Below are 72,089 nucleotides of genomic sequence, written 5' to 3' on the forward strand. Positions count from 1 at the left end.
CACATGCCTGCCATGCCTGCCCTCGACCCTCGGCCACTTTGTCGTCTCTTGGATTATCCCTGTAGAGCAGACAGTGTTTGGGATTCCCAAACAGCTCTGTGAGCTGGACAAATTTGGTGTTCCAGGGCAATTTATATCAAATGACATACAGGGTCAGATAACAATCAACAGCTAGATAATGGTTTCTCAAATAACTGTCTGCATGCCAACTGGGCTGTCTGTGAGTCTCTGCTGGTCAGCAACTGCTCAACAGGGTTTATATCCATTTTACTCTATTATGGTCCACTTATTATGGTCTGCTTTTTATTCAAGCTGCTTCAAGAGCGTCTGTTATCATAGACAGTTTATTCTGAGACATTCAAAGTGTCTGGATACACATGACCACACTATCTCAGCATCATTAAGAGCTGAGGGAAGAGCCTTTTCTATTTCTTCCCTTTTAGAGATGTGCAGTATGTTACATTAAATCACTGGACATCTATTACTCAATGAGTAACATTTTAATGTTGTGGTAGGTTGAATCAGCGGATGTGTTCTGTATATAAATTTTTAATCTGCAAACTAACAAGTAAGTATTTGGAGTAAAAAGAAGAATGCACTCCACGGTGGTGTTCTGGAAAGAAATCTGGAGAAGGCTACTGTATGTAATGTGGGCTGTTGTTGATATCTAGAGGAATTAACACTAAAGTCTTAATGTGCTGCAAATTGTATCCTTCATATTTGTTGAATTATATGCTGGCTGTGATTTACAGCTTCACACAAAGACATATTCTACATATTTTTTCAGCTGACTTGCTGCACATTGACCAAAAAACGGTTACTTTGGTAAAAACTGAACTGTTTCCCTGTGATACCTAAATATGCGTTCTTCTGAATAATTTATACAGATATTTCAGTTTGTTTCTTGGAAATGATTAGGAAACTATGTGACCTATAAAATACAACAGTGTTACAAATGGGAATATTGAAGCACAGGTGCCTAATAATTGCATATAAATACGTAAGTACAGGCAGTTCTTAGTTACTTTCCATCACTGATTAAGGGCGATCTTAAAGTGAATTCTCTGAGGATGTTCCATCGATTGTCTGTCAGGTACTGGCACATGTTGTATGGAGTATCAATAGTCTGCATCGTAGCTGGTTTTGCTAATAAACACATCTTTCAACAGAAGCAAGACAGCGATCAGTGAAATGAGCTGTTGTGGAGTTTGGTTTTCTTAGTGGAGGCCGGTTGGGTGATTGGATGAACTCTCTGTCTGGGCTCTGTATTTTTTAAACAAACAGTGGCGTCTCATGCTGTTGTCCCACCCCAACCATGTCTGCCTGTAGCTGCCAGGAGTCCCTCATAGGACGCTGACTGGTCTGAACCACTGTGGTTCAGCCATATACATAACTTGAAACCTAACAAGATGGATTCTCGGCTTGCATGATCTCATGCGATCTTGCAGTCTCGGTAGCCTGGATACTGTTTCCACCCTCACCGTCGGGTTTATTCAAAGGAGGGGCAGTGAGGATCATCATGACTGACTGACGGTTAATGGTGGACTTCCAAACCACCACGAGATAGCCTAAACATGACCTAAGCTCAGAGCCTAATGCATGTTACTGAAGTATTTCAACACCACTGGAGACTGACATTGAAGAAAATAATAATTTTCTTCAGATGAAAAATCAACTATTCTATCACAGTCATAAAATGTTTATTACATTATTGAAATGTGTCTGCATGTTACTCCAAATAGGAGCTTTCTTCTTTTTCACAACGAAGCTTATAATGTCACATGACATGTCTGGTGATCCTGCATCAAGATCACTATTCTTAGAAGCTTCGTTACTCAGAGCACTGGGCTGGATTGCATAAAGGCACCTCACAGTCAGAGATAAACAGTGTTCCTACAGTACAGAACCACGCCTTTGGTCTAAATGTTACACGAACACAGACCAAAAGAGAAACATGCCCTTCAGCTTTAATGTCATTTTTTGCTCCTGATATAGAAGGTTTTGGTCAGATGTCTTCTTACCTCCAGGCAGGCTGATGGGTCCGCAGCCGCGCCCCTCCACGTAGTTCTCCGAGCTGATATAGATGTACTTCTTGCACAGCCTCCACAGGCCAAAGTGGGCCGCCTCGCAGGTCTCATTGACTTTATCCACTTGCGGACTGAGCACTGCCCAGTGGTCCGTTACCACCGCTGTGAACATGCAAGCCATACCCACCAGCACCACGAAGATGGCAATATTTATCTTGGTGCGCTTGTGCATCTTTCCAGGTGATGAAAGCTCTGTACAGTGAATGTTCTTCCTCCGATAAAAAAAAAAAATTAATCTATAAAATTGGATGTTCTGCAATGTGGACACACTGCTTTGTATCCCAGGAGCGTCTTTCCTCAGTGACTGCAGCAAGCTTCCCAAAAAAGTCTCCTCTCCTTTCCCCTCTCCTCCTAAGTCTAGTGTCTTCTCTCTACGCCTCTGGTTCGAAGGGAAAGGGGCCAGACTGCTCTGTCCTAGTTTCAAGTCCCCTTTTCCCTACTCACTATGACTTGCTGTGCAGCTGAGGGGCTGCAAGTTTAGACTTACAGCTGCTGCAGTAGATCAGGAAAGTTGATGACCAAACCAAATGTCTGCCATGGTGGGCAATGGGCGTGGGGGCTGCTGCATGTGTTAATGGGTGCTGAGTAGGGGTGGGGAGTGGGGCAGTTGGATGCTATAAATGTGACTGGTGAGTCAAATTGTCAGGCTGTCTGCTTATCAGGTTACAGTTCCAGTGGATAGAGATGTGTAAAGTGCCATAATGAGTGGACTCACATAAACAGTTTCTCTGATCCAAATTTACACACAAACTCTTAAAATGGACCTTCCAGCATTGTCACAATGACTCTCCGGACTTGCAGTTTCCATCCATTTACAGTGGCTGCGTTTTCACGGTCTACCTCACTACGCCATGTCCTCGGTGTGCATTTGTCTCTGTAAACTATTTATAAGTAAAAAGTGGATGTGTTTATAAAGAGAAGCAGCGAGGCCCCAGCTGTCCCACAACAGTGGACCTTCCCCGACAGAACAATATTGCCTGTAGTAAGCCCTCCCATTTAACACTGTGTCTCATAGTCCAGATAACGTTTGAAAGGATGATAACTATTCTAGAGATGCTCAGTGTGTCATCTCAGGAATGTCAGGAAAAATCTGTCCTTAACTTAACGTGACTCCTGTCTGGTCACGTGTGTGTGAACCTCTCAGAAGTGGTTTTAAAAGGGGAAGTCAGTAAGGGCATTCATTCACTCAATACCGTCCCTCCGTTTAGAAATACTCTTCTTCTGCAAAAACACAGTGGTTATTTTGTTGTACTAAAATCTAATATGAGTGGATACAAGTCAAAATATTGAGTAACAGTATTCACATTTGAGAACAAAGCCCTCACCCTTTGATCCTGAGGCACATACATCACAAGCTGATGATTATCTGAGATGTGTTCAACAGGTGAAAATGTTTCCAATATCTATCTACTGCATTGTAGAAGCACTGTACATGTCTCAGTTCCCAGTTCTGGCCAGCTGAAAGACAAACATAACAAAATTCACCTAATGACAAAGTGCTCATAGAACAAGATGACCAATTGTTGTACTTACACAGCTTTAAAGGGCTGGGATTTTTCATTTAGTACTTGAAAATGTGCTGTCATTGTACAGTAAAAGTATAAAAACATATTTATGATAAATATATTTCTCACAAAACAAGGCTTTGCAATAAATGGCAGGAAAAAAGAGACAGAAAATATGCTTCAGATTATAACAAAACCCTGAAAGGTGCACTAATCCCTTTGATAGCTCCCCTACAGTAAATCACAGTGGTGCGTCTCTGTTTATCTTTTTTAAGCCTTGGCCCACTTTTGTGTCTCTTTATAAGAATTGTGACCCACTTCCCCCCCGGCATCAGTATGAGCGCCAGTGAAAGTCAAAAAGTTCTCACGGCAACGAAATACAGATTTTGCGAAATCACTGCAAACCTGAGTGCAGTCTAGACTGCTGAAGGATCAGTCAGCCATTTAACTATACTAAATTATATTCCCCTCCACGGATCATCAATTAAATCTACTTTAATTCACTTTTTCCCCCGTTGCTGTTTGACATAGTCACTTAAACAACCTGTCTCCTACGGGCAATACCATTTCACTCACCATTTCACCTGCTGACATATGACAACATAAGAACTCCACTTGTGGTTGCTTTATGATAAATTCCACAGCACACTGCAAACAGCAGCCATTGGGTTAGTTTATCTGAATTAAATCAAGCACTAACAGTATTTGAACATGAAAGTCAATGTGTGTGCACCCAATGTGTCCATTATATCCATCCATCCATCCATCCATCCATCCATCCATCCATCCATCCATCCATCCATCCATCCATCCATCCATCCATCCATCCAACCAACCAACCAACCAACCAACCAACCAACCAACCAACCAACCAACCAACCAAGCAGTCACACTCCAAGTCTAATGGACATTTGGGTAATAATTTCAGCAGGCTTCATTTCCAAACAGGTAGTTCTGAAAATAACAGATAATTGGATTGAAGTAGAAATATTCAAAACATTTCTGACTGCTCATGTTTGATGCATATGTGGACAATTTAGCTTCCTTTAATGCTGATGAGTTGAAAGCAACATCAAAAGTTGGTCACGAGCTGTTGTGGATGCCACCTTCCATGCAAAATTGTGTTTGTTTGTTTTTTTTTGCCAGAGGAATGTCAGCGGTATTGGATACATTTCAAGCGTCCCATGCACCATAGCACATATCTCTTGTTTAAAATAATGCCTCTGAGAACAACTGGGACCGCTGACTTTAGGGGTTGTGGCATGGTGGTTCGCAGTGTCACTTCATAGAACGAGGGTCATGGATTCAAATCCTGCTGGTTGAGTTTGCACATTTTCCGATATCTGGTTGCAAGCTTCCGAATCTCTGATCTTGCTCAGGGATTAATGAAATGAAATGAAGGCTGTATCTGCACCAACTGTAGACAGCAGGTAAGTAGATAGACGGTAGCATCCAGATTGGTTCCTGCCTATCACTCATTGTGCTACAGAGCTACACTAGTATGATTCCTTACTTCCTTTAAGCTATTATTGGGATACAGGACACCACTAGAAAACACCATTGCCTTGGCTGTGTACCGGTGCCTCATAGAAATGTCTTTACTTCCCTCATGCCTTTCTATTTTGGTTTGAAGAGTTGTGCCTGATGTACAGCAGGTGTATTCCTGAGTGTTTGATGGGGTAGAGGTCAGGTTAGGTGAGGTTAGGGAGCAAACTCAAAGATATTTAATTGGATGTCATTTGATTTTGGACCTAGAAGTTGCACAAAGAAAGCAGTATAAACACATCACCCATCTCTGTGGGAACATTTCATGTTATATAAGACAGAGTTTAGCAATGTCTAATTTTCTTTCCGTAATAAAGGAGCACTGCTTCTAGAACTTCAATGACCACATTAGTGCTTTTGAATGTTTCAGCTCACAGCTGTAAATAGTCTATTAAATCAAATATTACTGATAAAACATTGTCAGTGTGTGGCTCAGCATGTTAAAGACACTGTATTGACGTGATATATGTTTTATATTTCTTTATGGTATCATGTTCTTTTATTTCATTAAAATTAAAACTTTTACAACCGTCTGTTGTAAAAGAAACCTGTTTTGTTTCATCATCACTACTTTGATAAAAGATTCCAGCCTACACTGCTCAGTTCTGTTTTCTTTCATTGATTATCCTTTGATTATTTGCAGTCAGTGCAGATGTGCATCATTAGCAAAGGCTGTGATGTACAGGAATCAGCAGGCAAATCATGCATGTAGATATAACTGCCTTTAGTGTGCCAGTCTCAGTGTGTGTAATGGTCTGGATGACTTACCAGATAAACAATCCACATTAATACCCATTATCCCACAACCCAACATCATTTTGAGTGATGGCACTGACATAATGACTTCCAAAGGAGCAACAACCCCTGACCTCATGCACATTGGCTGGTTCAACCTCTGACCTTTGTTGTGTTGAGACAGCCACACTGGAGCTGTAAATGTAAATGTGAGTCCTCAGAGAGGCTCTTCTTCCATGGGGAATTTAACCTCGTCCTGTGGGCCAGTGGTGTGCACAGAACCTGGACAATCAAACCTTATTGATTCTAATCACACAGGACACATGGCTATGTTGGTTAGGGCTTAAATTGATTGCTTCTCATTTGCAGGGATAACACCCTAATGTCACTGTCAAAAGAGCCATTGATCACAGGAAAACATAGTGTTTAAATCACTGGTCACCTTTGGTCTTAGTTCACCTAAACCAGCTTTGTTTTGTCTTAACAAGGTTTAAAATAGTCATGCCTCCGTGCAACAGAGTGGAATTCATAATTCAATGTTATGATCACTGACAAGCTGAATTAATTACAAAGATAAAAAATCAAATTAATCAATCTCTGCATAATGAATCTATGAAGTTATATACTACAAGACAATTTGGACAGTGCTTATTATCAAGCTACCTTTCCTAAAACCATACCTGCACTGACCATTTAAATTGAAATGTGTTGCTGAATAACCCTAACCCTAACAATCTAACCCTAACCCTACAGCTTAATAAATAAGAGCAGCAGGCGGCTACTTTGAAGATTTTGTTTTTTGGGTTCATATGAAGACATAATATAACGTGCAGCAGCCTCCGCCTGCTGCGAGGCCATGTGTTTTTCATTTTGTCTCTGTGTGACAACCTAATTCACTAAAAGTTCAGTTTCTGCGCAGTTTCTCTGCAAGGTGGAGCATTGAAAATGCACTGTGTTGACTTTGAAGTTACTGATTGGGTGTGCATGAACTCGATGGGGCTTTAAAAAGTATGATTTTTATTTGCTGTCTTTCCAATGGATTCTTTTTTCAATTCAATTCAATTCAATTTTATTTGTATAGTGCCAAATCACAACAGAAGTTGTCTCAGGACAATTTCCATATAGAGCTGGTACAGACCAAGCTCTTTTATCTACAAAGAAACCAACAGTTCCCCCATGAGCAAGCACTTGGCGACAGTGGCGAGGAAAAACTTCCTTTTAACAGGCAGAAACCTCGAGCAGAACCAGACTCTGGGTGGGCGGCCATCTGCCTCGACCGGTTGGGTGAGAGAGGAAGAGCAAGAGAGGGAGAGGGAGAGTGAGACAGACAGACAGACAGACAGACAGACAGACAGACAGACAGACAGACATGCAGTCACAGTAACAGTGACAGTAGATGTAATAACAGCAGTAGCAGTTGAAGTGGATGTCAGGCAGGGCCAAGGCAGGAGACGCAGCTGAAATCCACAATCCAGATTCAGCCACTGTCCATGGGAACCTGCAAGACGACAAAGCACAGAGACTCCGGGGAAGGAGCTAAGTTAGTAACACGCCGTGGTAGGACATGAGAGCGTGCGGATGGAGAGGGACAGAAGGACAGAGGAGCTCGGTGTATCTTTGGATGTCCCCCGACAGTCTAATCCTATAGCAGCATAACTAGGGGCTGGTCCAGGACAAGCCTGAGCCAGCCCTAACTATAAGCTTTATCAAAAAGGAAAGTTTTAAGCCTACTCTTAAATGTAGAGACAGTGTCTGCCTCCCGGACAAAGACTGGAAGATGGTTCCACAGGAGAGGAGCTTGATAGCTAAATACTCTGACTCCTGTTCTGCTTTTTGAGACTTTAGGAACCATAAGTAGACCTGCATTCTGGGAACGCAGTGTTCGAGTAGGGCAATAAGGTACTATGAGCTCTTTAAGATAAGAAGGTGCCTGGCCAATAATGGCTTTCTAAGTAAGGAGGAGAATTTTAAACTCTATTCTAAACTTTACAGGGAGCCAGTGCAAAGTGGCGAGTATTGGAGAAATATGATCTTGCTTCCTGGTTTTTGTCAGAACACGTGCTGCAGCGTTCTGGAGCAACTGGAGAATATTCAGCAACGAATTTGGGCAGCCTGATAGTAAAGAATTGCAATAATCCAGCCTGGAAGTTACGAATGCATGGACTAGTTTTTCTGCATCATTTTGAGAAAAAATATGCCTGATTTTTGTGATATTATGTAGGTGAAAAAAGGCAGTCCTTGAAATTTGTTTTACATGGGAATGAAAGCACATGTCTTGGTCAAAGATGACTCCCAGATTCTTTACAGTGGTGCTGGAGGCCAGCGCAATGCCATCCATAGCTGCTATGTCATCAGAAAGTGACTTTCTAAGATGTTTAGGGCCTACTACTATAACTTCAGTTTTGTCCGAGTTTAGCATCAGAAAATTGCAGGTCATCCAGGTCTTTATGTCATGAAGACATGCTTGTAGTCTAGTTAACTGACTGGTTTCTTCCGGTTTCATTGATAAATATAGCTGGGTATCATCTGCATAGCAATGAAAATTTATTGAGTGCTTCCTGATAATCTTACCTAAAGGAAGCATATATAAGGTGAATAGAATTGGTCCAAGCACAGAACCCTGCGGAACTCCATAGCTGACTTTAGTGAGCACAGAGGAGTCGTCATTAACGCATACAAACTGAGAGCGATCTGACAAGTAGGATTTAAACCAGCTTAGCGCAGTTCCCTTAATGCCAATGAAATGTTCCAGTGTCTGCAATAGGATGCCATGGTCAATGGTGTCAAATGCAGCACTAAGATCCAATAAGACTAGTACAGAGACAAATCCTTTATCAGATGCAATTAGAAGGTCATTTGTAACTTTAACCAGTGCTGTCTCTGTGCTATGATGCACTCTAAATCCTGACTGGAAATCCTCGAATAAACTATTATTGTTTAGAAAGTCGCACAGCTGATTTGCAACTGCTCTCTCAAGAGTTTTTGAGAGAAAGGGAAGGTTGGATATCGGTCTATAGTTGGCTAAAACCCCTGGATCAAGAGTAGGCTTTTTCAGTAGCGGTTTTATCACAGCTATTTTAAAGGACTGTGGTACGTAGCCTGTTGATAAAGAGAGATTGATCATGTCTAATACTGAAGAGTCAATTAGAGGTAATACTTCTTTAAACAGCTTAGTCGGGATAGGATCTAAAATACAGGTAGATGATTTTGATGATGAAATTATTGAAATTAGGGCTGCACGGTGGCGCAGCAGGTAGTGCGCGTGCCTCACAGCAAGAAGGTTGCCGGTTCAATCCCCGGGTCAGGCGGGGCCTTTCTGTGTGAAGTTTGCATGTTCTTCCCGTGCATGCGTGGGTTCTCTCCGGGTACTCCGGCTTCCTCCCACAGACCAAAAACATGCTCATTAGGTTAATTGGTGACTCTAAATTGTCCGTAGGTGTGAGTGCGAGTGTGAATGTTTGTTTGTCCTTGTATGTGGCCCTGCAATCGGCTGGCGACCGGTTCAGGGTGTACCCTGCCTCTCGCCCATTGTAGCTGGGATAGGCTCCAGTCCCCCGCAACCCCGAAAGGGATAGGCGATATAGATAATGGATGGATGGATGAATTATTGAAATTAGTTGGTGAGGGTCAACAGGAGTAAAACAGTCTAAAACTGCGACAGACTGAGTAACAGTTTCTACGATTTCTGTGTTTGAAGACACAGTGTTTTTAACTGAGAGACCTGGATTAACGACTGGAGCTGTTGCCTGCTGTTATCTTGAGTTAATCCCTATCATGTTGAGTAAGAAACGCAAGTTGCACTCTGACATGTTGTACCTCATTACAAACACAGGCACTGGAACATCCTTGAATGGCAGCCATCCACATCTCGTCTCTGATCAGTTTCTCACTGGACGATGCAAAAATAATGACTTAATGAATGAGTGCAGAAAAACGTTGCTGCTTGGTTGAATCCTGTTTAAACCACTTTCCTCCTTCTCCTGACAAACACAGGAGGAGAGTTTGGGAGTCCTTCCTTTTCTCCTCGGAGATCTATTGTTGGGATGAGAACTGCTACTCTTACAATACTCAAAGTAAGTGTACTGTAGCTTAATTCATATGCTTAAAATCTATGTAAATAACTACAATTGTTTTCAGTGGAACATGCTAAAAACATCATCAGTCATCATCAATCATAGACTTCATAAATCGTAATCAATCAAACGTGTTCAACTTCCATTCAGTTTTTTTAATTTCAGAGTAATTTATCAGCAAAATAATACATTACAAGCCTTTCATGGATAATAATTAAAGACACTTTTATTTACAGGCTCGGTAATATCATATATTATACATTATTGACACTGATCATTTTACCAAAAATACAAGTCCTCAACTAAAACAGACATGCAAGTAAGACCATAGAGGGTTGTGTGCAACAACTTCAAGAAGCACAATTATGGATAAAATGACTTAAAAGAATGCAAAATAAATCTCTCTGCACCAATCTCACAATTAGAACTTTAATTATAATAATAAAATGCAGACACTCGTTCATCAGTATTGTAACTTGAAACACAGAACTAAGACACAGGGCCCCAATCCTCTTCTGTACCAATTTACCATTCTTACACTTGTACTCGCCCTTCATATTTATCTTTGTTTGCATTTATGTTTAACAGGGGAGGGGGGAAAGATCCATATTTCCTCCCATCTAGTATGTTTTAAGGGTAAATTGTAGTCAAAGTGAGTCATGTTTGCTTGTTGTTTGTATTTCTACAGACATTATAAAATGATTGGATATAATACACTGCACTATGATCATATGTCATAGCAGTGAGAAGAGGTCTAGCTCCAATGGCTGCTGGCTAAATCCAGTCTTAGTGCAGTGACAGATGTCAACGGATGCCTGTGGTTCCTGGATTGACAGCATGGCACCAATATCAACAGGGAGCGAGGAATGAAGCCCCCCTGCTTGGAGAAATCTCAGCCATTTCAAAAAAAAAAATCGGGAGGAGAGAGCTTGTGGAGAGGAGATCTCTCAGGAGGAAATCGCATCTGTCTTTCCCGTTCATCCTGTAACCTCTAACACCTGTTGTGCTAATAAACAGCATGAAGATCACATCACATTTAACATTTACTGCTGATGAAGCAGTGATTCCCTCATTTAAGTGAATGAAATGATGTGTGTATGTGCTCTCACGACATTATACTAGCTAGACATTATGCTGTCTGCGATGGTTTTTCCCTGTTGTTGCTAAACAGGTGATCTTCTCTGGAGATATTCTTTACAAAGCCTTAAAGATCCAGTGTGAAGGATTGAGTGACATACCTGGTAACATAAAGTTGTTCTCCAGAAACACTGTTTTGTTTGTTCATTGTGGGCTGTAGAAACATTACAGGGCAACACGGTGGGGCCCCATGAAAGAGGACCCACTCCTCATTTAGATATGAAGGACTTGTTCGATGCTAATAAAAACACAACAATTCTTATTTTCAGCTGACACTAATGAAAACATAACTGTGAATATTACATTCCATTTCTGCCACCCTAAACCAGACACACTGGAACTTTAAGATGCAGTCAACAAGTTAAGTCCTCACTTTATGGATCCAATCTAGTGTCAGCTGATAGCTCCACCAGCAGTGAGCCGACTTCATCCTTTTATGCGTTACATGAGGAGACATGTGATTTATGACTATATCCAAAATATCTTTGATTAGATTTTACTGAGCTTTTTTTTTTTTTTTTTTTTTTTGTAATAAATCATTGCAGGCTGTAAATGTTTTTGGTCTGACACTGGGTGTGTCAGGTTTAGTATAACGACAGCTGAAGTAGGAACACCTGCCAAGCCATTTGTCACGCCAGCAAATCAGAATTGAGACCCAAAAGCGTTATTTTATCCATCCTGCACAACGAGGAACCAATGCTAACAAGCACACTGGCTGCGTCTGTGACTGCATGGAGAGGTGACCCTGCTATTTTCCTCTCAATTACTGGAGGAGATATTTCACTTGCACACAACAGGAGGGAGGGAGGGGGTGAGGGGCGGCTTTATAGTGGGTGAAAATACCAGTGAAGGTCCATGGTATTCAAATTTTCAAGGTTTAACAGCCGGGGCGGTGGAAAGAGAAGGGGATGAAGAAGGAAAAATTCAGCGCTGAAATGGGAAACAAGGTCATCAAACCAGTTTGGCATAACAAAGGCACATGACATACAGGCTGCATGAAAATAAGTCCTTTCCAATTCAAGACTTCCCCTACTCCACCTCAGTGACTTGAATGACAACTATCGCTGGGACAGCAGAGACTTTCCAGAGATGACAAGCCCTCTCATGGCACTGTATGTTTAATAATGGCAACCGCTGTGACACTAATGCACAAAACCAAATGAAACCAATTCCAGCTACTGCTAAAAATATTCAACTCGGAAACAAACCATGACGCTGACATGAAACCCAGTCAAGCACGCACAATACCAAGAATGAGTAATCTGAACTTCGACTAGCCCTCCACACACATACCGCACCCACTTTGCTCCAGCTCTTGTTAGGAGACAAGCTTTTTGAAGTCTGGATGAGCATTTGGGAGCCTGTTAGTTCAGTCAAGCATTAAGTTGGCTGATGCTGATTTCCTTTAACACCCTGTGGTTGCCTGACTGTTTGCCACACAGTTTCACAGCAGGGCATAACAGCCCCATCAACCCCATATCATTAGCTAAATTCGACCAAGTCTCAGTTCATATTTTTCATTAAACGACGAGCAAGTCTCAAAATGAAGTAAGCTGTAATTACAAAGTTGAATTTCGAAGAATTTGTCTCCCCAGTCACCATTTAGGATAGCTGGAATATAAGCTATATCAGACTTCTTATATCAGCTGCTATATAAAGTCCTGACCAAGCATTTTTTTTTGTTTTATTTATAGTTTTTTCCCATCACAAAAACACCACGATTATATGGATATCAGCTCTTGACAAAGCCTATGTGACAACACATCTTGCTAGACTTGCAAGTCTAAAACAAAAGTAAAAGTATAATATGTGACATTTCTGCATTAAAATGTCGAAACACGACTAGACCTATGTTATATATTTTGTTGAGTTGTGTACTTACATAATCCTTAATGCTCAAACTCAGCAAACTCCATAATCCCCCCCCCCCCCACCCCCCCCAGTTGCTATAACTTTTGGGGAAACACAGGAAACACCCAATGATATGTCGGAGAGTGAAGGAGGAAGTCAGCAAGGTGACTATACGTAGCATGAATGAAACTTGTGTTCATTGTTTTGATTGAGAGTCCTCTAGCAACAGAAATCGCATACTATGTGTTTAAGGCAACCCCGAAGTCCTTCACAGAGCTCAGAGAACATATGGACGTCTCTAATAATAGCAAATACCTCTAGTCCACATGCAACAGATGGGGTCAGAGGGACAAGCTATCCCACATACTTGGCCTCAGCATCCCTATGTCTGCAACCATGTCACTCCTGGGTGACCTCTCTGAGCTTCACATCACTCAAAACCATTTATTTTTGTAGCAATGATAGCTGAGAAGATCGTATTGTTCAACACTACACTGCAGACAGATTCAAAACCTTACAGGAAAAAATCAAACCATATGTTGGCAGTTGTTTCTTGAACAGCCCTGATCAGCAGCTTTGAAATCAACACACATTATGTGTCATCCCTCTTTATAACACAGTGTGCTTGTTGCTTTTAAAATCCTTGTCACGTGTCCTTACTCACCCTTTTCTGCTTTGTATTGTAATCGTTTTGTAATTGTTTTTCCATTGTCACTGTGTCTTGTTGTTTGCATACTAAATAGGTCTTTTTTTCTGCAATTAAATGTAGCCAATCATTACCATAATAATGCACTTTTTCAATGTCTGCCATGCAATTGTACCGTTTGAATTATTTCTTGTTGTCAGTTTCTTGAAAGTGATGACTATACAAACAAGTCTTGTTGAAAAGGACACGGATAAGGGTACATCAATACTTCAGATTCTACATCAGCTACAAGTCTATTTTGTATCATGATCAAAAGATCTGCACCAGACAAAAACCTTCTGAACACAAAGGTGGTAAATGTAGAAACAAGAGTCATGCTAATTGACGGTAACACATACAGCGTGATCTCACCTTTGTTTTTACATACAGTCAGTCTGCCTTAGGTAAGGAAAACCAAAAGAACTTCAACAGATCTCTCTCATGCTTTACGTCTCTAAAACCAGACTCATTAGTTCCACGCATCATCCCTGAGTGAATGGAGAGCAAACCAGACAGTCTGTACAAATAATGTTTACACTGACACGTCACACAGCATACTGGAATGTACTGACATTACTGTGAGCCTCATCATTGTAGGCGATACATCTATAATCCATATTCACAGTGTAAATGTGTCACGGTGTGGCAGTGTTTCAGAGCTGCAACACACGTTTCACACAAGCTTGAGAGAGATTACTGAGACACAGCAGAAGTATTCAAATAGCAGTTGAGAAGGCATAAGACTATCAAAGGTGTACAGGTTAAGTTAGCACCAGTTGTGTTAAATTACAAACAAATACAATACAAGAATACTCAATCAATCACATGAATTACTTAATTTTAGCAAACAATTTTGGAGACAAACATCTTTTTGTCCCAGAACAAAAGAAAAAAGTTCCCATCCAAAACACCATACAGCTATTTTAGAAGAAAAAACATGTTTACCTGAAGGTCAATATGAGCATCTGACTGAGCATCAAGTCTATAAAAGATTAATTCTTTTATCAGGCAAAGTCATAAGTAGCTTCTTTAAAGAATACCAGAACAAACACTCACAAATAGTGTGTCACATCACATTTTACAATTTAACTCTTCAGATACTGCTACAAAATGTCTGCATCCACTTTCTCAAGAAGATACTGAGTCATATCATAAAGAGCTGTTTTGATATCACTTCACATCTTCCTCCTACTAAAACACAGATTGGTCCTATTTCTGTCACAGAGCGACGCAAGAAAAACAGTTCTGAGTTCTGACCTTTCAGCATCGCTGTTGCCTGAACAGCCCCGGGGAGGATTTGTCCTTTCACATCAGCTGTACAATGTGTTCCATGAAGCTTATTGTTTCACACAGCAATAAACTCCTGACCTCATACCGGTGTGGTCCTCCTATTTGCTCCATCTTTCAGATCTTTCTGGAAGCAGTTGTGGACTTGTAAAAAGTCCCTCTCTGGGCTGTAGGGCCCTCCGCTCCCACTCCCACCCTTCAGAGGGTCCCTACTGAGGGCATACAGGGATATGTCCCCCATCGGCAAGCCCATCCCCAACCCTCCTCCTCCACCTCCTGCACCGCTTCCTCCACCGATCTTCAGGCCCACTGGGGATGGCTCACGAGATGGGTCAGTCGACCTCGAACTTGAGCGTGAGCGCCTTCGTCGATAACGGTAGCTCGGGATCCGGGAGTATGGTGAAGAAGAGCAGGTGGTCTTGATGAAGTCGCGTCGGGCTCGGAAGCGTGTCTCTTTATTTTTCTCTATATATATGTTGACTGCCAGAACACCCACTGACTCAGCCACGATGAAGGAGAGGGCGCCAAAGTAAAAGGACCAGCCATAGTTATACTGGTTCTTCTTGTCCTCGTCCTTCTTGTCACTGGGATCTCCGGCGTTGCTGGAGATATAGACGATGATACCGATGATGTTGCTCAGGCCTGAAGAGACGAGAGAGAAGAGGGAAGATGAAAGTAAAGCATATGCCTAAAGTTTAAGCACATAAGTGGATGATAAAGACCAGAGATCACACTGCAGTGTGCACACAGCGTGGATTCACACACTCTACGCTCCTCTACACCTATACCTTCATCACATTCAACACCTCATCATCTTTACAAATTAGGTCTATTCCTTATAGAGTTCAATCCTCTTAATAAAACAGAGCTATTGTCATGAAAATGTGATTTCAATATTCATATCTTGCACGTTTTCACCATCTGACATTCTTCTTTGCGTATTCACAAAGAATTACTTGTCACTGCCAATTAGAAAGAAATAATGGCTTCAGGGGAATGGGAAGATGTGCTAGGACTGTGTAAGTTATCTGCACTTTATTCATTGTTTTATGTAAAAGCAATCGATATGCTGGGAGAGGGAACATGTGCTGTATTTTTTGTACACAGAAAAAGTTATAGCCACTTTAAAAGACAGAGACAAATCTTAAAAAAGAAACTAAAAGTAAACCCTCTTGTATGGTGTCTGTCTTCTCCTTCTGTCTGTGGCCCCGCACACAATCTCTCTGTTGTTACACCAGTTTGTGTATTTGTCTGTTGTGTACTGTCATCCTTGTCCTACCTGCAGCCACAAACAGGATGCCAGCGCTGAGCAGGATGTTGTTCTTGTTGCTGTAGATGCGTCCAACCCCAACACACAGGCCACCCAACATCAGCAGAATGGTGCTGAGAATGGGGAATAGGCTTGATGCACGCACTATACCTGTTCATAGCACACAGAGCGAGACAGTGAAGCCTTCTTGTCAATACATTACTGTGAGTATATAAGATAAAGGCTGAGCAGCCTGTGAGTGAAAATGACAGTAGTGCCAGTAAAGTAATGTTAAATGTGGATGGAAATGTCATTATTAATATTCATACATTACAATAATATATTACGATGCACAATTCCTTTTAGCACTGTTTTGGTCTCCTCCAACCCTGAGGGAAATATCTGGATCTTTAAGTTAAGCTAAATACACCCCCATACCAGCTATTCACTAATCTGTTCCTTGGTGCTGGGCAGGTCATGTACTATGGTTTTATCAGAGCTTCTTTGCTTTAACAGCAGCTGGAAGATAGATGAGAGCAGTGAAAGTCAACCAAGATAGTAAATTTGCAGGGTATAGAAAAAAAAAAAAAGCTTAAAGATGCTAATATGCTCCGTAGAGCCGGGAGGAACAGCAGAGTCCAGGGACAAGTCTCTGTGGGTTCTTCAGTACACCTTTGACAAGAATTATGTGTATAGCAGAGATGTTATTTCACAAGGTGGGGTTTTCTCATCCCTTAAACCCAATGAAGCAAAGAAGTATCCTACTATACATCCACTACTCACATGCCAATTGATGGCAGTTAAAGCTGAAAATAAAAAGCTAAAAATAACAATGTAAGGCAAGTCTGGCTGTCACATGTCGTAACTCTGCCATAAGTCTAGAAATAAAGGAAGTGAAAGGAGAGCAAAAACCGCCTCAGGTTCAACAGATGAATGCTCTCTACAGATACTAAGCCCTGATTAGCAGATGATCCTGCTGACACTAACTGAGTGAGTGCAGGATTTAATTTGCACGAGCTTATTGAAATTCATCAGTACAGACAACAGCGAAGATTGGAACAGTTGCTTTGGGGCGCAGGGCGTCAAACTAGAAATCAGATGTGATATGCAAAGTGAAGCCGATCTGAGACCTCAAACAAAATGGAAAGACTGACCGAAAGCGTAGACCGTCCATAATGTTTAGACAATCTTCGGTGAAGCTGCTCACGGTCACATGCTTTCATTAAACTACCTTGGTCAAATGTGAGACGTACTCTTGCGTGGGTCATGGTTTAGACCGGCCCTATTACTCATCAGCACACAACACACTGCATCATCTCTATAGCTCCAATTACTGTTATGACATCAGGCTTTTATGGGAGAGGGATAGAGATGTCATGACACATTAAGTACCCTTGTGATAACTCCATCAGCACATGAAGAAAAAGAGATTAAGGGTTGAAGTGTCTGAAGATGAAAAAGGTTGCAATGACTTACGTAAGATGTACTCTGAGCTGTCTGTATCATAGTCGTTATCCTCTGGAAAATGATTGATCTGAAAACAGCTTCCTTTGTTGACACCTGCAGGGAAACCAAGAGTAGTGTGAATGCGAATGATGGCAGTAGCATCCTGTGCATGGATGAAATGACAGCAGTTAAGAGGAAAATACTCTTTATCGTGGATCTGCACATGAAAAGCTCCAATTAAGATAGAAGGAACAAAAAGAAGGACTGTCCACTGAATCAACATGCAAGAATTTTTAATCCCAAGACAAACGAGTCATGGAAAACTGAAGTCTCCTAAAGAACATTTAAACTAATACTGTGCTGCCTTTTTTTCACCTCTAACCATGTCAGAGACCATTTGAGGGCAGGCTGTTGTGGATGTGAGGTTCTTAAGTTCTCAAGCCCTCGGGCACCTTCTATTCAAAGACCCAGTCTCTTCACTGAGAAAATCTTCCCTCCACTTTTAAGAGAATAAAACATTGGATCATTATGAATATTGAAAGGTTAGACTTTGAATTATGCCTGATTTTGCTGCCGCATCCTGTCATTTCTGTCTTTGCTACTGAGTTGCTCTGGAGTCATGCTAGACACCATTCAGACACCTGTAGATGTATTGATGGCCATGCATTATCTGTCCTTGGTTAATGAAACATGTCTACAGCAGTATGAGCTTTTTTTTATTCTTGCAACAAGCAAACATTTTTAATACTTTGTGTTGAAATTTCAGAATTTGGTTGTTAAGATAAGGTCATGCTCATTCAATAGACACAACATCTTAAAATACAGTACAGTTATCACCACAACCATAGAGCCATAACCATAGAAAATGATTACTCAGTCCAAACAACACAATCCTCCTAAATTGCTGATGTGAAAATAAGTCCAAACCAGAAGATTTGAAAAGTCTATATAACATTTAATGTCGACCAATGGTGGGACTTGTTTGAAGTGTTCAGAGAAATTGCTGCTCATAGTGAGTCCTAGTCTGAGTTCTGTCTGTCTTTACTTGAGAGGAATTCAAATATTATTTTACTATGTACATACAAAATTAAAGATGCATGAATCAATTCAGACTGAATTCATCAGGTCATCTATCAAGTTCAGAGCATTTTGTCCTGCTTACTCACTGCAATATGGTGAGATTTTCCTGATTTAAAGGTACCCTGTGAAGTTTTTGGCCACTAGCAGTGCTATGGAGCAATTTTGCTACGAGCTGGTCAGCTTTTTGTTTAGATCTTGAGGACACACACGCAAGAGCATTTAATTAAGAAACATACCAATGTATCAGTAAAGATAAGGAAGAGGAAGACTGCAAGCTACCAAAACTGGATGTAAACAATTCAGAAAATAAATTTCTGAAAAATTTTCCCTAAGGAAGAAATGCAATCAAGAACTTCGTCAATGTTTCAAGGACGCACACAATTCGTTAGCACTGAATATAACATAACTGCACTACGGGTACTATTAAAGCCACTGTACTTTATGTAGCAGTCTGTCTGTGGCTCATCTTCAAGTGAAAAAAATACAAATTAAGCACATTTCCATCAACTGTTTTGTAGAGAATAAATAGGCTGAACAAGGTGTAGTTCTCTCAGAGGGTGGCGGTATGGGCTAATTTATGCATGGCTGTAATGAGAGTAGAAGGAGAGGTCACAAACCAGGAACAATACCAGTTGTTTACCAACCACCAACAAATTTCAAAGAAGAAGAAGAAAAAACAGTCATCTTGGTCAGCTACTACAGACAAATGGAGACAGGTTTTCAAGATTTTTGTTTTTGGAGTATTATTTGGATATCCAGGAGAACGCAGACAGCGGAAACAGCTTTTCTTCTTCTTCTCCCTCGGAATGGAAACAGCTGATCAGTCATGTGACTTAAATGTTTGCCACTTATTTGGAAAAGATGTTTCCGTCTTCCATTAAGCACATTAACTCTTTATCAAAAAGGCAAAAATCACCTCAAGCGAGCACAAAAACTGAGGATGTCTTTTTGAATGTTGCCATTTTCAACTGTTTCTATTGCGATACTTGAAAATGACCAGAAAAATGCATTAATGGAAACACGGCTTCTGTTGGCATAGTTTTTCAGTGCCTTGTGGGATTTTTGAGGAGGCATACACTGTTTGCTGTGAGTTTGGCCAGTGGCGATCATGTTGTGGCTACATAATCAAAAGGACATTAGTAGATTAGCTGCAGTCGCTGGCTGCTTCTTTCTATGCCTGAGTGGCTTTATCCATCCTGGTTAGCATACCCTCTGGCTAAATGGCATGTTGACTGTTTCAGGAGCTAGAAAACGCATTCGCCATGTTTGTTAGGCCGTGGGGATACACTTAACGTGTTTTGGTTAGAAGCGTTTAACGTAAACAAAACAGGTTATTTACGCAGGACACCTTCAGCGTGTTTCTTGCTTAATATTGCAGCATGATTTCATTCCAGCCATCAGCGCAAAATTTCAATGTCACATTTGTCTGCTACATTTTTATGGTTAATGTTTGGCACCGCTGGGAAAGGGAATGAAATAAGAGCAGAGATGAAGTGATGAAACATGCTGAACAGCCCAGACTCAGTCTATCTCCACTGACTCCACCCTCTCAACCTCACTCTTTCAGTCTCTTTCAACTCTCTTCCTCTATTTTTACAACACTCTTACAACTATCATGTCTCAGTTATCCACTTCTCTCCCTGCTGTGTTCTGAAATGTTTTTCTCTTCAACTCTCTCCCAGCTTCTTTTTGATTTTTACATTTTTTGTGAATGAAGCACACTCTTTCTTTGGATTGGCACAGAAACGCAATCAATCAACAATATGCTGTGAGTGTATCTCGCATGTATTTCATATTTATAAGATCAGTTTTTCAGCTAATAGGTTGTTGACTGTGACTGACTGACTGTGTCGGGAGAGGTTAAGGAAAAAGCAGTGACAGGTACAAGATAACAAGAAAAAAGTCTTCTTTTGTAAGATCAGACAAAGAGTGATAATGTCAGAGTGAAATAACTGTATTAATAATTAACAGACAGCGGGCCAGTGAGTTAATAATGAGAGGGACGATGATGAGAAAGATAGAAAGAGAAAGAGAGGGAGCTCAGTAGGGGAGGTATCTCCCCAGAGCCCATCTGTCTGAGAGACCGGAGCCCATCTTTTATTACTCAGCATAGCTTCACCATGGCAACCTCCCCCTGGCAACCCAGAATCACATTTCTAGCTTGGCTTCTCAGAGGACGCCTTTGACATCTTACTAATGCATTCACCGGGCTGACGCACACACACACACACACACACACACACACACTAACAAAGCCACAAAACCAGAAAGCAGCCTCTATGACACAGAGACGCTCAAACCACCACATTAAGAGTGAACTGCGTGAGCTGGTGGATGTCGAACCAAATGTATGTTTGAAACATGTCAAGTCTTTCAGCGCCACTTCACCGTGCTCTGCGATCAGCGCTGACTTGCTTAAGTGAGAGGTCTTGTATTTCCGCATGACTGGCTGCAGAACAAGACCTCACATTGTTCCCTTTAAAAGCTCATTTGCCATCATTGCTCACCTTCAGTGAACCTCCTCCTTGTTCTACAAGACCCAACTCACGCAGGCGCTTGTTTGACACGTAGTAACAAGCAGAATTTCCTCTACAAGGTTAACCAACGTTTCCCCGGGGTTTACCCATTATTAAATCCTCTCATTTGACCTCATATAATTGGTTAGGCGTCGTCTTGTTCTTTGTTCCTGGAAGAAATAATCTGTTAATTGGAAAGTATAATGAGTGGATGCTTGAAGCGATTACTCTTATTCATTCTTTTAAAAAACAAAAACAAACCATCCACAATGGGACAACATGGTTGGGAGAAACTGAAAGAATTACTTTGAATTTGAAGAATGCATTTCGCAAAACACCGTGCAGCTCAACTTTAGGGGGTGTATCCCAATTTTCTGTATGTTTAGAAGTCACTATGTTCATTGATTGAATGTCACTAACATTTTGACATTGTCAAAGTCAGATATAGGTGTGCAACTAGAGGACAGAGAGAAAGAGCAAGAGAAGGTGTGTTACTTTTATTTCCAGCTCTGCATGCAACACATATCCGACGATATGAGCAGGGACAGAGAAGATGGTGGAAAAGACAGATGTTCAAGAACAGTGAGAGCTGCATCTCAGAGAGAGAGAGAGAGAGAGAGAGAGAGAGAGAGAGAGAGAGAGAGAGAGAGGGAGAGAGAGAGAGAGGGAGAGAGAGAGAGAGAGAGAGAGAGAGAGAGAGAGAGAGAGAGAGAGAGAGAGAGAGAGAGAGAGAGTCTTTTGATTAACTTGACAGGAAAGCCATAAATAGTCATGTACTTACAAACCCAGTAGAGTAGTAACAGTGCAGAGGAAATGCGCATGAAGTGTGCATCATCTGCATATGAAACAAACCTTTGGGCAAGTGTTGCTTCTTCTCTTGGGCCCCCCACCCACAACAGTGTCAGATCTCTCCACATGTCTGAGAGATGCTGCCTTCATTGCACATGGAAGCATATGAGATGCAAGCATCCTTCTTCAAAAAGCACTCATGTCACAAATTCATCTAAACATCACGCGGGGGACTGAACACATTTCTTTTGATTTACGAACTTCACACATGGCCAACAAGCATTCTCTTGTGATCAGTGACGAGATGGTGAATGTGTGTCAAACGTCATAAGAACAATATCTATGATTTGATTATCATTGTGATCAGGGTGGATGTATTAAAATGTAATCACTGCTATTTTTTCCCACCTGTGGTTGTAACTGCAACATCTCTTTGTCTGCAAAACATGCTGAGGTGCCACCTGTAGGCAAGTGTGGAAAGGCTGGTCCGCTAAAGCCTGCACAAACCTTCAGCTGTCAAGTTTACAAAGGTGAACACCTTACAAGTCACGATTGGCCTCCTGCATCTGAAATTGTCTTGGTAATGTGAAGTTATTTATTCATCCAGTCTAGTTAGTTAGTTGGGTTGTTAGGAACAGAGTCAGTGGAGATTTCAGCACCAGCAGCAGAGGACAGAGCCACAGCTGGCAGGGCTGATGGAAGACGTCACTGTGGCTGACTGATTTCATGTTATGTGTCCGGTGAGATATTCTGGTCCTTATTGTTTGTCGATAAAGCACGGGGGAAAAGAAGATTTCACTGATTGGGCTTCTTTCTAATGAAGCACTTAAGCCCAGTGTTGTTAAAACGTGTCCAAAGAATAACCAGCGCGGGAAGCCCAGCCCAAAACTCCTGGGGCGTGTGCTGGGGATCAGCTCAGCAGCTGAGGAAGTGATGGCAGGCTTTCTTCAAGCAAGTCGCTTCCTTGCTAAAATGTGACTCCTCTAGCTGGAACTTATTTCATCAGTCTAAGCAATTTTATGGAAGTAGTTGCCAAGCAACAGCTTCCAGTTAATGAGAAAATTAGGACGAATCCTTAAATTATTACTGGGCACGCGACATTTTCCTGCCTGTAACAAAATGTGAGACATAGAGCCAAATCTAATGGTTATTTTATGTCATAATCTGTCCGGTGAGTCCTCTTTTTCAGTGACTGAATCATTTACAAGGGAAACTGACGCAAACGCAGCATTACGCACGGACGTCATCGCCTTTCCGCGCAACAAGCAGTCGTTTCCCTCCAGCTGTTCTTATACAACACCATACCCAGGTAACTTTAAATGCTACTTAACGCATTTAACAATAGAAATGACTGGTAATGACGTTACACCCCGATTTCCATTTTTGGTGCGTGGTCACACCACACAAACTGGGATATGTTTGTTGCGAATGCCCATGTACTTTTTACTCCAAGTTCAATATGGCATTCGTTTTTCGTTTTGATACAGTTTTACCTCACAGACAGAACTTGTAATGGCTATATGATGACCACCCCGCGCATATTGTTACCTCCCCACCGAAAATCAGAAGATCAATCAGCTCATCAGTGGGGGAAAAAAAAAACAAAAAAACCTCACCTGAGCAAATCAGCACTTGGTATGTAACAAAAAAGTTCGTGTTATAGCTGTAACGAACTTATCTGACTTTGTTTTACCTTCGATGCAGCAGATCCTCCACAGCCCGGAGTGCGTCAGGTCGCCTCGGACTTTCTTGGTTTGCAGCTGGGTTTCGTCCGTGGTGGCATTAGTGGCGTTGCAGATGTGCGCCCGGGAGTACAGCCAGTAGTCGGTGCCGATGGCGATGGTCATGAGACTGAAGGCGGCAAAGGCCCCCACGATGGCCAGCAAAGTCTGAACCCCTCGGTCACACCATGCCATGTCGTCTCATAATGTGTGGATCCTCCACAGCAGCTTACGCACAGGAGCGCACGGTGCCCATGGTGGTGGTCAGAGGACGCGTCTCGCGTTTTTTTTTCCTCTGATCAAGCCAAGTTTCGATCCTTAAATGTTCGATTCGTGCTCTTCTACCCCCTGCACTTCAGTCGGAGTTCAATCCAAGTTTCCGAGTTTGACATGACCGCAGCAGTCGTTTAATTCCTCTGAGTTGACTGGACATATCTTCTGTGATGCTACAGATGGAAAATTTTAAAGTCATTCTTTGAACAAGCATACTTTTATGATAGAGTAAAAGACGGTTCATAAAATTCTATCAATCACACACCGCTATGACTTCTTTACTGTTTACCACTCAGTATTAAAGTGCAGGGTTTCACAAAGGTTCCAGCATCGTTCATCCAGACCACACCTTCCACGGCTGCAGCCAAACCAATGGGAAACGGCGGTGTGAGCAGCTGCTGGAGGAAGAAAACATCAGACCTACATTAACATGTACAGTGATGTTAGACAGCAGGAGAATTAGGAGACTTTGTGTGGGGAGCAAAAAACGCGTTCAGGGTTTATGGTTAGACTTTAACACAGTTAAAATCCATCCAAGCAGGAGTACTCGCCCACAAACACAACAAACACATAGAGAACATGCACACATTATCCTGCCCGCTGTTCAGAAACTGGGTTTCAAATGGTTTTCAAAGCATCCAGTTATCAAGCAAAGGAAAAAAAAAAAACACCACCACTGATAGCACATTGGAGATTAGAGAGATCTGATGTGTGGCTGAACTAGCAGCAACTTTTAAGGAGTGGAAAGCATCACCACTGATGAAATATTTCTGGAAACATCCATCAAAACCACTCTGAAGTTGGACCAATCTGCTTGCAAGTTCTTCCGACTCATAAATGTTGACAAGTGAGACATAAATGTTGGCCACAGTCATAACTCGGATCCAGGCGACATTAGGGTCGGGTCTGCCACTTTAAGCCCTGTGCTGTTTTCAGTAGGGGGTCTCTCTCTGTGTGAAACCATCTTTTTCACACTGACACACACACAGAGCAACCACAGGGCCTGCAGGGTTTGGCCGGGGCTGCTGCTCTTTGTGCTGTCCCATCTCTTGGACTGGGAGCCTCATCCTAAATTCCCAGGGTCTGAGCCACTTCCTGGCCCCTGCAAGGAGAGCAGAAAGAGTGAAAGAGTGTGTGTGTCAGGGTTTGAATGTTTGTGTGTGTATGGAGGGACATATGATAGGGTAGGGAGGATTAGGAGATAAGGTGAGGAGGAAATGACGAACAGAGGAACAGGAGGAAGGGATGGGAGGAATGGTAAAATGAGAGAGAGATAAAAGAGGCGCATGCGGGAGGTGCAGGAGAGGAGGATATGAGAAAGAGCTCACTGGTGTCACATGTTACATATGAGGACTGGAGAGAAAGTGACAGTAATCTGTTTGTGCCACAGTTTTGTCCGTGATGCAGCAGATTGGATCGAGCTGGAAAATGTCCACTGGTCCTCAGCCGTGTTCACAAAAGGGCCAAGACTGGGGGAGTCACAGCAGGTGAGCAGACAGAGGCCTGACATATGTGATGTTTTAGATTAGATGAGCAAAATTATTTTACACAACTTCTCTGAAAGCTTGTATGCCATCATGTTGTCTAAGGTATGAAATCACCTGTTGATGTTCTTTCTTTCCGGCTTTCGAGGCTGAATGTCTGTTTGAGTTTAAGATGCTGGCTTGCCTTCACAGCTTTGTGAAGGAATTAACTTCTAATCTTAAGAACAGTAGCAGAGTTTTTTGGTTCATGACTCAACTGTATTTTTAGGTCCTGAAATGCTTAAGTCATGTGAAATTTGGCATGGCCTCCATCAATTTTCTCTTTTTAAGAGCATGAAGACAGCTCTGTATGGACATTGACATGTCTAATTAAGAATAGGGATGCAACTAACAGCTATTTATTTATTTGACCCAATGAGGCTAAGGATGATCTGCATTGAGCGTTACAGAGCTGCTATCAGAGATCACAATGAAATGCTACTTCTTTACTCAGTAGAAAAAGTGTTAACATGATTCTTTTAACACATTTCTCAAGTTCACTTTTTCAAAACTCTTAGCACACTCAGCACAGCAGAAGTCAACGTGGACTAAACTGCAAATCACTTCTAATTGCTTTGGCACAAAATCCATTCAATGAGCACATCTTTCAAAATTCATAAACTGTGTTCTCATACAAAGTCAACCACCATCAAAACTTGTGTATTTAGACTCCATTTTGCACATGTTTACATAATCTGTGAAAACAGTTAAATTTATGTGCAAAACCCAACACAATATTACTGTAAATGAGGCTGCAACTTATCGCATTCTGCTACATCTAAAAAGAAATTTAAATGCATAAACTCCTAATGAGGAAACACAACAGTGAGTGACTACGCTCACTCCTTGATGACATCAAGGAAAGACAGCTAAGGAAAGGAGGCAAGAGAGGCAGAAGGTTTGTAATTTCCGAGCATGATGTCGTGTTTCACCGTTCTTGTCCAGTCACATGGAGGTTTACAGCCCGTCACAGGATGGTGTCTCTTTTCCTCCCTCCTTGCTCTCCATTCTTCAGCCCCGCAGGAGAATTCTTGTCCTCATGGAGGTGGAAAGTTTCTGACTACCAGCCACACAGTCGCAATGAATGCTGGATGTCTGGACATATGTGGAGAGGATTTCCAGGGATGGATCAGACATGCAAAGAGATCTTTTCTCGGTCGTGTTCAAGGAGAGGACAGCAGATGTGCTGACGATGAGAACTTGTGGCCAAATGCAGAAGACGGTGGTGAGTAGCTATAATTATCCTAATAAAGTGTGTATGGTGGATATGTAGAGCTTTGTATTGCTTTAGTGGAATTACTTTAGTTTCATTTTGTGCTTGTGTCTGATTCTGAGATGGTGCATTGTGAAGTGTTGTGGTGGGCTTCGTGTCAACAATCAGGAGTGTCTGAAGAATTTTATAAAGTCAGCTCAGTATAGAGAAATGTGGGTTACCAACTGTAAAAAAACTGATGAGTCCAAAGCCATTTTCACATTGCTTAAAGCCCATTGGACCAGGACGTAGGAGTCTGTATAAGAGACCCCTCTTGGTATCTGGACCCCAAGATTCTCTGCAGTTCACTACAAATCCATTTCAGATGACTAGCAGTATGGTGTACTCTGGTTTTCCAGCCACGCTGTCCCACTTCATTTCAGTCAGTGTTTCTGTGATTCTTCCCTTCATGCTTTCAAGTGCATTGTCCTTGGGCTGTTTTTGCATCCTGATGAAACGAGTGCTGCTTTGGCAAAAAAAAGAAAAGAAAAAGAAGGTTGGCTTTTCAGCTGTGTGGTAATGGGAGTACACAGCGGCCACTGATAATGAGTTGAATTCTCATCATCGCCATGTTTCCAAGTTCTTTTCAACTTCCCTTCTTCCGCTCTCCATTTTCCAGCTTCTCCATTGTCTCCGCTTAACTTGAGAGAGCGCTTTGACGCAGCTTGCCATTTCAGTCTGATAACTGAAATCTCCTCCGCCAGCTTCCTGTTTTCTCCTTCCATGCAGGTTTTTTTCTGTCAAGAGTGGCTCCTCTATGACCTTTCTGAACTTGCCTTACGAATATGGTAGTTTATGTGTTGATAGTGTTTCTTAACTGCTTTCTTTACTCTTGTTTTCCAACCAGTTTCAATGGCTGCAGCAGTCTGGCCCCTCAAGAGATTAATGCTGCATGGCTGCCTGGTGTACAGCATTAGTGAATGTGCCAATACGCCCTATCAAAGAAGTAATTGGATATTTTCTTTTGACATGTCATTCAGGCTGATTTTGGCTAAGTTGTACAGTGAAGGAGGAAGCCTTTGGATCTTGCTACTTTAAAGAAGAGAGAGAGAAGGGAGATAGAGGCATCAAGTAAGATGGGGATGAGAGATCAACAGAGGCACTTTAAAACTCTGGATATCCAAAGGAGAAATACAAACTGAGATACAGGAGCAAAAGTTCATCCTCAATTCAAAGAAAATGAAGCTTTAGGCTTCTGGGGCCAAGCAGCAGCAGCAGCGAGAGGGTTTTAATATGTGTTGTTTCACCTTTGGATCTGCAAGACTCAAACTGTAGCAATCACTGCATATTGCATTTCATATGTGTTCTGAGTTAGAATACAATTTATAGAAAAGATGTAGCATTTTATCTCATCTTGTCGAATATTAGGCCAATCTTAAAATCAGGCAAGTATCTGACTGTTGACAACATGCAGTGAGTATGTAAACAAGCTGCACATTCTCATGAATATGACTTTGTGGTATGAAACTGACAAAAAAAGGACTGAATTATGAGGCAATTTATGAGCTTCCTCTGCTGAGGAAAAAAGATAAAGCTGGCAAAAGATGTTGGGTCTCTTCATGCTGTAACGTGAAGAGTGATTTGAGTACTGTAATCAGCAACCAAGATACCAGACAAATTTCCTTTTACTGAAAAATGAAAATGATTTGAGAGAATTCAGAACACTCTTGTGTGCTACAACTAGTTCAGTTTGCAGTTCATTTAGAAGAGGTTGACAGTAATTATTAATGGAGGAGTGAGGTACTGAATATCCTCAACTACATGAATGTGAATTAGAGTCATCAAAAGGAAACATTCATGCTTGTTATTAGCCTTTGTTAGATGAGTAAGGGTTCAAAATAATGGCGTTTATATCCCTGTTCTCTTGCTTGTCTTTTAGTGCTGCTCAGGGATGAGCTGAAGCAAAGGCACATGGATGCTGCTTGCTACAGATACCAGGGAGATGTTGTGTGTGCAGACGGCGCCTGGAGCAGAGGAGAGTGTTAAAGAGCATAAGAGATTGGGCTAAAAGAAAGCAAACACAGACGCAGCCCTTAGGCTGCCAGAGGCTTGCAATGCTGACACGCTGTGCTTTTACACCAGCACATTTTCTGTTTTTGCCTGTTTCTTACAGTAATATTAAGGATACACAGACACCTACAGCTTTAAAGGAAAGCCCCAGTTTATCAGAACATTGGTTTAATCTGAATAACTTTGGCAATTTCTCACGGTAATGATGAGGGTGTACTCAGAAAGGTTTGCTCAACTATAGTTAGATAGGGAAAGAAATGAACAGCCTGATAATCAGAGAGGTTGTAAGCAAACCAAGCGTTTAGTCAGATGGTAAACGCACTGTATTTGCAGGTAAAACACACAACTAAAATGTCAGTTCTAATCCCTCATTGTTCAGGAGACTGTGTGCATGCTCATGTTTGGCTGTCTTGCTTTTTGTTTAAAATCTGCATGACTGTCAGATGCTCTTGTACTTATTTTTGATGTTCTTTTTAAGCAAACGCACCATGATCCCAGATCTCGGCAATCAACTTGGCAAGTAGAATACTGTTATTACTGATGGGAACAATGGCCAAAACTGTGAAAATCGGGCCCAAGTTGTAATAAACAAGGACTTGCCAGAGCCAGATAAAAAAGCAAGACAAGATGCTTTAGAGGGAATGAATGAATGAAGAGATGCATGCGAGTTCCTCACACCACCAGGATCGGGTTGGCACAGAGAGACCACGGGAGAAACAGACCTTTCAGTTTCCTAATTTTCCTATGCACCGAGGCATTCAGCCCTTTGGTGGATTCACAGAACCTCAGTTGGACCATCTGTCCCCTTTGACCAATGGCTTCAAAATCCTGCATGTCTAGGTCAGTGGCAGCAAGCAGTTACCATGTGGGTGGTTTGGAGATTTTGAAAGTGGGTGCATATTGGAGGGTTGATCATCAAAGGCTAAATTTTTGAGTCCCTTGAGTCCAATCAGGCTTTGAATCCGGCTGCGCCACATCAGTGATTAAAAGCAGGGAGTTCTCTCTGAATATTTCAGGAGGCCAAGCTGTTATATCTTCAAATAAAGATGCTTTGTTGGTGATTCGACAATAATTTTGGTATTTTCCCATTTCAAAAAGCAAAAAAAGAAACTGTTGTTAAATAGTTCTGAGTCTGGTTTGAATAAATAAGCTAGACTCATTTAAAAGCAGTGGCTTATTGACAGAATGCTCTTGTGTTTACCTCTCTGTTTTCCTTATATCTGCGCTAAAGTGCCGCAGTGAGAGATATTATCTGGCCTGTTTTTCACATCTCTCTACTATTCTCAAATAATGACTCAAACTGGCACAAAAAAAGTAAGCAAAGTCTTTCTCCAGTCACGCATACACACACTGTTGGCATCATTAGCATCATTAGCACAACACAAAGTACAGATATTGACACACATGCTGTACGCCCATATGAAAGCATGCAGACGCCCTAACACAGGCATCAGTGTACCACCATCATTATCACCACCAAAGCATGTGCATTTTTGCCATTCTGCCATTTGAACATGGTGAATCCTCAGCTACAGGGTGATGTGTGACAAAACTCCCAAAAACTTCAGAAGGAAAACTATGAGTTTCTCGCCTCTCTTTATTCTCTCTCTGTGTCTCCAGCTTTAATGAGTAAACATGCCACAGTGATTTAGTCCACAGCTCACAGCGCACTGACCCATTCTCAGAACCAGAGCTTTTTACTAGCAATCAGTTACAACGTGGAAGCCGTACATAGGCCCAAATGAACAAGATGTGTGTGTTTGGTGCTTGTTAGCAACGTCCCTTGTGGAATTGATTCCCTGCTTGTTTGTCCTTAATTTTGTTCAAGTAACAGCGTCATAACTGAAGCAGCAAACCCACCTCTATCTGCCGGACTTCATGAACAGCTCAGTCTCATAATTCACTGATATAAAAAAAAAAAGAAAAAGATATGGCCTCAAATATTTGCGTGAAGACAAAACCATTATGACAAAGCATTAACAGAGAGTCAAGAACGACGTGGTTCTCATCAACCTGCTTTCACAGATTATTTTGTCCATCCTTTGTGCAGTGGCAGGTGAAGCAGCAGTTTTCCAATTTCGGAGTGACAGAAATTATTCAATTACTGAGTGAAAAATAGCTAATCGGCTGCTCTTACATAAAGCATAAAGTAAACACACACACACACACACACACACACACACACACACACACACACACACACACACACACACACACACACACACACACACACACACACACACACACACACAGAGCCATCAGATCATGTTAAATCAAATTCATTAATTAATCATTTAACAAAGCAAGCAGAGAGCAGAGAGGTCATGGTATAAATGAAATCCAGCAGGGACCATCAAAAAGCCCAAACTGTCCTCATTAATGAGACAGCTGGACAGACACCCACAGTCCTGGGCTCTGTGCTTGTCCTTCAGGCCTCCCGTCGCATGGAGGTACCTGCTGTATTCACAAATTTTGCTTTTCCACGAGCAGTCTGGAAAAAGACAGAAAACAGACAGACAGTGTAAAGAGGATGAAAGACGTGAGAATCCTGAGGGAAGATGGAAAGATGAACAGAGAAATGGCATAAAAGGACTGTGTGTGTGTGTGTGTGTGTGTGTGTGTGTGTGTGTGTGTGTGTGTGTGTGTGTGTGTGTGTGTGTGTGTGTGTGTGTGTGTGTGTGTGTGTGTGTGTGTGTGTGTGTGTGTAATGGACTATTGGTACATTATTCATGATCTTCTTTCTTTGGTCCTGTAAGCCTGCTCTCATGGGAGTTCCTCTATGTTTGGATCATTATTCCATTGTTCTGTCCTATAACATCATTTCATTTATTTATTTATTTATTTTTTTTTTTGGCCTTTTTTTTCTCCACTTGAATTCATTTGGTTTTAAAGCGCGTATTAACGCATTAGACCTCCCAGGTGGTAGATTCAGCTAAAAAATGAGCCTTTATGAGATTAATGGTACTCGAGAGGACACATGCATTCAAGTTTATATTTGCATGCAGACAAACTGCTTTCAGCAATCTGATCATTTCACGTGACCTTGACTGTTGGTATAAACCCTGAAAATACATGTCAAGGCTAGTTTTCAGTTCTTCCAGGGAGCAGACACACACTGGAAAAAAATACCAACTGTGAGAATTGATTGTCCTGTTTTCCTCACAGGCTTCCTCCAAAAAATATGCTGCTGTGAGCAGAACCAATCAGAGAGAGACCTTTTCATGAGCATGTATTTTCTGTTCTTTTCTGTTTTTTGCTCAGTTTTTGGTTTTGCTCATTATCTCGTTAACCGCATGTCATGCCAGAGCTCCTCTTTTCTTATCACAGTTATATTTCAGTGGTTCTATACACAAGTGTTAGTCTGTGTAACCTAGAACAGCTTGAATAATGTAGGGCATAAAGCCAATCACTCAGTTATCCACTTCAGTGTCATTATGTAACGTTTCAACAAACTTTTCTGAAGAACAGCAAGTGTTTTAAAGAGCTCACAAGTTTTGCCTTGTCTAGATGTGAGAGAATTTTATGAAAAGTCATGTGTGTGCTTCATAAACACACAGTTATGATCACCATGCTCCTACCCATTGATGCTTTATGCAGTGTTTTTAAAGTTCAGGCTGAGGGAGAATGGCAGACATTTCTGCCTTGTGGTGGCATAAATCTGGTTATGAAACAGCCTCGACTTCATGCCAATGCTTCTTACCTAAACGAGGAAATTAGTCCATCAGTGAGGAGGCTGGCTTTGTCTATTCCTGATGCATGTCCGGTTCCCTGCAACACAGTGCTTTACAGCATGCAGACCGGAATTGTGACATCATGCATGGACTGATTTTCTGTTCTGCGTTTCCTCATGTCAATTAAATTTTGGAATTATTTGACTCATATTTTCCAGTGATCCTTGCACCTTGAGTCTCTTCAAGTGTTAGGTTTATCACAGGAAGAGCCCTCGCTAATGGAAAACCTCCAAAACTGTGTAGCATTCCCTTATGCTCTAAAAAAAGAGAAATTATAAATATGGATTTTCACGATTTTTCTGAAAGATGAACATTCCCCTGAGAGAATGCCTGTGTGATGATTTAAAGTAACCAGATTCACTCACACCACATTTAGCTTTTCTTTGCATACTGCATACTACATGCTACATTTTACCCAAATCAGTGCCTCCCTCTAGTATAGGAGCTGGTTTTGAATACAGCCTTTGCACTGGCTGTTCTGCTAGCCAGTTAAAAGGAAGCAGGGGGAGATTTTTCTTGAGAGAATTTTATTTTTGACATTATATTTTGTGATTATGGCTGATACTGAGGCAGGATCAGTAAAGAGAGAGAAAATTGATCGAAGAAGCATATAATGAAATGGATGTGTACAGTCCATGGGGATATAGTTTATTGATTGACATTACTGCGATGCAAATGGCTCATACGCTAACATTTTATGCTCTCTGCCAAACTATCACAAAATTAAAGATTCTCACACTTGCTAGAAGTCTGCATTCAGTGACTGAAAGTGGGTAATAAAAAAAAAAAGATTTATACGAGATGGAATAATATTCTCATTTAGGTCCAGTTTTTAATCTTCCTCTACAGATCTGACTGATGGAGCTAACTTAAATTCCAAAACCACAGATTCCTAACTCTTCATCCAAAAAAATCAGGGTACAAACACAGAATATTTAGTTGTTTGAGTCGATAGTTCATTAGAAGTGTGAACGTTACAGAGGACATTCAAATTCATACTTCGTTGCACTGTATGGTGTGGCACAATCAGACTGCCTTTAACAAACAACCAATTTATTGGGGCCTTTCTTCTGGGAGGACAAACAAGTCTCTAGTGTGCTTCAGTGTCTGTTTGTCCTTCTTCATGTCCTCTCTGCATGTGGTGATACAGACACCATACATCGAGTGGCCTTTGGCTCGGGGGGTGTTAGGGCTCAAGAGGAGCAGAGGACTGAAAATGGTGAAGACTTGCCCCGAGGCAGGCTCTCTAAGAAAGCGTAATGAATGATGATGATGCGAGCAGGATTGCAGATGGGCTCTAAATGTTTACTCACTTATCACCTTTTCTTTCAATGAACATTGTGCAGAGGAACATCCAAGAATTCACAATGCCTTCTGGGTAAGATGTGGTGCTGGAGTGTTCACATGCTCTTTCATCCATTAAGGGTCAGTCTTATTAAAGTCCCTTGAGTTTTGAGAGTGTTGAAACGACACTTAAGATGGATTGCTGAGGCAAAGTCACCCATGGCTTGTTAAAGTGCTGCTGGCGTACCCCGAAGGCCTTTCCTGACTCCCTACCATCTCTCATTTTCACATATCACATAATATTCACATAATATAAAATTATATTGTCAGTCTTTAAATAGAGCAATCTGCATTTTCTAAAATGTGCAGAATAAATGCTACACATGATTATCTATATAGATAAATTTTATCTTGCCATCCAGACAGTTTACATTCAGTGTGAAGGTCCTGATCTGGTTCTGTTCAAGGTCCTTCCTGCAGCTGGAACTTGATCATTCAGACTTTTCTTTCTCTCAATCTTGGCACTGGAACAGCACAGAAAGGCAGGATCTTTAACTTTTGACAAGCTTAGCTTAAGTGTGCTGAATGCGTTTTTATGTGCATTGTAATTGAATTTTAGTTTTTCCATTATTAAAAGGTGTCACTGAAATGTTGTTTCTGAGCACTGCATACCCTTTCTGTTTAAGATCAGGGAAGGAGAGGAGTGAAGAAAACATTCTTCCTTAAGAAAAAACACATTGCCTCACATGCTTTTCAAAAAGAAAGCAAGTTCAGCCTTCCTTTCATGTAATTCAAGTGGACAGTGATTTGCACATTACATGCACATTGTGATCCAATCACTCCCAGTCTGAAACTGCTATGAGCTATGCCTCTCTTATTATGCTTGTATGCACCAGCACATGTCAAGGCCTGGGAGATCCAGATTTCTTCTCTTTAACAGCTTAATTCAACACTGATAGGAAGCTGTGTGTCCACAGTTCTGACACTAGATGGAGCTGTTGTCAAAAGATACTTGGCTATGTCTCATGATCAGCAGCAGCCAGGAATTTGTCCACTTTGGATTTGATTAAGAAATAACGACTTTGTTTATTAATAGTACAGCAGAGCAAGAAGAACAGTTAAACGGTTAGATTACAACTAAATGTGTATTAATTACTACCGACAGTGAAACTTGCAACACATGGTTTCATGCTGGGTTAATCAATTTGGGAACATGCCCAACTCATCAGGTCAGCAGATGAAACTGCTCATTTAGTTTGTGGGCCCATCAGCAGATGATGCAAATGATGCAGCTTTTTCCATCCCGCTGATAGCACCATTACCCCTCATTCAACCAGATGGATGAGTGCCAACTCTCACAGTCAGAGCAGTGCTGGACTCACGCTGGCACTCTCACTCTCTGAGACAGTAATCGGACCTTATCGCTGTCAGGGGGGAAAGCCGTGTTAATGTGGTGTGATAACCCAGTAGAGAGTTTACTGTTTTCAGTGTGTTTTTCTCATGTGAGGTGAGGCCTCGGATTACAGTGCAAGAGTGTGGGAGAAAAATATGACATATTATGAAGGCCCAAAAGTCTAAAAAGGAAAGAATGTGATCAACAGATACACCTGCAGTTTTTCATTCATATGCATTTCTGCTCTGTCTCAACAGAGGGCGACAATATGCTACACATTAACCATACTGAGTGTACTGAAAGATTGTTTTCTTTTATGAGTAAAACCATTTTCATCGTGGTCCATCTCATGACCACAGCATTGTTTTCACTGCACCAAAAGCTTTAAGAAGCTTAAGTACCGGCTGTCTCGGTGTGTTTACTGCCCTCTGAATAACAGCAACCCTAACTTTCCATAATGTTACTCTTCCCTTCTGAGATTTTAGCACCTGTTAAAGGATTTTGTTATTGTGATACAAATAAATAATGATTTCCATTTATGCCATATAGCCCTGAAAAAATGGCAGTAATATAAAATACCAGGCTAAATAGATTTTACCTTTAGAAATTGAGTAATGAACATTAATTTCTACCACTGACACATACACAATAAATATGATTAACCAATAATATACTAATATTACTATTTATAATGCAGACATTTCAACCACATTAGCTGTTACAGAAGAAACAAACTTAGTGTTTATCAAATCCCATTAAACTTTATTTCATTGAGTGTACATATTCCATTTCACATTTAACATCATGAAAATGACTCTGATTGTAAAAATACACAGAGATATCGACATTTCATATCTGACAATAACACCATCTGAATACTTAATGGAGTGTACCATTACCATTATGCAAAAGCTCACATTCTCAATGTGATACAGGAGGCAAAGCAGCTGTCACTTACACTGCAGGTACCCAACAACAGAACAACCAGAATTTTTACATGTACTGCCGTCTATACAAAAATGAATCTATGTACACAAACACAGGTAATTTCATATTTACAGTATTTAAAATAAACAAAATGTATCTGGTCTATATACCAAAACAGTGCTTGACAGAGTGAACTTAGCTTAGCATAGTTTTTGTCTATGTATGTCTGTTTACATGTACTGCAGGTGGAATACCATGATCCAGTGATGAAATGTTGCATGCTATTAATAATATGTGTTCACACCATGCAACATTAAATACTGACAATGATTATCATTTTAATATATCAAACTAACAAAATTATTGCACAAGACGAAATGTTTCTTTGTAATATGTTTACTCACACTTAATGCTGCATGAAATGTATATATTCAGTATTTAACCTTAAGCCACTTAACCTGGATACAACTTCCTCCTTGGCACATAATATACTTGTGTATCAAACATCGAAGAATATTATGTCACTATAAGGGGACAAATTAGAAAAATATTTATCTATAATTTGGGTTCATATATTTCTATAGGAGAGGTATTTTACTATATGCAAAAAACAAACAAACAAACAAACAAACAAACAAACAAACAAAAAAAACCCCTCATTTAGCAGTATTTTCTTCAGCAAATCTTACATTCATAATGGCTCCATGTCAAAATAGTTTTCTATACCATCTTACTCATTCACACTCTCCATCGAGACATGACCACACAGACTTCATCTTCTCCCCTTTGGCCTTCTCCTTTTATTTAAAGGTATAACAAATAGTTTGTAACTCTAACCTGATAAACACAATCAGTGTTTCCCCTGTACTGCCTGCTTTCTTTTAAATTTTGCTTACATACACTGTTTGTCTTTAATCTCCTGACTAACGAAGAAGACCGCTGCATACAGGAATCATAGGATCTCTGAGAATATAAAAGGTTTATGTACATGTGTATTGTTTGAAACACTGATGTACTGTAAAGCAGTCCTGTATTGTTATAAATAATGGGTAATAAAAGCAAATAAAGCATGTTTTTGTTTTGTCTGTTTACTCTACAAGAATATACATTAATACACCCAAAGTTTATATAACTATTAATATGTAGAATGTATCTCATATGTGTGGATTAGCAGCCTATAATACAAACCTTCCCTTTGGTGTCAATGAACCAATGAAAACAAATGAAGCTGGAGGGCTTGACAAAAAAAAAGTGAAGTGAAAGTGAAGATTTCGCCCTTCATGCGTAGCTGAAAAAAACAAACAAACCTGTGGTTACCTAACAATTAATAGCTCAAAGGACATAAAGGTGGAATATAGAGTAAGTACTTCTGGCTGATACTGAGGTGAAGTTTGTATGGAGGGTCAAATACCATCTGTCCTACAACCTTTCACAATTCTCCTGACGGTTTGTTTACAAAATGTTATGTCCATTAAATGATCTGAATGGTTAAAATTCACATTCATCGTGTTTTATCATGTGTCGCTGTTGTTTTGAAGAAGAAGAAGTTGTGGTGTGTATGAGAACACCTACAGTATACCAAAGAACTGACAACTAAGGATGCAGGTGAAACTTGCCTGTGCACACCAGCACAGCTGTTAAACGTGTACAATTTGACCTTTGCCCTTATGATCAAATTGAGGAAATGCTCCATGAACCGCCCTCTAAAACTTGTTATTCTGAGCTAGTTTCCCCTATACCTAAGCGATTTCACTGATTAGTTTCCACTCTCTGGCTGAAAGCAAATGCTGTAGTGTTTGGTTCAAACTCTGCAGCCATTGCACATAATTATCCATCCAGATTTAGTCCCTATTCTAAACTCTGCTTGTCTGCTGATGTACAGCGTGTAATCCTGACAGAGAGCTATCAGGATTGCGGCAGTACTATAGGCCAATAGTGGCCTTGCCCACTGTAGGCTGAAGATACTCATTGTTATGACTTCACTCTTAGTCAGGTCAGCAGGTTGAAAGTCACCTATCACTAAAAACTTGAGGAAAGCAGAAACAAATACAACCTGGTCAAACTCATTCCTCTCTCGTCTTCTAACAGCTCTCCCTGAAACAAGACAGGTTAGCTGAGAACAAAGGGATCTGGCAAGTCAAGGTGTAAGTAAAAAAAAAAACAGTAGAGAATCAGGTCATAGTCAGGACACAAGCTGGATAATATCAAATTATTAGACAATTTTATGCCAAAATCCAGTCAGATCAAAATGACCACTTTTTATGCTAGCACAACTCCTCATCCTCTGCCTCAGCAAGGTGAGGAGGACATTTGTTCATACTCTGGACACTTGAGGAGAGCAGGGTAGTTGGAGGAGTTCATTGGGAGGGAGGCCTCAGAGGAGATGGAGGAGGGACTGCGACCACGTCCGGCCCAGGCGTCTGGATGGAGGAACTGTCCAGAGTAATCTGAGCAGTTGCTGAGGCGAGGCCGGTAGAAGCCCTGATGGGGTCGATACATTTCCTCTGCTGTGTAGCGCTTCATGAACAGGTACACTGACATGACACCTGCTGTCTGGGAGGGGAGAGGAAGCAAAGAGACACAAAGTTTACTTTTGTTTGGTAATATCCTTCTACTATACTTCTCTTTCCTGTGTTGAATTATTTCACGAATTGCACCAAATATATAACTGCAGACTTTGCTCAAATATGTACTTATTATATTTGATGATTAATACTTTTGCCCAATAATCATCAGCAGAAATCAACCCCCTGAAGTGACCACTTGAATCACTGCTTCACTGAATGTGTTCATGCAAGCGTGCATGTGTGACTGTTCTGCTCCTGTGTGGATTTTTCTTTCTCCTGTTTTTTTTTTTTTTAATGAGATCATTGCCAACATAAATGCATGTCAGAATTTCATAGAAAAAAAAAACATTTCCTGTCAGTGAGACATCTTATTATTGTGAATAGCATCAAAAGCAGCTTGCAGACCTTCACTGCTTGGCAAAGGCACAATCAATCATCCCCAAAAAAACAGAATAAACATATGAATCATAGCTTATTAACCCTAAATTATCACAAGGACTATTCTTTTACAACACAATGCAGTTGTTCATATCTGAAGGAAGGTTCCAACACATAATTTACATCCGTCACACAGAAAAAGTGTGGTTTTATGATGAGACAGAAAGAAGTAGGCTAAACATAAAGGTTTAGAGGACAAGTTTTGACGCATGCTTGTAAAACCCAGCCAGGCAAAATACAGTCTTATATTTTCCATAGTTGGTGGTTGACTTTACCTCCGTCAGCAGGAAGGAGATGGCAGCAAAGGCAAATGACCAGCCGTACTTGTAACTGAAGTAGGCCTCATTAGTTTTGGTTCTGTTCAACATTTCATCATTAATGTTGGAGATGTACAAGACCAGACCAACTACCAGAGAGAGACCTGAGGGAGGGAGGCAGGAGATAGAACTCAATGACAGTGGCTAGAAAGGGATGTTCAATTAAAAGATAGATAGATAGATAGATAGATAGATAGATAGATAGATAGATAGATAGATAGATAGATAGATAGATAGATAGATAGATAGATAGATAGATAGATAGATAGATAGATAGATGGATAGATAGACAGTTTGTTAATTATTAACTTGTATATGTTGAAGAAAAAGCCAAAGAAAGTACCTGACAGGATGAAGAAAATTCCAGAGACGAAGGCCAGGATGGTGCGATGGGGTCGAATGTGGCCGATATTACTGAGTACAAAACCAATGAACATGAAGAAGAGGCTGACCAGAGGGAAGGGTGTAGCAGACCGGATCATCTCTGGAAGAAGACAAGAAGAAGTTCGTTTAGAACTGAATTAGGAACCTAGACTTTGACTGAATTGGATGTGAGATGTGCTCGTTACGCGCTGGTTGTTGCTACTTTGTTCTGGATTTTTCTCAGTTTTATGCATTTTCTTCAGTGACTTTCTGAAACTTCGAATGGAAGCATTTCCCCTTAGAGAAACAGCGTGGGGTTTTCCACTGAGGCTGGTCTTACTCGTCAAGTCAGCGTTTCACGGATTCAGGACGTGGTTCTTTCTTTATATTAAGATGGAGCTGAACCTCCCTGCTGTGAGCGAATGGTATAGCATGTCTGTGATACTTCTTTCCCATTGTGTTTTCCATTACACGAAATGTTTCCCTTCCAGCTAAGTGGGCCAGATGTTTAAGGCCATAATCTTAACTGAACTGGCTATTTAATTAGTTGGGTAAAGATTGTATTGTGTGGTAAACTTGCCTATTACAACCTACATTAGATACCCAACACCACATGAGTTCTTTTAAAAAGTTAAAGTGAGTGAGTTTCTGGATTTGTGATGAGTCTGAAACAAACGAGCAAATTCAGGAAAAGCTTGAGTTCTAAAAAAATGAATAATAAATAAAAAACAATGGCAGGTAAAGCCATAGAAAAAATAAATTATTGCATAAATGCAGCTTTAGTGTCAATTCTAACGACAAAGCTGCATGATAAGACAGAGGAACTCTGCCATCATATATCAATACATCAAAGTCATGTGACCTAATGTGATTGGACAGGGCCTGTATTAACTCTTCATGCTGTGAGCATCTGAGTTACTATTTCTGTACCCCACCCCATCCCATCTGCGTCTATATGAAATCCAGAGTTACAACTAGTGCATACAGTATGTTAATTTAATTTTAGCAGTATTCCTGTGTAGCAGAACCGGCCTTTAACTGACCCCTTCTTTCCCTCCTTTGCTGGTGATACTCAAGGGAAATGGAGGTGTAAACCCGCCAACCGATTGAATTGTAGACCATCTGGTTTACCTATAATGCAAACTGATTTCGAAGAGAGAAAAGATGTCTGGACAAGAGACATCTCCTCCATGTTTTCTTTTCAGGGAAGCCAGGGACACAGACACCTCAACATCAAAGGTGGCCTTCTCCTCACCTTCTCCTCACTATGTTTCTCATGGCAATGCTAATTCTCTCCTGATAGCCCCAAGAGTGACAAACGCCAGGCTCCAGAGGAACATCCACAAACATCAGCAAATGCTGATGGGTCGTAAACCGGACATCCATTGAGGCAACTTGTGTATGCTTGTGTGATTTTCCTCAACACTCCAAGATAACCAGACTTTTATGTTAAACTTAACTTTTCATGTTTTCAACTTGCAGGACTCGGGGTACGCATAATATTGATGTTTTTCCCGTATCTCTGACCTGAAGTATGACCAAGTTTTGATTTTAACGGTTTTATAAAAGTTTGTATGAATTGTCACCACAAAACCATACTGCCATCCAGAGTTTCCTAACCGTCAGATTGAATATGCTTGACTTGGCACATTTATCGATAAGTAACCGTAATCGTGTTAATTATTTTGACAAATATAATCTGCCTCTCTTTATTCCTACCTTTATGTTTGTATTAGTTATTCATTGAGTTATTATACCTGTTGGGTTAAAACTGTACCATGATTATCATTTAATGTTTTCACCCAACCATAGAAAGTGTCTAATGCATGCTGTGAACAGTGTTGAAATGCCATTGAAAATTGGTCATTGAAATTATATGTGATTGACCATAGTGAGAAGCAGATGAGCCCCTCGTATGATTCTTTGATTAGTTCAGCTCCATGAGGCGAGATTACACCGCGCGTCACAAAGAGTCTCCCGTGATTCGATGGCCTGCCTTTCGACACGCCCCGGAGCGACCTTTAAAAACTGCGTGTAGTGCGCGATACAGTAGTAGATTAGTAGATTTTCAGTAGATTTTTGTTTCTGTTAGTTGGTTTTAGTCCTGTTCTTTTGTTTTCTTTTCACGTCTAGTTACTCTCAGCTGAGTTATTTTCTTTGCTTTTGTCTTAAGTTTTGCACAGTCGTTTTGCTCCTTCAGTTTTCGTCTTCGAGCTACTCCAAGCCATTCCGGGTAGCATAAATAATCTTCAGAAGACGTATTCTTATAATTTGCCGTAAACCTTAAAGTTAACTTCGTCTTTAACCCAACGTTTTGTTTTGTTTTCATTAGTAAATTTAGGCAAGTAATACTAATTTCGTAGCCTTCTTCGACTGGCCATCGAAGAGACTCTTAATTTGTACTATCAGTCTAAAATAATCCGTCACGGACTCAACCGAACCAAACCCTGCGGCCAGCTGTTGATCCTTGGTCCGGTTCACAATCATCCGGAGCAGTCCATCATCTGTAACCGACCGCCGAACCAGTTCCAGAGACGCCCCGTTCCGCACCAGTTTGTCATCTTGGAGGTCTGGGCCTTCCACTAGACCACCAAGTAGATCGAGCCGCGGACGAACATCTGGAACGTCTTCGAGCCAGTTCGGAGCAGAGCACAACGGGACGCCAGCAACCAAGTAGGCACGCTAAGTGGGTTTGAATAAGAGTTGGTCCGTGAGGTTAAGATTAGGTCAATTCGTCCAAATTCTCTCCATTAATCGTTCTTTCCCTTAACTCCGCGTTCGCGTCCCCATTACTCCTTTTAGACTGCCTCTCACTATCGCCAATTTATTTACCCTTGTGTTGCCATAAGTTTCTTGTGTGTTCTGTCATATCACCTCCCATCTTCTGTCTTATTGTTCATGGTACATTACCCATTATCCACAATTCTGCTTAATAAATGATATTTTGATTTAAGTCCTGGTTAGACGGTGTCCTTTTGAACTGAATATTTACGATCCCTGTATCCAGAATTTACACTTCAGGTTATCAGACTGGTTTACTGTTAGTTCATTCGTTAGTATTTATCAGCGTTATAGCAGTTAATTCCTGCAGTCCTTCTTAGCTGAGGAAGGTGGTGCCCGACATTTTATCAACGAATGCAACATCAAATTAAGGTAGTACACACTACACCTGGAAGTACACTTTAATTTATAGCAAAACCATTAGGCAACAAACACTTTTCAGTGGTATTATTTGCTGGATTTTAACTTTCAACTCGAAAGAAGCCAATTAGCTCTATGTCCAGGGAGTGATTTCTTTCTGTCATCTACCTCTTTCACATTCAACTTTCTGTCACTATTTCATCTCCTCTTCTGTTTCTCTCTTCCTTAGAGTACTAAAAAGAATAATCACCCCTTTGAAACTCATTACTTAGTATCTTAAGTGTGTTATTCACTGAATCTTAGAAGCTATTTTAATTTTTTTGTGCAAACAGAATAAGCAGATTGGAAAATGGATGAATTAATTAATTTTCCTGGATAACCAATTGCCCTTGACCTTGTCTGCTTCACTTAGCATGTTATGACAACCTTTAGAGAAGGCTGAGATGCATGTAAGTGCCTTATTATCTCTATCTTCTTTGAAATCAAAGACCATCTTTGGAGTGCTTGGACAGCTTGAAAACATGGGGGATAGGAGATCTGGAATTGGGGGTCTTGAGTCTGGAGTCCCAACTGCTTTCCTACACATTACCATTACTTATGTGTATCCATGCGTGTTCACCCTCTACAATATGAAAATGGCACCCATACATTTTTCATACACACCCAGCTCTTGTCTTGAGTGGACTGGCCTTGGGGATTGGTCCAGGAAAAGCACAGACCTCATAGTTGACAGCATGGTGCAGAGGTGTAGACTCAAGTAACATGACTTGTACTTGGGCAGGCTTGTCATGTATGTGATGACTTTAGACTTGACATAACAAAATCAAGAGAGGCTAACTCTAAGATGCATTGCAGTCCCCGTCAACGCCAACCCTACTGTAGCATTGGCCTGGAAAGGGCTGCAGACAGACATGTGCTCCCTCAGTGACACATGGTGTTACCAAACACTTCTTCCACCTGCCAGAGATGAGGTTCACTGGAAGGGTGTAATACGAGCCCACCCCGCCTGTTCAACCCAGTGGAAGTGAGGAGAGTGCTAGTGTTGCAACAATGACAAGACCCCTCACCTGGCTTCCCACAGGTGACCATTACCAGTTTTGCTCATTTGGCTACCTGGTAGACTGGAAGTTAAATGCCAGGACTCTGGTGGAGGGTAAATGCATGTAAAGACTGCTTACAAGACAATTCCATTTACATAGGCTCCCTGAGTGTTTGCACATAAGTTCCATCTGTTAGTGGGCATCGTTATCAGCTCATATAATAGTGGAGTGTGAACAGTTACTTACTCAGGACGCTAACAGTGGACTCAGAGGTCATCTGGACGTTAGTGGGCATCACATACTCTATGGTAAAACATCGCCCTTTTTCCTCCCCTAGAATCAAAAAAAAAAAAAAGAAAAGTTGAGTGAAATTAGGACTCAGCTCTCCACAAAACTGAGTAAACTCATAATTATCCTACTTGGACAAAGAAAGGTCAGACACAGAAGCATTTGCAGTATGCTTTCAGAATGCATAGACGTCTTGCATGATGATGATAAAACCTTTCCTGGCAAAACATTATGACTGTACATAACAAATGTCAAGTTTTCAGTAACTAGACATGATTTATTTCCACGTGCTGGCATGGGTAAACATTGTGTGGTGGCTGTGATACAGCTGCAGCTTATTTCATCTGTGAATCTGTTGAATGCCACATAAAAACAACGTCACAGCAAGTGGCAAATGAACATCGTATCAACAGCCTGCTTCAAACTGTACACACTGTCTGCTGTCAGTATGTACGAGGAACACAAAGCATAAGATTTTAGCACCTTCCCCATTATCACTTTGACAGATATAGTATGAAGTCAGACACCAAAACACACACAAATACATATTAGAATAGGGGATATTTTGTGGTGCAGCATATGTAATTAGCTTTCAAAATGCATGTTATGCGCTAATAATGCACAGCAGAACAATACATAAATGCTGCTATTAAATATCATGATGATACACTGGCTGTGTTTTAGACAGTTACCGATGGAGCATATAAAGACTGAAACGTGTTGGAAAATTGTAAAGTTTGGAAGGTTCCAGTTGCTGCTTCTCATCATATTAAGGAAAAATACGCATCAGTTTTGTTACATGAAGCAGTTGATTTCTGGTTATTTAAAAGGACATAGGATTTCATGCTTGTTTTCCCTTTGAGGGCATCGGTACAAGCTCTCCTGGCAGCAGGCATTCAAGGTTTCATTGTGTTTTGTAGTGGAAGCTGGTCACCTCACCTGAAAAGACCCTGTCTGCAAACATCATCAGAGGAAATACAGTTTAACAAACAAAACATGGACTTGCGCCTGCTTCATACATCAAATATTAGGCTATGCATTTAATGTGTGTGACTACTGTTTGTTTAGGCCGTCATCTGGTGAGTACAAATCAATGACGAATTGAGCTGGGTCACAATCTGGGTTTAATGCCTCTGCTAAACAACCTCCTGTCAGAAACCCTGGAATTTAAATCAAGGGACGCTCAACAGAACATATAAAACATGAAGGCAAGAACAATCTGTACTAGAGATGTGGAGGATATGCAGGCAATCATAAGTCTGTCAATTATCTTTCTCCCACTCTTGTTTTTTATTTGCTTTCGCTTTTGCCATAAAAGGAAACCATCAACACAGGGAGAGGAAGGCCTCTGTGGTTCCTCAGGGGTCCTCTCCCCGGGTTATCAAAGCATCACTTCCCTTCCCTTCACTTGGAATGCTTCCTTATTAAAAGTTAAGATTGTGCTGTAGCATGAGTGTGAGGCTACAGTGTTTTTTATATGTACAGAATTGCAGCTGTAATTCTCAGACCTTTCAAACATAACTGCAACAGAGAGAAATAATGACTCTTACATAAAATGTTGATAGTGCTTTCACGCAGCAGACATAATGCCTCGATTTCAGTCAGTCTTGAACGACTCCAGAAACACCACTACTCCAGACTTGCAATGAAAAATATTTATTGTGGAATAGATGAAAATAAATGAAACATTATGTACATTTTTTTAATAATGAGGTCTAGAAGCTACTGCAAAGCTAGAATATGGTAATACTAAAATGGATTAAATCTATTACTCAATGCTATGGGTATTCTTGCAGTCTGCAGTACATAAGCAGTCAGAATGACAGACTGTAAGCGCTCGCTGTATGGGTAGAGATCCTCTACCTGAACTCGTGGCTGTAACTAAATGCTAACAGCCAAACACCCAGTGACCTCAAACCAACATCAATACCAGCCAAAACAACACACAACCTCATTCATGTTCTCTGCGTAACAACATACTGTGACCATGTCCAGTAATTGTTTCTGGGTCAACTAGAACAGTTAAGTGGGCAATAAGGCCACTCAATTGCCCCTAAAACACACACTGGGCCATTAGTGCATTGATACTGTAGCAATGGCCTGCTATGTGGTAGGAGAGCATCTGTTACCTAATCACAGCTGGACTGAATACATATGTGACTGAATGATTAACCCTGAAAAAGGACAGCGCAGGCCATTTGTGGCAAAGAAATTAATGGAACAATACAACCATAAATGTAACAATATTACAAGATAAATTAAGCAGTAGATATATTTGCAAAATCAAAGCTTTTCCCATTTTTATATCCGATTTTCAAAAAGGCCGAAACAGAAATATCGAGTGTAATAAATGACAGATTCTTGTTTGAACATCGACAGTACACATCCAACAGGAAGAACACAGAATAATGGCACAGTTAACAGTTGCATTAACAGAGGGAGCAAAGGGTAAGAGCGAAAATTGATACCTTGTTTACTCTGGGGCAACACTCGTCTGGAGAGCTGTGTCTCTAAGAAAGGAATGAAATCTAACAGTTAGTGCTTCCTTTTTTCCAATCAAGATCTTCAAGCATGCCTTTGTGGTGTTGGAGCTGGGGAGGAACAATATTTTAAGGCCAAAAGGTGCTAAAGCATGCACTTAATACTTTTTATTTCCTCTTGAGTGCTACGGTGGAAAAGAGATGCAGGTCAAAAGGAAGGAAAAAGAAAAAGCAGAACTGAAGGTTTTCTGCATCAATCCAAGGTGCTGCGGGTGCCACAGAACAGACGTCAGCCGCTGGGTAAGTCGTCAGGAAAGATTTCAGGTAAAGCCAGTCTTTCAAATGGAATGAAAATACTTTCAAGGATGCAGCCCTAAGTTAGAGTAAAGTGAAACCAAACATGAATATTAAAGTACTGGTCGTATCGCTGCACAGAGGTCAAGACAAAGTTAAAACATTCATGCACAAGTAGCCAAACACAAAGCAAAAACGTAGTCATCTACACTTTCTGCAGTCTTGAGGTTCGAGAGGAGGAAAGGCGAGAGGAAAGAAACACAGGCGACTGAGCAACATGTGATACACATTATAGAGAAAACTAGACACTGAGGCAAGCATTCACCAAAGGTTTGTGCAGGACAGAGCACATTCAAACAGCACTGAGTGAGTGAAACATGTTTCTGACTGTTGGTCAGAAACATTCAGCCTTTTGGAACTGATCATTATTAAAACCTTTTAATTCAAACTATATGTACACTTCAATATATTTTTATAAAGATCATGGTGGTGCTGCTGAATTCACAAATACTTCACCAATTATGATCAATATTTACCACTGATTATAATCAATGAGTCACTACCTACTGGTCATAAAGCTTTGTCTCTGGGCAGACACTGTTGGAATAAAATGGATGTCCTGACTGAAATAAGACACATTTGATTTACCTTGCCTTGAGAAGAGAGGGATTAAAATACTTCATCTCTATGTTTCAGACTTGATACTAACTCACCGGCCAAGAAGCAAACCCTCCAGAGGCCAGAGTGGAGAGACATGCGTATCTCGGTGCTCTGGTTGAGGGGAAGGATGACGCCCTCCTCCAGGTAGAGCCAGTAGTCGGTGCTCACGGCGATGCCCAACAGGCCCAGGGCGCAAACAGCGAACACGCTGCTCAGCAACGTCAGCGCCTTCCTGCCACATAGGCTCATACCACAGCCTCAACAGCAGGGGGGGCGCCGCCAGCAAAAAGGAGAACTGGAAGAGGGACAGAAAGAAAAGCATCTTCACTGAGTTCAGCAAAGTTAAAAGGAAGCAAGTTATCATAAAAGTCCTCCTGAGACAGGATCAAACCAGCCCTGAGGGAAGCGCATGGCAAAGCTTTAAAAATGAGAAAAACATCTCTGAGTAAGAAAACTACAATGACATTTTCCAAAAAAAAAAAGCTGGATTTTTTTCTCTGCAGAATCACCATCATCTGCTAGCTGAAAAACAGTATCACTTCTATACAATGCAAAACAACTGGATTTGAGGATGTTCTTGACTTGAGCAACTGAAACTGCTGTTTTAGCTGTCACAAATGGGGACAAATGAAGGTACTATGTAAACAGACTATTCAAACCAGGATATTTTTTAATATCCATATAATTAAAACATGACTATGTGAGCAATGGCTTTGGGGAGCTAGATGTTCAGTGGCTGCGACTGTGCACCAAAGACCCTAAATAAACAGCAGATGACTCAAGTCAGAGGGAATGAATGGAAAGTAATAAATGGGAATATGATTATAGATAGCGCTAACAAAGGACTTTAACTCCTCTTGGCTGACAAAGAAATCTGGGAAAGATTCCCTCTCCTCCAAATCTCTCATTAGAATTTTGTGCAGGGCCAGTGGCTTTGTGGGCCATGTTTGGAAAAACACTATGCAAAGTTTTTCATTTGACTGCTCTCATGTTGCCTCCAGCCAAACAACAAAACAAAACTGCAGTATTACTGGTAATGCTTATAAAGAGAACTGCAAGATTTTGTTTTTCTATTTCACTCATTTGCTGTTATAATCACACACAACTCAAAATATGTGAAATAAATTTCTGCTCTGTTACATCTAGTGATGCAGATGCAGCATTGCAGATGGTGTGCAGTATGTGTCAGCATATGAACGTGTGCGCCGCTCGCACAAAGCGATGGATCTGTTCCTATGGTAGCTGATGCCCACATTTGCCGGAAGCTGGAGCAGTGGAGGTTGCTTGGCATGGGATATGTGTTGAAAGGAATTGATTTTACATAATGAGTTCTCAGTGGGTTGCCACGTTAAGCACCCGCTGGGGGACTGGAAAGATTGAGTGAATATGTGAAAGGATTTTGAAATTTTCATAAGATTCGTGGCATGTATTTCTCTCCATGGATCAACTTCTTGTATCACGACTAGATGTACAACCTCAGTACAATAGAGTAGGGATATCTCCACAAATCTGCCAGCTTGCAATGCAGAAACAGCATCTCAACAGGCAGAACAGTTAGAAAAAGGGATGAGGTGTGGTGCTGATGCTTAGAAGTAAAGCTTTTAAGAGGATGCATAAGCCACCGTTTCAACACCACGTATGTTTTCAGCAAAGCAGAGGAGGCCATGACACTAAACATGTTTAAATGTCCTGCGTCTGCAACACATGCATCTCAGAGATTAGACAGGTTGTGGACATCTAGTCTTAGATTCTTACATACAGTCAAAAACAATCAGATATCATAGAAAACAAGACAAATTAATCAACTCATTTTGTCCATATGGTTAAATTGTGTTAAATACATAAACCCTGTGCAGGATATTCATATGCTCCACACCGCAGCCCTCTCATGGAAGTAAAGCCAGTTGCCCCACTTCTTAGATATAAAGGTTAATAAATCCTAGAAGACTATTGTAAGTCCAATACACACAACACATGAATAGGATTTGTATGTTCTACACTAGCACAGTCTTCTCTGCCCTTCCTTTCTATCGTGTATCTATTTCTCTTCTTCCTATGTAACAGGCCGCCACAGTGCAGTGTTAAGCCAAAGAAGTCTAATTTGAGCACAAAGCACCACAATAAAGGAGCTGCTGAGTGACACTGCAGCTGTTTTACAATAAAAGCTTTCCAGTGTAGGTTATGACTTTTGCTTTGAAGTAGGTACAGACTGTGCTGAATTACAGTCACCTGGATCGCTTATCTTTGCTTAATTAGGGACTAACTAAAGCTAGAAGTCCACATATGGACATTGTTGTTATTGTTGTTGCTTTTTTCTGTAACACAAGCAGCTTAGAAAAAGAGCTTGAGGCCCTTTTTCAAGCAGACATGATCAAGGTTAGCAACATGTTTTCCTGTGCAAGCAAAAGCAACTAACAAACCCCCCACTGCCTGCATTAGCCTGAGTAAAGAGCAACATGAACACAATGAGACCACTGCATGGGCCAACTAAAAATGTCTAAGTGCTCTCACTAGCTGGAACACTTTTTAGCATGAACAGCAGTTCATCTGATCTGTCAAAGGTCAAGGGAATAATAAGGGATTACATCAACAATTGAGGAAATGGATAAACAACAGCTGATTGACACCAACTAAACTTTGAGAGAGAATTAATGTGAGACTGAACAAAAAGCAAAAGGCTTCAAATCGACAAATCTAAACTCACACATACACACACACACACACACACACACACACACACACACACACACACACACACACACACACACACACACACACACACACACACACACACAGGTGTCATCACATTCAATTCTTCATGAATACTAATATTTCTTTCATTGTTCTGGTCTCTAAAGGATTATAAATGGCGACTGATCTCATTTGAGAGAAAAAAAAAAAAGGTTTTTTTTTTATTGAGAAATGTTTCCCATTAGATGTTCAAAGCCACTGTGACCAACAAAAAAGGCTTGTGGACCCTCCCTGTCTGCAAAGGGGTACACAAGAAAAATTCTCTCTCCTCCATAAACATGAGCATTTCCTTTAAAAACCTCTTTGAACCTGTTGGACTCGAGTTGCATAAACATGGTGATAAATTCAAGGTGATAAATTAAGCAGAAACTTTGCAATTGTAACTGTCACCCTCAAATGATCCTTTGTGAAAAAACACAAACTACATTTTTGAATTAATCAAGTTAAAATTCTATTAACATTCTCAGAGTTGTGGAAGACATAATATCCACAACAAAATAAAACATTTTTCAACAAGTGATAAATAATGTTCACATTTTTGACCATTAATGTGATACTGAACAAAGCCACTAGGGGTCCAGAGGCCATGCTGGCATCAAGTAAAGCAGAGGCACATCGCTGTTAAAGGGCACGTCATCACCAAAAGTAGGGCAGTCGTCCACAGTCTACTTCGTTAACATTCACCTAACCTGCTGTCAACCTTAATTTAAGTAGCTCACCACCAAAAATAGCACGTTTCCCGAGAACAATCGGGAATTCAGTGGAACAACAAACAGTAACACAGACGTCTCCACCCATTTAAAAAATTAAAAATGTATTGACTTAAGGAGACAACTTGTTGTAACTTAGACAAATGTGATCAACTCAAGACTCTGTATTTAGTGATCATCTGTCTGTCAGTGACGGTTAAACAATTTCAGATTAATAGACCCCTGTTTAGGAAAGCGCTTCAACAGAGAGCTGCAGTAAACAAAAAACAGTGAAAGAGAAAACAATATTTTGGGGGGTACACGATTCACTGTGGACTTCTCTTAACTGACTTGAAAAAAATTAATAAAATTTCTACTTTAAAGATAAAATATTACAATTAGTGTTCTGAAAAAAATATTAGCAAGTAGAGCTCTAAAATTGTAATTCAGCTAAATTACCTAAATATAGGCCACGACTGTGGTAAAAAGCCCCAAATGTCATTGCAAAACAACTGTCACCCTAATTTGTTCATCTCTGTCGAGGGTTTGTAAGCATCACAGCAGCTTTTTGGCGTGCTTACTGACCCAGCTACTGTGGCTGTTAGAGAGTGTGGCTGCGAGTGCAGTCCCTCTGTTGCCTCTGATGTGGACAGGCCACAAACACTGAGGGAGTTAGTAGCTGTTGGTTGATGCTGGCTGGAGGAGCCCAAGGACAATAGCACGAGAGAGGAGATATGTCATCAAGGCACGGACGCAGCTGGATGAAACTGGCGGCCCTCATCATCGGCCTGCTGAGATCTGCTTGTGCAGTTTAAGCAGACATACTTACATGGAAAACAGGACACATGCACACATTTATACAGTGAAACTGTCCACAGCCTCTGAATGTTTCCCTTACTTAATGCATCCTGGGCACTACAGAAGGAGTGTGGCACTAGTTATAACAGTATTGTTAAAAGCAAAGCCAGAATAATATAACTGACACAAAATCTACAACTGCTATGTCCAATGTGACTTTTTAAAACTATTTCACACAACTACTGTAGTTATACAGTAAAATTGTGTTTTCTTGCTGTAATAATATATGTCATACAGTTACATACTGTATATATAATAAGCCTACATGAGCCTCATAGACGGTCACACAAATCTTAAAGATCTTTTGGAATATACCAAATAATGGCTTACAAAATTAGACACTCCAGTTCTGACTGTAATTAAGTGTTTCTGTTTCACTTTTAACAGAGGCCCCGGAGCAGATGTACAAAGCATAATATTGCATGTCCAAATAAAATGCACAACAGCTAAACAACTCTTTTGTGCAGCCAGTAAGACTATGTCAACCCTTTGAGCATGAATGATTCAGTAGAGCCATGAAAAAAATGCATGTATGTATGTTTCATTTTGATGGACTCCGATCCGAACATAGTTGCCATTGTTGTTTTATCTGCTACCCCGATTATGCGATTCTGACAGTTAACTTTATATCACAGAGGACATCTTCTTTCCATATGCTCTCCTACATCAGCCAGTGTCTTTGAGCTATGCTGGCCAGTAGGGCGCTAACAAGCTAGAATGATTTCTCAGTGGTCTAATTCTGGAGGTGCCTCAGCCCTCCCTTGAAGGCATGCCTACCAAAAATGAAACGATGCATACAGTTGTTCAAGGCAAATCCCTGCTGTAGGCCAGACACTTACAACTTACAGCAAATCATCCAGTGAACAGCAGGGAGAGGCGGCGGCGGTGAGAGCTGTCAAGACAGAGCAGGAAGTTGAAATTTCTGTGTCATATTTCCACCTCCTCCACATTAAAACCTGGGGTTACTAAATCAGTCAACTGGTTACTAAATGTTGCCACACATTTGCGTATAAACAGTTGAACCAGCTGACCCAATGTAGAAGGTGTTGTCTTCCATCACCCTCAAGGCTCTAGAGCAGCCTGCATCAAAATTACAGTACATCTCTCGTTCTGCAATGTCGGATCATCTTAATTGGATGGGGCAGCTCTGGATATAGCCCAAGCCTTTCACGCTGTTCCAAAGGCAGTTCCCTTATGTCTTTTAGCAAATGATTTTGGCTTTGAGCTGTCATCCCCCGTGTATTCCTTCATACAGTATTACGATCAGAAAGTGTACCAAGAGCTCGTCAGTCATTTAATGTCTTCTGATGATCATAAATAAGTGATAGTAAAGATGCACTATGACAAAAAACTATGAATAAAATTACATAACTTCACTGCAAAAGATTCTGTTTGCTTTGCTAAAACATTGTGTGCATTAGGAACAATTGCCCTGAGCTACTTCATTCGGTGTAGACATATTTGAAACGAAGATAATAATAACTTGAATGACTTAAAGATGAGAGACAGGAAGTCTATTTAATCTAATAAAGCCAAGTGAATGGTACAGCAGTGATCTCTAAAAGGGCTGACACTCCATTGACTCAGGGACAAAAAACAGTCACCCTCAGCAGTAGCACTAACATCCACTTTCCCTTGCTTGTTGTGAGAACAAGTCTCCCATTTTTAAGTGCTTGACTTGGTCCTGTCGCCAGGCAACACTATACAGAAGAGGCCTCCGAATTAGTCAAGCATGAACGGACTGATGAGCGAGAGCCAAAACAAGGCCTCCTATGTGGTAGTGCTTTTTATGTTTTGGAGTGGGGAGGAAAACAGGAGAAAGACATAGAGTCACAAACACATCACAGAAGATTATTGAACAAAATAGATACAGGACATGTTACATGCAGTCATGTCAGTGTGCAGACATACAGAGTAAAGACAAGGTTTCACTGCAGATAGAGTAGATGCTATTCAGTCATTTAAATATGTGACCAAAAAACATTTTACACGAGTATATTCTAATAGTTACATAAACGCTATTCTGTGCACTTTAAACTACCTGAGTCTCTGTAAAGCCATTTAGTATAAACTACCAATCTAAATTAAAACCAAAAAGCGGATCACTGTCACACTTTATGGTGTTTAAAAATGGCACACCAGAGAGCACTGTGTTTACTTTTTTGAAGACATTCCCAGCAGGATGTTCCTTAGAGCGTGAGTGATCACTGAAGCTACTGAGGTGCAGCCAAGAGAGTAGGTGGATGCTATGGGGAATGCTTATTTACTGTGCTTAACACATTTGTTTTATTGTGCAGCATGCCTCAGACACACAGCAAGAATATCAAGTGAATTTACTAAAGGATTAAGAAAGGAAAATAAAACAGGACCCATTATGAATACTGCCTGGCCATAGATGCTCCTCGATATCTGACCTATATAATATACAGTCTCTTGAACTAATATTGCCATTAAGTAATATTAAACAAGTTGGATATCATTGATCTCATTGGGCATGTTCATGGTCTTCAACATGGTATTTGTAGCAGAGGTTTCTATTAATGATGACCTACAGCTGTGTTTTCTCGTTGGCAGGAGTGACAAATTGAACTGTGAACGGTGGTGTTGCTCAGTTAACGAGACACAAGGGTGGAGAAAAAATGGACGAAGACTGCACGGTTTTAATGAAAGGACACATGGACAGAACTGTAAAGCTTTTGGTGACAGTCTGTGGATTCTTGAGCCTTTGAAAGTAGTGGAGTGTAGTTTTTGACAACAGATGAGATTCTGCATTAAACACAAAGCAGTGCCTGCAACATTTTGGTGATGGCATCTGCCAAAAGAAGGGAGCGCTTCATATTAAGGTGCACATATTCATTATTAACTCGCTGCTAATTAGCGTGCATATTAGTAACATACTGGCTGTTTATTAGTCATTACTTACTACTTATTAAAGATGTATTCTGCATGACCATATTGTATAACTAAGAGTTTTCCATCAGTAACCTCCTAATTATTGTTTATTGATAGTAAGTAAGATAGTTAGTGAGAGCTGTATAATGATGATTAAGGAGCCAGTATAGCAATGTGCATGTTAATAGGCGACTCGTTAATGTTTTATGCAGTGCTTCCTTTTTTGACTGATGTCATCATTAAAATGTGGCAGGCACTGCTCTCAGCTTAATGCAGTATCTCATCCGTTATCAAAACTGCTAACTTCAGCCACATATGGCTGGCAGTCAGTGAATAAAGAGCCAATATGCAAATACAACTTTTGAAGGTCTGAGTGAAACTGAACAGACCCTAAACTGGTACACAAATGGTATTTTTCCATCTTTAAGTCACAGTCTGAACTACGACCACACTGTGTCCAGATAACATGGACAATCTGTTATAAAAATTAAAGTTTCTTTGCAACACGTAGCTTCTCATCTGTAGGGGGTGTGAGTAGCCAGAGCGCAGCCTGTAATGGACAGTGGCTACAAACCTTTTTTTCTTAGGCAATGGCAGAAAAACAATCCCCTACATCCCACGCCATCCCTGCCAAGACCGTTGCTTCAGCAGTATTTGTCTGACTGACACACTGAATACTGACTGCCAGCCAAGCAGGCCCGTGGGCTGCCTGTGGCTGAAAACACAGTCCAGGTAAATCACACTTTTTTGTTAATGACAAAGTACTGAAATTGCAGATTAAACTCAAGATTTGTTTAATTTCAGATAGCTTCATGGAACAGTGCTGCTTTAGTAAATGAGAAGGAAATGTAATAAGACTTTCAGTTAGAAGACATGCAGCCTCTAAAATCACAAAAGCATCAATTTATACAAATTCATTATGAATAACACAATAAATCTAGGTGACGAAAATGCCTTCACATCTTTTCAGATGATTTAAAGCTCTTGTATCATTGTCACTCCTGGTCAGTGGTTAAATAAACCAGTGTGTCATTCAGCCGGAATCTATCTGTTGGCTGCATCCTCTGTAAAGTAATCAGAGCCAGCTGTTTGTTGCGCGTGCCGTTTAATCCTTGGCTCGAGCCCAAATCGCTGTCCGCGGTGCTGAACCATCACACACGTTTCCGCGCTGAGCTGTCCGTCAATACTGAACTCAGTCCATTGAGTGTTATGTGAAACAAGAGTGTAATGAAAGCAAACGCATAGGACCGCCGTTTTTGGAAGGGATATCCAAAGCAAACGCAGTCTGGAATTGTAATAAGTTGTTCTTATATGAGCACAAACATCTCTCCGCCTCTCTTTCAATGATCCTAAAAACAAGTAGCTGTATCTTCAAACTACATGCCACCATTTCTCGATTATTAGTTGGACAAAAGCGTTTTAAAAGGAGAATCGACTTACGCTTTGCATGCCTCTAAACTTGGACATATGCAACATTCCTGTGTTCAAGGGGGGTCAGAAACCAATGAACAATACATCATAGCGACACATGCAATCGATACAGGTCCTTGAAAGTCAGTTAAATGTTATGAGCTGAAGCTTGTGATGTGCAGTTTTAGCTACTCAACTCCTGGCGTAAAAGAGTGGCTGAAGTGAGTAAATGTGAGGTGTCAAAAGGTTCCACCCAGATTTTTAGGCTACATGTTAAATACTCAAACAAGCCTCACTGTAAATGACAAAACACGCGACACATGAAACACAACAAACAGAGCAGTCCCATCAACAGCGGAGAATATCGACGTTCATCTTTACAAAGCGCACTTGTTAAAAAAAAACCATGATGAATTACCTTCACGAAAAAGACTCGTCGCGGAGAGCGCTGTTCTTCCTCTTCCTCTGCTCTTTCTCCTCTTGTTTCTGCCTGTTCACTTGTCCGTGTTGTCTCGGGTTTGGCGCGCGAAAAGCCTGTGTGGCGGACGGGACCCGCGGCTGCGTAGCTCGCGCACTACTACTATCCAAACCACAACTGAGTGCGTGGCGCGTGGCACGTGGCGCCCAACTTGGCACTGCACCTCTCTCTAGGTGAGGACAGGGGGAGATGCTGCGTGCATGTAATGTGGTAATAAGAGTCTGATTGAGTTCATGGCTTACACCAGATAGAGCCGTGAAGGCGCCATGATTTCAGCAGATGTTGAGTTTGGAAAATTTGTTCGCTGCAAATCCAGCACAGATCAGTTTCAGGTGCTTGTGCAAAATGCATCATGACAAATCCATGCATTTGATTCAAAGGCCTGGTGAAGGACATAGTGTCCTGAAAAGCACAGCATATGTTTTCTATTCTTAAATCACAATATGCAACCAGCTGTCATTTGCTTTAGTAACCCAGTAAGAATCTGAGAGAAAAAAGAGAGCTGCAGTAGGAGGACTAAACATGATGAGTGTTAACACAGAATATGATGGGAAGTCTTTCCGGCATTCTCTGCTTCTCTTTTTCTTATTTCCTCAAATTCTATTCATTTGTTTCTACTCTTTTGAATTGGCTTCCCCATTGACACACAAACACTTTGGATTTGGCATGTTGTGCCTTCAAAAAATGAATATTCTGCCAAAGAAGAAGAGCCTTCAACAGAACCATTGAGTGGCAAAGGCATCTATCTAACATCTGGTTCATACTTCATTAGGAAACACATGTCCGTCACGTGTTTCCTAATGAGGCCGGGAGCCTTCTATAACTGCAGAAAACAAGTACTGGACAAATTGAGGATGTAGCCTTCCCATTCAATAAACCCCTAATTTTGAGCTAAACCTGGTAGTTTCGTAATAGCATTTGGTCACATGTTCAGGGCGACTCGGATTTTTAGAGCATCTGAGCTGCTGTCAGACCGAATCCAGCACAAACCATCTCTGAGCATACGGACATTCATTCATTCATTCATTCATTTAGGAGCATCTGGCGAATCCCAATGTGCATGTATGACTAACCACCGCACTCTGTTCCCGACTGATCATCGGCAGAAGTGAATGATGATGCTGTCATCAGCTTGGCTCTGACTTGGCCTTTCACATAACCTCTCATTGACCTCACAGGAAGGCAATCAGGACCTTTCTCCTTCAATTTTGTGTCACTTCTCCTCTCAGAAGCTTTTTTTTCCTCACTGAATGCTGTTAAAGCAATCCTGTTTTCTCTTTTGCTATTTTATCCTCTGCCTCGATGGCTGAACATCAAAGCCTGCAGCAGGACTCCTCCAGGCTGAACACTAACAGCAAACATGACATTTGCTGGCATCCTTCATGAATGCGGGAAACACTGAGCCCTTGCTGACCAGAGCAAAGAGAAGTGAGAATTTCTTATATGTTTTAAAAGTTTAACAACATAATGTTGTTCAGGCCAAAGCTTGTCTCCTGGGTTGCTTTTGCTGAATTTCACTATCTTCTCAAAGACGGAGGAAGAGAGACACAAGTCATTTGTTGCAGTTTAAGTGCAACCCCCCCCCCCAAAACTGGGTTTCTTGTCTATGAGACTCAAGTTAGACACAATTTTGACCACATGAAGCCTCAGAAAAACAATATTTTTTTTTATTTTTCTTCATTTCGTTCTTTATTTCTTTGCACAATGCAAACATAAATCATTCAGTCGGCTTCTGTAATCCACCCTGGCTCAGTCAGATACTAATGTGTGTCAGACTGTAATGATAAGGCATCTGTTTTACTTAAGGCCATAACAGCCTCATAACAAAACAATATGGCTGTGTATGACCTAGCTCTGGTAGTTCAATAACAGACGAAGTTATGCTGAAGATGTGTGTATACACACGTGCATGACTTTGTGTCTGTTTGTGTAATAGAGGGAGAATAAGAGAAGCCAGTGGACTGAAAAACATATAGGTGCTAAACAAGAGCTCATGCACCAGCTGCTTCCACAGTCAACGTGCTGCAGGGCTTTCTCTTAGCACAAGGCAGCTATACATTGTTTGAAAACACGTGAAGAAAGGCTTAAGCCCAAGTTCAATTGTGCACGGTATTTGTTTGCATTACAATGCTACTAGGTGAGAAGAAATCTAGTTTTTAATCCACTTAACAAATTGTAATTAACTTGAACTATTTACACACAAGTGGAATGATTTTCTGATGCATAATGCCATATTTAAGTGCAGCATTTGTGACTCGCTCATTTGGCATCCAAGAAACCTTACAAAGCTCTTCCCAAAACTCAAAGCCACCATTTAGGACACTGGCTGCCTGCCAGCAAGGGGCTATAGCAATTATGGGCCCTCATTTAAGGAAACATTACTAAGACAGATGGAAGCTATCAAGTGCAGAGTCTGAGGATATGTATAACAAGATAGAGGAGAGTGCATAACAAAGGAGAGGTCAAGGTTGGAAGAAATTAGTAGAAAACTTTTCAGTGATCAATACATTAATGGGGACCAGAGGCAAGAACTGCAAAGTGTTCTTAACCTGTCTTTGTTTCTTTGTGGGATTCAGCGAACATTGTACTGCGGTGCTAACTTTACCCACTGACTTCCTTCACTTTTTTCTTGGAGCATTCCAGTTTATTTCTTCCTAATATGCAACTTGCAACTTTGTAGGCATTTCATAAGGTGACAATTGTCCTAAGCTCTTAATAACTCCCAAAAGCCCATCAGTGGGCTTCATGTGAATCCTTTTCTTGCTTAAAAGGAAAGCCCCACCTGTGCTCTCAGCCTGATTTAGGTGAAGTCTAGTGGAGATCGTGCAGTGTCAGTCAGGTCTTAGAGGAGACTCAGTCTGTGATGCTTCCCAGTCCAGGTATACCCTGATGACTTGTGACAGCAGTGAGTGTTACACTTCTGTTTTCCATCACTAACGCCCCTCTGGCATGCACCATGTCTCCAGCTCAGCCATGCAACTAATGAAGAAGCCTAGAATGCACATAAATAGTACAGACCCACCACCCCCACACAAACCCACACCTCTGTATAATGTTTATGCAGAGAAAAACACACCCTCACAAACTCCCATACAGAGTACAGAGTGTATATAATCATAATGATGCATACAAACACCCACACCTATGAAGGCTGGACTGAATGGATAGGTATGTTTCTAATACTGCAACTGAACGTATCACATCTTTTTTGTCAACATACTAGGCTTACTACTCCTGTAAGTGGCATCACACATGCACACACACAGACTGTATAAAGAAGTGTTGATGTCAAAGTTTTCTATGTCACAAAAAGTCAAATCGCTAATGTTCTTAATAATATTTTTGCTAATGCAAAGGTTGAGACACTGTACTAGATAAATGATGCCACTGAGACATTCTCTCAAAATGGATCAACATGCACCTTTGCCAAGTTGAGGGGAAATCAAACCAAACTGCAGGTGAGCCACAGTATATATTTCATTATATTATAATATGTTGGTTAAGTTTTAAGTCACATGTGGAAGCAAAACACACACTTGCAGAAGTACGGACTTCATTTTCCTTTTTTTTTTATTTGCATTATCATACATTAGGTACAAATGACACAATCAATTACAAGGTAAGTAGCTCAGACTCATTTTAAAGGTTTCAGGCTGACAAGGGAAGAAAACAAACATACACAATTTGCAAAATACAATATATTCTTTCTTTTACAGTCTATCTAATGTAAGTCAGTTATATACAAAGACAGGGGTGCTGAGATTATAAATGGACAAAGAGTGGAGAGTTAGAGACCATGTTACTGTATGGGTTAAGGAATAAGGCATTCCTGCACATCACTGATCCTGTGCTCTGTACGGCCAAAAAGATGGCAGCTCACTTCAGTTATCTCATTTCACAGAGAACATGACACGGTGGAGAGTAATGACGAACTACAGACATGTTAAACAGGACTCGTCTAAAGCAAACAGGTAAGGAGTACTGTCAGAAATGATAACTGGCCCCTCTCTCTCTAAACCTTGCATTTAAGATAAAATCTTTACATCAGAAAGTTACTTCATTTTCTGGCCATTCTAGACATTTACATTAACAACAAAAAGGTGAAGACATTAAATAGAATGTAAACAAAGCAAAACACCAAATACATTTGGCTAACTCCTTTCCCAGGGTGCATTAGGGGGGACCAGCAGAGAGGAGGAACGGGTGGAACTGAAGACAACTGTGTTGAATGAGTTGCACAAGAAAAATCAACTGACCTCCTGATCTGATGGGATTTAAATGGTGAAAGGAGGAGGACGCTGTTGATAAGACGATGGATTGATTCGGCCCAGGCACTGAGGAAGGAGGAACTGGGAGTGAAAGGGGGTGTGCAAGAGACGATGAGGGAGGGGTGGGTCAATGTGACCAGGCCAAAAGCCATCATCACCTATCCTTTTATCTTTTAAAGTCAACCCCATCAATCACCGGCTCATCGTTCTATCCCCAGTGTCATCCTTTCATATTGTCGATACACACGCTAATTAGCTCACTACATCATTCAGTCATTAATAGGCACAGGGAGGTAAAGGTAAAGCAAGTGGACACAGAAGGATGAGTCAAGATGTAGTTTTATGACTGTAAGGGTTCTAGGCGTCAGTCAACAAAATGTGCTTAAAATCTTGATTTACACACTTTCACACACACACACACACACACTCACTGATTTGCGAGGTGTGCTGAAACACTAACATGGCGTAAAACAAAACTGGGTAAAATAACTTCAACTAGGCTACTTTGACTATCGATTAAAAACACAGTAAGCAGAGTAAAGGTACGGAGAGTTTAGATCAGAGCAAGGATGATGAGGATTAAGAAAAAGATGTACAGTATATCTGTTCAAGTTGGGAAAGGCACACAAGGGGAGAGTAAGTAATATTTTTTTCATGCCCACGCTGATTGTGACATTTTAACATTTTTATAACATTTCTAAGAAAAACGAAGATTGGAAAGCAAGTCATCAGAGATTCCATTAAAGGGATGCACTTCGACTATAAAGTCAGCACATACAGAGGTGCAAGATAGGTTCAGACGAGGGCAAGACTGTTGCTAAGTAAACTCTGAGTATGTACAAGGAATATTTTCTCTCACTTCAGTCAAATTCACTGGATGTTAAATCAAACGCTCCACAAGTTGAAATGTTTTTCAGAGACAATTCTGCCCGAGGTGTGACAGGCAGGAAAATCTATTACGGTGTATGTTGAGTTGTCTATCAAACTGACTGGCAAGTACTGACACAATGTGCACTGGTATACTCATGGCAGCATGCTACTGTGTATGTTATGTGGCCAGCAGAGTGAAGAGCAGGTGTGGCTTTAGGCAGGTCTCAGCTGCCACAGAGTCATCCATGTGACGACAGCTAGTGCAATGCTGCTCTTGTCGGGTTCTGGCATTTTCCAGGTTTGGCACATGCAAAGGTTATATACTACAGGAAACATGGAGAAAATATTAGGTTATCAACAGTTCCCACCTATATCAGTCAGATATGACTTTTCTTAATGTGATTTACTGTATCCGTGGAAACATTCCTGAATTTCTTGAGCAGAAGCTGGAGAAATAAAACTGACAACACTAACGTTAGCGAAAGCCAAAAACACACACACAAAAAAATAACAATTGACAACACAACATTAAGATTTTAACATAAACCCCATTCACGAGACACTGGAGTGCGAGTGGTCCCACTGGTCTAGCAACAAGCCATGCTTCTGAGTCTCAACTCACCACAGATCTGGGTTCAGTGTTCCACATCGCCCTAAACAGGTAATGGCAAAAGAAAACAGGATCCATAATCTACCGTATCTATTAAGCTTCTACAGAAAAGAGCACTGATCTAAAACCAGGGACTATGTGTCAGGGAAGTCTTTGAAAATCAGGTTTAGTAATAGTATCTATTTAAAGACAGAAGCTGTAATATATGCGTACTCAATGTTCTTTAGCATGTGATCTGCATTCTTTTGGCAAATTCACTGTTGTTCCTCACACCTGCTTTCGCACATAGCTTACAAATGTGCCTGAGCAGTGGGACTGATTCATTACTGTCTCTAAGACTGCATCACTGAAACTTGACTTGTGATTTGTGTGAAATATAGTTACAAAATCCTGCAATCACTTAGAGCGTCTAGCTGGTCTAAGACCAGCACCCTTAAGGTACCTACTGTATCACCTGAAATGAATATGCTTACAGCGATACTCCACCCTAAATCTATCATTTGAGTATCAAACATTCACCTCTCACAGGCTTGACCAGACTCACAAAGAAGCTGAAGGAGGGTTGTGTGTGAGGGCTGAGATGGAAACAGCGTATTTTAGGAAAAACATGTAAAATTTTAAATAAGCTCAACATACAAACAGACAGTGACTATGATGCAGGAGAGTAGAGACATTTTTCTAGACTTTTTCCCCCAAAGTGAAAAGCTGTCACTATTGGAATCCATTGTAATCAACATGAATTTAAGCTATGGCCATTATTCTTCAAAAAACAAAGGAGTGACTCTCACCTTTAAAGTCAGATTTCGAGTGGAGTATCACTTTCAGGTTGCAACTCTGGAGTTTTATACTTAAAAGCATGCAGCGTTTAGCCGATTACATGCATGAATGATGCCTACCAACAGCATGCAGATACACGAGGACAGTCAACAGCCAGACATACATCCAATGAACATACAATTTTGCATTCAAAATCACTAAATTTGAACAAAGAAAGAAAGAAAGATTTAACCAATCTGCCAAACAAGCAGAACAGATATATTTCACAACTTGCTAAATCTGGACTCGGTAAATGACATCCAGCTGTTACAAAGTTGATCTGTACTGGGTTACTTCCTTAGTTGTTTTTATACATACAAATATTGGTTTATATAATTAATGTAATAAAAGCACATTCAGGCATTGGTATAAAAACTGTAACTTGCTATACTCTTTTTTAAATAACTCATGATTATTTACAAAGGAGTTATGCGCTGATATAAAGATGCATTAAAATATGAATCTGATCTAATGGAAAAATAGGAGATCACAAAAGAAGAGGAGGGTAAAAACTCATCTATATTTAAAGACATTAAAGAAAGAGGAAGGGATAATAATAAGGATTGTGTTGACATAGTAATGAAGGACATGTTTGTGAACATTGTCAGATGCCTTTTTTGAGATTCTGTATTCATGGCAATATTACATAACTAATACACAATGACATAACGTTATATTCTAAAAACAAACAACACGTCTTAACTGTTCCGGTTGAGACATTTATGATCAATGGAAGAGTTTGGGCATAGCATGGGACAGAGATGGTGGTTAACATTGACTTGTGTTAAAACATGACAAATTGTAAACGTTTTTAGGTTTGATTTTGTTTCACAATGTAGATATAATAATGTTCTGCCACTGCCAACATACTAAACTGATTACTCTTTACTGTGTGTCCACATAGTGTCCACAAAAACAGGGAGAAGGGAAGTACACAATCTGCAGCTCAAGTAAGGGCTAGAAAATAGGTCTGTGAATGATCTTTAAAAGCAGGTAAAATAGGGTGATAGTAGTTAAGCTAAACTAAGTTTTGACAAAGGGGAACCAACCCGGACACACTCTCATGCCTGTGTGTCTCATATATTTGCGTTTTTACAGGCTGCGTATTACAGTATGTAACGACATGACTGCTCATTCTTTAGCTGATCTGCTACGCACACTGGAAGCTGAGACTGGCTAGAATCAAACTGTACTAAAATATCATTTGACGCCATCGGCGTGAAATCAAAGGGGAAGAAAACTGTAAACATGACACAGGAAACATTGAATCACAAGGTGCTGCTTCAATGCCTGCACCACCTGTCCTTCATATTTGGCTAAAGTGTCTACACAGCCTTGTGTGAGTGTTTTTCAGGTCATTACATAATATCTATACTGTGATAATTATCCATATAAAAGCAGGAGACAATGTTTATTTGTGAGCATGAAAAGTCCCAAATTAGTTAATCCACACCTTAAATGCTCCTTCAGCTTTTGTCGTGTACAGGCATAGAGTCACTAATTCTCTCAATTTCATCAAATACTAGATAAACAAAGCCTGGCACCCTTCTATCCCTAGTTTGGTAAACCTTCAATGCAGATCGAAGTAGTAAAGGAAGGACAACCTTGCGTACATGCTCACCATTAAACTAAGGAAATTATTTTTTGTGATGGCAGAGAACCAATCGAATCTATATAACCTACACTGGCAAATCATCATTCAAGCCTGAGAATGATGCTTATGAATAAAACCAATACATTAAGGTTTAGAGTGGCCCTTGATCAAGTTGTGGTCAGACGTTGAGCTGGCGGTTGGTTTAAGTGGGTGGCAGTGAGCGGGGAGTTTCTTCGGGGAGGTTTCCCCATCCTTCTCATAGGCTGTTACCCAGCAATGGGTTTATAAACTGTGGGTTGATGAAAGAGAACCCGGCGAACTCGGCCTGGTCGATGTTGGCGATAACCAGCTCGTCTGGCGGTGTGAGCTGGGGCTGGGTGCGCGTGAAGAACTTGTCAAAGTTCTCTGCTCCTTTGCCACACTGTAGAGAAGAGAGACAGAAGACGGAAAGGTTTAGACGTAAGGTATGGGACACAGTGTGAAGAGTGCAAGCAGACTGACAGGACAGAGCAGACACGAAAAATCTGGCAGAGGTGTGCGCATGGCAATTCTGCGAAGGCAAGAGACATTCAGCAGAATTGGTTTGGAAATTGTTCGAATTTTTAGCCCAAAGCAAGGGACGCGCAGCTTCATCATTGTCATCATCATCATCATCGTCATCATCATCAAACAGCATCGCTCATCACCATTGGTCATCACCATTCATATTACTCCAAAAAAATAAAAAATCACACTTGGCTGGGCAACTAGACAATGTGCACGGACAGTACAACAAGCAACATTTGTGAGTTCTCCCACATCAACCTGTCAGCTTATTAAAATGCATCTTCCTCCTGCCCCCCTGGCCTAGATACAAACGGAGGACATTTCACACCTGATCCCCCACTTTTCCCACTGTTACATGCAGCAGGAAGTCAGTAACATCAGATTACATGCTCCACATCTCATTCACCTGAATCACAATGCACTCTTCTGAATACCAAAACAACATTGGCACAGCTGTGGAACAGCAATGCAGTTTCCAGTAAACAAGGCCCAGAATTGACTCTCTGAGAGGAAATGGTGTCTCTCCAACGAGGCATGCTGTATTGCTGCTCCGGCTTCATAACCTGCTGTGACGCTGCTCCTTCACCTTGGCTCACATGGAATATATACATACTTTTGCACCTTTGTAGCTGTCGAAGCTAATTATCTTACAGGAGAACGAAACAATTCCTGGAACAAAAACCGCGACGCATCAAGGTGCTGCAAGGTCACAAGAGTGTTAATTAGTGTGTATGTGAGGAGGCAAGCTGTCAGTATTTAACGGGGGAAATCAAAGGTGTCTTCATGTTTGTGTGGTGACAGTATAATCAAGTTAAATCAAAGAAGTGGAAATTGATCATGTCAAATGGTGGAATTTCTCAGCAAAGGAAGGTCATGTGCAAGCATGGAGATGTGAGCACGCATCTCATTCGGTTGCTGTAGTGATATTCCCCCCGACTGAGCAAAATCCTATTTAACATGTGTGACCATAGCAGCTCTCAAGACAAAAACAAATGAAAGTGAATAGTGATGCTGCCTGTGCCTTGAGTAAAACATGGCTGAATTGCTGCATATACTATGGGTTTAGTGGCTCATACAGCACCCGGGTTTTTCAGGTGCAGAACAAACTGTGTCCGTTAACACCACAACGCACAGTTTTCAGGTCATTTTGAGATTTGCGTTACTTATTTGCTCCGACCAGAGCAAAAGCACATCCTGCAAGGCTCAATCACCTAGCATGCTAGTTTAACTGCTTTACCAAGCACACCTTCCCACATCATGTTGAAAAAGTGCACCACTGTCTGTAATGCACATGAAGCAATGGCTATAAGACCTGGGAACATGGAGACCACCTGTTTCACCTCCTTCCAAGCTACTCTAATGTAAGCTGCTGTAGGTTTGATTCTGTGCCTATGGAAGATCTGCTCAGGAGTCTACTACGTACCTCAGTACTCCTACCCTTCTTTTTTTAAAAGATAAGACACACAATGATTTCATTTGTCATAACTGATTCTAGTCACAAGCAAACCCTGTAATAAAGTATCATACAACTCAGATTCAAACTTTTGGCCAGGATCATAATCTAATGTTCTGTCAATCGTTTAACAGTTGACACTCAGATGCTGTTACACAATGGCATTAATAAGATATGGTTTGTTAATTCAGTGATTCTCCCATTAAAGGTCTGCAGCTGGCTGGCGACCTACAAAGAGAACTAGAGAGGAGTCCTTCAGGTGTTTGTTTAATCTTTGTTTTTTTTGTCTCTGCTGGAGAAAAACCAAGACGAAATGAGGCAAAGAGTATAGAAGAGAGAGAGTGAGTGAGAGAGGGAGAGGGCTGCACACAGCATCCTTCTCTAGCCTCATCAGTTAGTCCGCCTACACACTGGGATCACCTACATGGATGCATGCATATACAAACACACGCACGCACGCACGCACGCACGCACACGCGCACACACACACACACACACACACACACACACACACACACACACACACACACACACACACACACACACACACACACACACACACACACACACACACACACACACACACACACACACACACACACACACACACACACACACACACACACTCAGAAGCACACGCACTTACTCTGTGCTTGGACCCAGTGCACCACTTGATAAGCATTAATGGTCCCTTGGGGGCTCCTGTTCTGCAGCTGGCTGTGAGTATAACTGATTCTGTGAATCCAAATGTCATGTGGCTCTAACACAGGACATGAATAGAAAGAAAGAAGGATGGCGACCACAGCACGTTCTGTGTTATCCTTGATTCATTTTCAAACGTAGCTTTGTTCAGATTGGACTGATGACAAAATACTTCACTTTTTGTCCTCTACGTGCTGACTACTTCATCAAAACAACCCAGCAGACAGAAATCTCTCACATCGAAACATCTGGCCCTTTTCTGGATGATAAGTGCTACTACGAGAGACTGAACACCAGTGATTGCACTCGACTTGCACTCATGATGCAACCACGACCGTGGTAAACCTCCACTGATCTACAGCTTAAGATTTTCTGGATGTCACTTACTGTAAAATTGTCATCATTTCTTCTTTGTTTTTCAGTCCCTTCCAATCAGTTTTAATTGTTGTTGATATTTGACTCTGCCGGCCAATGTGACCTGGCTCTGGGACTCTTGACTAACTTGTGACTAACTGGCCTTATCCACCGCTGCCCTACATTCACAGACAGGACATCAAGTGTGTGTGTGTACGCTTGGGTTTTACATGTGCATCTATGTGTGGACCAGCAACTGCTTGTGTGTCAGTCTGCGTTTGTCAAGCAAACACACTGTGGTGTAAAGTTGCAGACATTTCTATTTTTTTTTTCCTTCTTTTTACTGGTGAAGCCAGACGACGCATGTCAGACGACTTAACAGAAGTGAGCACAACAGAGCATTATAAACGTTGAGACGCAGACGTTTCTAAGGCGTGTTTGTGTGTGTGTGTGTGTGTGTGTGTGTGTGTGTGTGTGTGTGTGTGTGTGTGTGTGTGTGTGTGTGTGTGTGTGTGTGTGTGTGTGTGTGTGTGTGTGTTTTTAAGTGTCCTCCCATGACAGGTGACGTTCGCTCCAAGCCACTACCACCCTGTCAGAGTGGATAGAAGGCAGGACACACACTTAGGGAAGACAGGGAGCAAATGTGGCTCTTGTGTGTGTGTTGTCTCTGAATGTGCTCTCTCTTTCCCACACAGCAGATACCTGATGGGTAATCGCCAGCATCCCTCAACTGCTGTGCCTCTCTGTATACTTGTCTTCTTCTATCCATCACTGACCATCCGTCACTAAAGCGAAGCAACTCATTTTTCACTCCGAACTCCACCGACAATCGCCTGCACCAGGACGTCCCTCTCTCCGGATCACGAAGCAGTCACTCCTTGTGACACCGGGCCTCTGCTCTCAAGCGATATCCCTCCCAGTGTGCACGCGAAGCATATGTGGGATGAAGATTCAGCTGCCAAACTGTGAGCGCTGAGTCTTGACAAACATGCTTCATTTACTCTGGTTGGTGTCTCTTTTAACAGACAGGATTTGTGGCATGCTCTGCTCGCTTCTCACGGCACTGAGTGCTTAAAGTTTCTTGTGAAAGAGCATCACAGCACAAATAAAGGACCTCGAGTAGACAGGAATCGGTTTCTTAAGAGCGGCTCTTTTGAGATAAATGAAGCTCAAAAGATTAGCTCAACAAGAACAAAAGGAGAAAATTAGGTCATGAACCATGGAAAATCTGCAGCGCTGCCTTTGTGACATTTCCAGAGACATAAACTTGCCCTTTTGGAATAGCGCGGGGATGGTCTTACATCTCTGATTTCTCATTGTGTGATTCAGCCAACCCTTATGGGGTGAGACCAAAAGCCATTATGCTGTTGATACATCCTCCCATACACAATGACATAGTGTCCTACATGGCTTTCTGACCTACTTTCTCTCATCTTTAATCTCTCTCTCTCTCTCTGCACGCATGCAGACGTGCACGCCATTGCACTCAAGCATATTAAAAAAACACTCAGCTACTTAGGATGGTAAATGAGTGCCTGCCTCCATTAAAGTTGTGCATGAGTCTCTCTCTTTTTCTCTACCTCCCTCTCCCTGAAGCCACTGGGATGACAACGATCTGTTCTTGTCATAATCCCCTTAACCTTTTTTTTTTGTTTTGACTGATCGTCAGCTTGTCATTAGCAGTGCACTTAATTCTTAATTCTAAAAGTGGGGAAGTCATTGTTTCAATCGACAGAATGTCAGTTTATTCCACACATGTAGTAGTAAGTAGTTCAGAACATCTCCGGTCTGTTCCAGTGCACTAAACTCATATTTAATGTGACTTTGTAAACAAACCTCAAAGCAAATACAAACTGAGCCTTTAAAACAGTAAATGTAACCATCTATGCATTTGCTGAGAAGTGAACTGCCGACTTTATGGAAACCGTTTTATGGGAAAATACATATTCTCTTGACCCCAAATTAGGAAATACATAATCAAATAGAAAAAAATAAATGCATAAACAAACTGAAAATGCTCCCTCTTATGAACCCTAAGCTAAAAGAGGAAAGGCAGACATGCTCAGTCATGTTGCAGCAGTCTGTGCCTCTCATTTCTTACAGCAACAGTGAGTCACAACTCATTCATATTGCCATCATTTTCTCTGTCCGTGTGCATGTGTGTGTGTGTGCGTGTGTGTGTGTGTGTGTGTGTGTGTGTGTGTGTGTGTGTGTGTGTGTGTGTGTGTGTGTGAGTGTCCATGTATCCCATCAGGCATGCACATCCCTTCCTTGGACACTGTTCCAAGGCTTCTGTGCAGTGACTAAGTCCTTCCACCCTTTCTTGCCTGGCCTCCCTCCCTTTATTCACCACTCTCATCACAATCAATCAGCAGCTTCCTATTTGACCTACTTTTCTCATCCTTCCCAGCTCCCTTCAACCATAAAGACCATTGGCCATCCCCAAGTGGGTGTAAAATGTGTGGGCGCAATTGTGTCGTACTCTCAAGGAATTAGCCTGATTTCATACTGACATCGCTCGCTAGATGTGCCTGGCATTTAATCATGTGCTTGTTTTGTTACCTGCAGTAGACGGCTGCACGGTGACAGCGCCATAAATATGGATCAGCACTAACTGCGCCTGCCCTGACACTCATTCTGCCACACAGACTGCATCCTCCATGCTGTCTGAAGCCCCGGTCCAATAGACACAGATGGTCTGAACCTCTCAGCTGGGTGCAGCCGGTGTAATGATTGCAATTCCATTGCTGTCAAAGGCAGATGAAATGAGATTGAGTGGGGGATAGATGCATAGGAAGAAAAGGAAAGAGGAGGAGGAGGAGGAGTGGATTAGAGAGGCAGGGTTAGAGTTGGTGAGGGGTGAGAGGAAGGTGTACAATGATAATGGACTCAGAAACAGCGCTGTATTACATGGCACAGTGAGATGGACATGATGGGTCATTACAGAGTAGGTTATAGTGGTTACAGGGAACATTCAACAATGTTTTCTTCCTCTCTTTCCACCTCTCTCACCTTTCAACCTTATCTGCGTCTACATCCAAACCCATGCAAGCATGCACTGTGCAAGGGACATGCACATTCGCATGCATCCACCTTCCTGCAACTTCAGCGCGGACGGAAACAAGACAGAGACAAAGCATACATGCAAAGGAAATCTTCCTCCCCTGCATTTCTCAATCTCTGTTAACCCTCACTTTCTTTAACCTTCCCACACACACATACATTTGCTCACACATACACACACAAAGCACACACAGCATTTCCAGGACACCCAGCACATCCATTCAGCGAAAGACTACATGGACGAAGAGGTCAGGATTCACCTTATTAGAGGAACTGGAGCCCTTGAGGGTTGAAACAGAAGAGAACTACAATATTTAAACTGAATAATATAAGGGACACACACACACACACACACACACACAGACACACACACACACGCATGACACTACTTCATCTCTGTTGTCTTTTGCCTCCTGTTTTTTTTTTTAAAGACATGATCTATATGTATGAGTCTCTGTGTGTGTGTGTGTGTGTGTGTGTGTGTGTGTGTGTGTGTGTGAATGACAATGACAGAAAGACACAGGACAAAGTGTGTGTGTGCTTTACATGATCACGTGTGAGGATTTCTAACGTCGTCCTTACTGTGCAGCAAAATGTGAGCTATATGAGATATGCATTCATAATATATGGATGTTACATTAATTATACATTGAGATGAGAGGCTTTGAAATTACTTATGTCCCATATATATAGCACATGCCATAAATAGTGCACGACTGCAGTCGTGTTGTCGAGTGTCAATTCAAGGGGAGCATTATGCATATGTCACATCAGACTGACTGCAGTCTGTGTTTAATGTAATGAGTCGGTCCATTGCCCATTTATTTACAGTGTATACCCTATAATGTTGTTCATGAGTGAAAATCGTGGAGTGGGTTGTGATCTACACCGAATGTATAACTTCCTGCTTGCACTGTCAGCCACTCTCAGTGCGAACTGCAGTTCGACGGGAACGCAGTCAGACTACATCACCCGCCTCGACAACCATGAATATACTCTGTATAATGCAGTCACACTCTTATAATGAGACCGACTGTAATAACGTGCC

General features: G+C 41.2%; 4 protein-coding genes across 7 annotated transcripts in view; all 4 read right to left on the reverse strand.

The window, feature by feature from the left end:
- The window catches only part of LOC139348173 (voltage-dependent calcium channel gamma-1 subunit-like), a 9,770-nt gene extending 7,467 nt beyond the window's left edge, over positions 1-2,303 (reverse strand). Inside the window, exon 1 of the mRNA XM_070988134.1 lies at positions 2,022-2,303. Coding sequence (XP_070844235.1) covers positions 2,022-2,259 — 238 coding nt within the window. The 5' untranslated portion in view covers positions 2,260-2,303. The remainder of the gene's footprint in view (positions 1-2,021) is intronic.
- Positions 2,304-10,104: 7,801 nt separating this feature from the next.
- On the reverse strand, positions 10,105-24,338 carry LOC139337535 (voltage-dependent calcium channel gamma-4 subunit-like). 2 transcript variants are annotated; one of them, XM_070972171.1, is made up of 5 exons: positions 24,245-24,338; positions 23,679-24,152; positions 17,631-17,714; positions 16,185-16,325; positions 12,051-15,547 (listed from the first exon to the last, which is right to left on the reverse strand). In XM_070972171.1, the coding sequence occupies exons 2-5, from the start codon at positions 23,899-23,901 to the stop codon at positions 14,988-14,990; spliced, it is 1,008 nt and encodes a 335-aa protein (XP_070828272.1). In that variant the 5' UTR covers positions 23,902-24,152; positions 24,245-24,338; the 3' UTR covers positions 12,051-14,987. The 2 variants fall into 2 exon arrangements, with proteins under 2 accessions (XP_070828264.1, XP_070828272.1); XM_070972163.1 differs by having other exon boundaries at positions 10,105-15,547; positions 23,679-24,284.
- An 11,571-nt stretch (positions 24,339-35,909) lies between these two features.
- On the reverse strand, positions 35,910-56,928 carry LOC139348411 (voltage-dependent calcium channel gamma-5 subunit-like). Of its 2 annotated transcripts, XM_070988497.1 has the most exons (7): positions 56,706-56,928; positions 47,741-47,982; positions 46,722-46,763; positions 44,212-44,298; positions 39,765-39,905; positions 39,380-39,525; positions 35,916-38,652 (listed from the first exon to the last, which is right to left on the reverse strand). In XM_070988497.1, the coding sequence occupies exons 2-7, from the start codon at positions 47,934-47,936 to the stop codon at positions 38,389-38,391; spliced, it is 876 nt and encodes a 291-aa protein (XP_070844598.1). In that variant the 5' UTR covers positions 47,937-47,982; positions 56,706-56,928; the 3' UTR covers positions 35,916-38,388. The 2 variants fall into 2 exon arrangements, with proteins under 2 accessions (XP_070844606.1, XP_070844598.1); XM_070988505.1 differs by lacking the exon at positions 46,722-46,763 and having other exon boundaries at positions 35,910-38,652; positions 56,706-56,926.
- A 3,393-nt stretch (positions 56,929-60,321) lies between these two features.
- The window catches only part of prkcaa (protein kinase C, alpha, a), a 138,886-nt gene continuing 127,118 nt past the window's right edge, over positions 60,322-72,089 (reverse strand). Inside the window, exons 17-18 of one of the 2 annotated variants that reach the window (XM_070972142.1) lie at positions 71,302-71,322; positions 60,322-65,344 (exon numbers count right to left, since the gene is read on the reverse strand). In XM_070972142.1, the coding sequence (XP_070828243.1) occupies positions 65,180-65,344; positions 71,302-71,322 (186 nt within the window). In that variant the 3' untranslated portion in view covers positions 60,322-65,179. The remainder of the gene's footprint in view (positions 65,345-71,301; positions 71,323-72,089) is intronic. The other variant, XM_070972151.1, reaches the window with a different exon arrangement.

Source organism: Chaetodon trifascialis, chromosome 2 (assembly GCF_039877785.1).
Source record: "Chaetodon trifascialis isolate fChaTrf1 chromosome 2, fChaTrf1.hap1, whole genome shotgun sequence".
NCBI lineage: Eukaryota > Metazoa > Chordata > Actinopteri > Chaetodontiformes > Chaetodontidae > Chaetodon > Chaetodon trifascialis.

Excerpts from the sequence above, each read along its gene's own strand:
- LOC139337535 (XM_070972163.1), bottom strand. The coding sequence starts at position 23,901 with ATGGCATGGTGTGACCGAGGGGTTCAGACTTTGCTGGCCATCGTGGGG. Across the intron at positions 16,326-17,630 it reads CAGCTCAGAGTACATCTTAC|GTATAGTGCGTGCATCAAGC; the intron begins GTAAGTCATTGC and ends TGCTATGAACAG. Across the intron at positions 15,548-16,184 it reads CATCCTGTTTGTGGCTGCAG|GCCTGAGCAACATCATCGGT; the intron begins GTAGGACAAGGA and ends TCGTCTCTTCAG.
- LOC139348411 (XM_070988497.1), bottom strand. The coding sequence starts at position 47,936 with ATGAGCCTATGTGGCAGGAAGGCGCTGACGTTGCTGAGCAGCGTGTTC. Across the intron at positions 44,299-46,721 it reads GTTGCCCCAGAGTAAACAAG|GGGAGGAAAAAGGGCGATGT; the intron begins GTATCAATTTTC and ends TTTTGATTCTAG. Across the intron at positions 38,653-39,379 it reads TCTCCTTCCTGCTGACGGAG|ACAGCAGGTGTCATGTCAGT; the intron begins GTAAAGTCAACC and ends CTCCCCTCCCAG.